At 37.7% G+C, this 72089-nt stretch overlaps 2 pseudogenes; both read left to right on the top strand.

Annotated features, from left to right (window-relative positions):
- Positions 1-29381: 29381 nt before the first annotated feature.
- Positions 29382-31187, top strand: LOC129530371 (glutamate dehydrogenase 1, mitochondrial-like; annotated as a pseudogene).
- LOC129530370 (heat shock transcription factor, Y-linked-like) lies at positions 33418-34934 on the top strand (annotated as a pseudogene).

Here is a 72089-nt window from a genome sequence, read left to right as displayed (position 1 = left end):
TTCGGTTCTCTTTACCAGATTTTACTTATTTTTTTTTGAGGTGGAGTCTCATTTTGTCACCCAGCCTGGAGTGCAATGACCCGAACCAGCCTCACTGCAATCCCCACCTCCCAAGTTCAAAGGATTCTCCTTGCTCAGACTCCTGAGCATCTAGGATTACCGGCACACACCAGAAATCCCAGTTAAATTTTTGTATTTTTAGTACAGACATGACTTCACCATTTATACAATGCTGATCTGCAACTCCTGTCCTCTGGTGATCTGGCCCCTTTGACCTTCAAAAGTAACAGGGTGTTTTACAGAGCAGACATTTCAACTTTCAATAAAGTTCATATTATCCATTTTTTTCTTTCATGGACTTGCTAATAACTCATTACCAAACCCAGGCCCATGATGATATTTTTAAATTACAACTTTGCATTGAAAAAATTGAATGTATGGGTATTTCTGACTAATTTTTTAACTGTAAAATTTTTGTCTATGTTCATTTGTTTCCATATAGTTTCCAGCAGTTTTCTTGCCACTTGTGAAACAGCTTTACCTTTTCCAAATAATATTCTTCTTATTTTGGACAAAATCAGTTGACTTGGGACAGTTTTGGGGCTATCTATTCTCTTCCACTTATCTGCTTGTCTATTAAATTATGAATGCCACACTCTTCATTACATTAGCTTTAGTGTAAATATTCATATCCAGATGTGTAAGTCCTTTAGCTTTGTTCTTCTTCAGTCTTATTTCATCTATTCTAGGTTTAGGAAGAGTTTGTTGATATATTTACCTGGAATTTGATTGGGATATGTCTGAAATAATCATAAATGTACTTCTCCAGAACAAGAAACGTCTCTTTATTTATTTATTTATTTATTTATTTATTTATTTATTGAAAAAGAGTTGTGTCACCCATGTTGGAGTGCAGTGGCACCATCTCAACTCACTGAGATTCTCCGACTTCAGTGACCCAAGTAGCTGGGACCACAGGCGTGCCCATCAAGCTCAGCTTATTTTTTTTTGTATTTTTGGTAGAGATGGAGTTTCACCCTGTTCCCCAGGCTGGTCTCCGACTCATTGGCTTAAGTGATCTGCCTGTGGCAGCCTCCCAAAGCGCTGGGATTACAGGCGTCTGCCAACATGCCAGGACTCTCTGCATTTACTAATATTTCTGTTGATTTCTCTCAAAGGTGACTCATTGTTTACTGAATGAATTTTGCATATTTCGTTATATTTATACTTACTGGATTCCATTTTTTGGGTAGTATTGTAAGTGGTGTTTTAATATTTCAAATTCCAACGATTTCTATTCATTATTGCTGATATACAAAAAATCAGTTGAGTTTTATCTATTGACCGTCTTCTTTGCTTCTTTTTATCTCCATTCAAGGTGTAGGAAGGCTGGCTCTATTTCACTTCAATTTCCTGAGATTACCGCCTGGATTAACGCACTCCGAATTTCAAAGTTTTCCCGGGCTACCTCCAGAGGGTGCACGGAGCCTACGCATTGAGCACGCAGAGCCCGCAAACAAAACTCTCTGAGGAGCAGGGTGTCCTCACAGTGCCTCGGATAGCACTTCCTTCTCTTCAAGACACACCGGAGAGAGGCCGTGGTTTCAGGGTACCTGGGGACACCTGAGGCACGTTCGTAGTGAAGACTAAGCCTACTTCATCTCAGGACCCGCCCAAGAGTGGCCACAGCTTTGGCCCACCTGGGGTCACGTCCACCATGAAGATGAAGCCTCTTTCTCTTCTGGACATGTCCAGGAGTGGCCGTTGCTACAAGACATCTGGTGCTACGACCAGGTGAGAATAAAGACGTCTCCTCAGGACCTGCCCAGGAGAGGACATGGCATTCAGGCATCTGGTGGACGGGTGAGGAAAAGACCCCCCTGTCTGCGGCACCCAGAACTGAGGAGGGTCACTGCTCTGAGCCTTACTTCCCAGCCCTGGCCTCCAATTCTGACTTTACGAAAGTGTCCCTTGAGTGAGGCAGTGACCATGCATTGTCACAGCTACCAAAGTGTCGTTTGCAGATGATCTGAGCTTGTTTCTGGCGGAGATTCTGGTACAGAGAAAGGAGAGGTGCTGAGTGGAACTACTATGACAGGCTGAGGTCAGGGGAGACATCACAACCTCCAACAACACTTTTTTTCATGCTTTAATGACTCATTTTTCTTAGAGAACTAAAGTACTTGAAACAATATAGAAAAAGTTTTAAGTAGGCATATTAGAAGTTGAATTATTATTTAAGTTTAAATATACAGTATATGCCCGGTTAACAACATTTTTTCTTTTCCTGAGACAATCACAGTTCAATTGAGAGTGGATTTGTAATTGTGATGAAAATGTCTACTTTATAAAGATTGACATCCTACATTAGCTGAGATATACTAACAGTATCAAACTTTGATATTATACCATAAAATTAATTGAAGAATTCAGAGCTAAATATGTGTGACAAATGGTCCATGACACAGTCATACTCAAGAGATCTTGAGAACATGTGCCCCAGGTGGTGTGTGCACAGTCTATATTTATGCATTTTCGGGAGACATGAGACATCAGTCAAACACATGTAAGATGTACATTGGTTTGGTCAAGAAAGGATGGACAACTTGAAAATAGCGATGGGGCTGCACTTTCAAGTTACAGGTAGATTTAAATACGTTTTCATTGGCAGTTGGCTGAAAGAGTTAAGTTATTATCTAACAACATAAAATCAACAGATAGGAATGACTGGGTTACAATAAATAGTAAGAACTGTAGAGACCAAAGTTTTATCATGATGATGAAGCCTCCATGTAGCAGGCTTGAGAGAATAGAAGGTAAATATTCCTTATCAGACTTAAGGTACGGGTTGCTGTTAATGATGGTCGACTTTTTCTAAAGTTCAAAAGGGAGGAGCATGTAATGAATCATGTGTGTCCCTCTTTCTTGTCAGGAACTGAACCACTTTTGGAATGCCTTTGGTCAAAAGGAGGGGTCCATTCAGATGACTGTGGTGGGTAGGGGGATGTGAGAGTTAATTTTTTTTACAAGTGTTTCACTTCTATTTAAAAAAGTATAACCTATTAAATTGTTATAAATTATAATTAATCTAAGAGTAAAAAGGGATTTCTTAAATTAAAAAAAAATTGAACACTAAAAATCCTAAGCCACCACACTTTGCCAGATTTTTTATTCTTTCTCTTTTTAAAGTTGTCAGGGATGCTTTGCTTGTAAGTCATATAGTTGACTCGTTGACCATCGGGGTATAGTTCTGTTGCTTCTTCAAATATTGTACCTAGTAACCTTCCCAAATTGTTTTTAAGTAAAGTTCTTAAATTGTAGCAGTAAACAAAATGAAAAGACAATGTTACACCATACTGAGGTATATCATAGGACATAAAAAATTTCAACTCTTATTCCTTTTCTTCTTCTTCTTTTTTTTTTTTTCGAGACAGGGTCTCATTCTTTTTCCCAGCCCGGAGTGCAGAATTGCCATCCTGGCTCACTGCAGCCTCTAACTGCCAAGCTCAACTGATCCTCCACCTTAGACTCAGCTATCATCTCTGGCTAACTTTTTGTATTTTTTGGTAGAGACAAAGGTTTGCCATGTTGCCTGGACATGTCTCAAATGTCTGAACTCAAGTGGTCTGCCTGCCTTGGCCTCAAGAAGTGCTGAGATTATAGGCATCGATAAAACATTTATGTTAGGGTTAGATAAAAATCAATCTTTAGGCTAAGTTATGAACATGTATATAATGCAATTTTTTATTTATGCCTAATTTTCATCATTTTCTGTGTCGACATTACTCATTTTAAAGTCACATTCATGGGACAAGGCAAAATCACCTATGAATTGGCATATTTGTTTATTTCTCTGTTTGCGAAAATGTCCTTAGTTTTTTCACAATACAAAAATATTTCAACTCTGTTATGCAAAAGACAGAAGAGAATCTTCTTTGCAATTAATTTTATAGGCCCCTTCACACAGGGAATGTGCTATTTATAAAAAAATACTAACTGAACTGCAGATCTTAAACACTGAAAAAAATTAACAGTTTATTATAATTTATTTTATCCTATCAATCGATTGTATTTATATACAATCTTGAAAGTTTACAGTCATCAACAGTTCTACTGCAGTTTCAGGTGAAATGGAAATTTAAAAATTTCTGTGAAGCTGTAGGCGTAGTGAAACGTTTAGGTAAAATATGTCCATGCTTTCCGCAGCACTTGTGAAGGGATGCCTCCAAATTAACCTCAATGCTTTTCTTCCCAGCAAAATGACCTGGGCCACTCAACATGACTTTCTTTGTTGCTGATGTTCATGCATGTTCTCTTTTTACCATACATTTATGACTCTGAAGATATCCATTTGACATGGTGGCATTAGGGCTTTCAAAATGACTGTAGATTTTCTACTCTTCATCCAGTATGTACTTACATGTTTCTACTTTGACTCCCCCAGAATTTGAGTAGTTTCTGGTTAGCCCCACAGAGAGTGCAGCACAGGTCCCAATACAGCAACACAGACTCCACTCGAAGGCCACCCTTCACCCCTAGCTGCATGATGCTGTCCGTTCCAGGGAAGTTGGATGACACACAGCTTGTTGTTTTTACAAACAAAATTATTGTGTTATTTTCATTTTCATATGGTTTATTGCTAGTGTGTAGAAATAGATTTTAGTGTATTGATATTTTATACTGTATGTTTGTTTAATTTGTTTACTAGATTTTATTATTTATTGTTGCTTCCTTATGATTTTCTGTATATGAGATCATGAGATCCATGAGTAGATAGTTTTACTTTTGTTTTTCCACATATGAATAGCTTCATATGTATTTTTCTTTTCCAATTATTTTGGATGGAGCTTCTAGTACTGTATCAAATACAATGATGAAAGTGAGCATCAGTGCTGTGCTCCTCATCTTAAAGTTTTTGTTCCCAAAGATTTGGATGCTGATTGTTACAGGTTTGGATAAAGACGTTTTATCATGTGAAAGAAATCTGAAACATGGTTTATTGGATGTTGTTATCATTAAATATGTTGACTAACTTTAAATGTTTTCTGTAACAGTTGAGATAAACATGTACTGTTTTCCCATCATTTAGTTTACATGGTACATTGAAAAGTGATGGCTTCAGAATGTTAAAGACAAACAAACAAACAAACAAACAGACCCTAAATTTTCTAAAAAATGAATGTAATTATTGGGGTGCATAATGTCATCCCCATGTAGCAAATTTCATGTACTATTATTTGGTTAAACATTATAATGTCTCTAATTATCATATTTATTAGTATTTACAGTTTTGTCTCAGTTATATCATCTGCTTAATTCAATTTTCAATTGGAGTTAATAATAGTTAAGGTTTAGTGCACTCTTATGGGCATTAGGGGTTAGAGATGAGAGTCACAGACAATATATTTAAAATTCTTTTGAAGGGTGATAGAATAACATTAAGAATGGGATAGAAGTTTGGGATTAGGGATAGGGGTTTACAATTGCAGAAATAAGTTTAGATTGAGGGTTAGGTCTGGGGTTGGATTAGAGGTTAGTGTTGTGGTAGGATCAGGGTTATGGTTAGGATTAGGATTAGGCACAGGGGTAAAGGTTAGTGTTATGTTTAAGGCTAGAGTTAGAATCAGAATTAGATGTTAATTTTAAGGTCAGGTTATGTTTAGGTTTAGGGTAAGAAATAGGCTTACAGTTAGAGATTGGGGTTAGTGTAGGGTTAGGTTCTGGGTTAACATCATGGTGAGGATTAGGGTTAGTGCCAAAGGTGAAAGTTAAGGTGACAGTGAGGGTTAAGGTAAGAGGGTTAGTGCATTAGTGTTAGGGTTTGGGTTTAGGGTTAGTGTTAGGATAAGAATAAAGATTTAGTTTAGCATTTAGGGTTCATGTCCTGGTTAGGATTTCAGTTTAGCCTTATGGTTAATGTTTAAGGTTCAGTTTTATTTTTAGAGTTATTGTTTAGTAATTAGGCTTAGGGTTAGGGTTGGTTTAGGGTTAGGAGAAGGGGTTAGGATTAGGCCTGGTGCCAGGGTTTAGGTTTAGTGTTACAGTGGGGTTAGGTTTAGGGTTAAATTTGGGATTGGGCTTATTGTATAGGATTATAGTTAGAGTTTAGGTTTTAGTGTTAGAGCTATGGTTGCAGTTGCATTTGAGGTTGTGGGTTAGAGTTAGGAGTAGTGTTAGTGTCAGGGTTTTCAGGTTAGGGGTATGGTCAATGTATGGTTAGAATTAGGGTTAGGGGTAGAAGATTTGATTAGGGATATTGATTATGTGTTAGCTTACCTTTTTGTTTGAGTTTTAGTATTATGGTTACAGTTAAGGTTGCATTTAGGATGAGGTATGACGTTAGCTTTAGGGATTAGAGTTAGAGTTAGGGATTAGGGTTCATTGTTTAAAATCAGTGTTAGAGTTAGGGTTTGGTTTAGTATTTAGGTTAGGGTTTTGGTGAGTGTTAGGGTTTAGGGTAGATTTAGGGTTAGGGGTAGGTTTAGGGTTAGGGGTTGGTGTAGGGATATGTACAGGATTATGGGTTGGGGTAGGGTTACATTATGGCTAGGGATATGTTTTGTTAATGGTTAATGGTTCAGGTTGGGTTTATGTGAGGATTAGGGTTAGGGCTTCAGGGTTATTGTTAGTGTTTCAGCATTAGTATTAGGGGATATATTTAGGGTTAGACGTCTTTTTCACCCATCTCAACCCATGGAAGAATCAGCACACTCTTTCTGCCTTCTGAAGCTCATATGTACTCCATACATATTTAGATTATTTATTTATGTGTTTATTCATTTTATGTATGTATTTATTTATTTATTTTTGGAGACAGCGTTTCACTCTTGTTGCCATGACTGGAGTACTATGGTGTGAACTCACCTTACCACAACCTCCACCTCCCACTTTCAAGTGATTGTCTTGCCTCAGCTCCCGAGTAGCTGGGATTAAAGGCAGCCCCCATCACACCTAACTAATTTTGTATTTTTATCAGAGACGGGGTTTCTCCATGTTTGTCAGGCTGGTCTTGAATTTCAACCTCAAGTGATTCATCGGCCTTGGCCTTCTGAAGTGCTGGGATTACACAAATGAGCCACCATCCCCAGCATCAGATTGTGAAACAACTTGACTTAAGGTGGAGCTACTAACTATATGCCGCTTCTCTGCTGTGGGTTGTACACTTCTTGGGATTGCACGGCTGCAAATAGATAAGTCTCCTCCAAACTTACAGCTGCAGATACATCTCAACAAACTTCCTGCAAATAGAAGCTACCCACTCTGAAGCTTCTCTCCACTGAGGCCTTCAGAGATGTTTTAAAAACCTGCTTTTCCACTGAAACTGTTCACTCTCGGTCCTGTCTTCACTGAGTCTTGCACAGATGTAGATATGTCCAGTTTTTGAAATGCAGTTACCCATTTTCTGTCTCCTGAGAGCTGTACCTTCACCCTATAAAACATCTATTTACCTTGATTAGTCTCCTGTTGTCCAAATACCTCATTCTCCCTGGATATGCATCAAGAACTCACGACCCACTTAATGGTGCACAAGGCTGAAACACAGAAACCCACACTTACAACATTGTTGGTTACAGGAAAAAAAAAAGACAGAAGAGGTTCAGCCGTTAAAGAACTCAGGCTGAAACCTTTTCTAAGCCAGGGCTGTAACACAATCTTTGGGTCTTTGCAGTTTCTGGAATTTCTAAGCTTCTGGATGCCACGGCATTCCTGAGTGCCTCTGGAGGAAACAGGTTATGGTATGCCTGATCCAGCCAAAAATATGTAGGGACCTGGCTCCTGATCTGGCACCTGGAACTTCTCACCTTATCACAGCTGACATGCTTAGAGGTGGCAAGTGGCCAGACTCAACAGTTGCTCACTCAGAGATCTCTCTCTACTCTGTGCCTGGCTCACCCATAGCAGGAATGCGTGATACTGTTTAGGGCTATTAAAATAAATTAATCAATCTTGCAGCTAATGATGTATTTTGCTCAGCTCAGTTTTTGTGTCCTGAGCAGACAGACTGACTATTAAAACTTATCAATTTTCCTTTGCATATACTTGAACATAGATTCTATTCCTTGTGCTCAGATTCAGATATTTTTGGCACATCACTCTCTCTCATTGGCCTGTTTCAACTTCATCTTAATGTTAACAGTAAATAAGGGCATTATTTTTTTCTAGCACAACTGAATTATATGAAGCAAATCCCTTAATTTGTATCATAACCACTTGGGGGAAAAGTTACAGTTCAAGACACCTGAGAGACCAGGTCTTTGGCACATGCCTCCCATGCTTTCAGCTTTCTCCCACCAATCAACATTACCTTGGCCGATGCTTCATCCATCATCTTGTGAAATTTAATGGTAAACAAGCCACCTGGGGTCAGTCCAAAAGTCACAGAAGGGGTTTAAAACCAAGCCTTTTAACCAAATCACAAAGAGGCAGTATGGATGCAGCTAGTCAAATGGCTGGGCTATTGGCTGATACAATTGGCTTCTCAAACTGAATGAAATTATTCACAGTGTTCTTCATGGTATCCACTATTTCAATGCTTGCTCTGTTTCTGTCATTTCTTAAGAGCACACAAAATCAAGACCTCAGCAAAGGACACAACCAGCTGCAGTGGGCAGCATAAACTTCCTGTCATCTGCAGCAGCCCTATGCAGAACATTCTCAATTTTTTTCATTACTTGTATATTTAGTGAGTTATTCTCTGTCAATCTTGCTGATAGCACTTTCTGGGTAAAGCCATCGTTTTCCCTCACCGAAATGTCTCCGAGTCTACCGGCATTTTCTGTTAGCCTTATTGTAAAATACATGATTTTGACAAAAGGCTGGTCTTTTTCATCATCAATAATCTTTCTTTGCCCCCCTCTCGCACTTGGAACAAATATATGCAAGTTTTTTGTTCCGTTGGCTGTTCATGGAATTGCTTATACCAATGTACCTTCTTTGCTGGCTAGGCCTGTAACCATGGAAGCAGTAACCGAGCCAGACCCCTGAGACATTAGTGGGTGTATCTTGCACCTGTTTTCTTCTCCAGTCTGTTCTGCACCAGGATATAATACAGCTCTGAAGGGCTTCTCACCTGCCACCTTCAGCACCATGGTGTCCTGCTGATCTGGCAAAATAGGATCCAGTTTCCCGAGTTATTGAAATCCACTGTGTTCTTGCTGTCAAAGGTGCAAGTGTCTTGATAATTTAATTTCCTAGCTCCATATTCCTTGGGTCAAAGAGAGGTGAAGCTGTGTTTCTCCTAGTGTTGTGGTTGGTAGCAAACAACTGGCAGTTTTTGGATGTGTGGTGTTTGCAAGTCGCTGGCGTTTTAGGAAGGTTCTTAAAAAAGTTGGAGTTGGTAGATCTGGAAGTTCCTTTTACAGCCTTGCTTGACAATGTTCTGCTTGTTTCCAGTCCATGTCCTTCTTTTTCTGTTTTTTAATCTGTCATCTGTTAAAGTCATAAATACATTTTTCACAGTTTATGAAGTGCTGCTCCGCTCCCCAAGTGTTATTCTGTTTGTCACAGCCTTTCCACTGAATGAAATACTCTGCCTTCCCATTTTTGTCTTGTCTTTTGTCAACAACAGTTTCAATCTCAAACTCCTGGGACGCCATGAAGGAAGAGATAGAATTGGAGCCATTATTGTGTCATTTTTCTTTCTGTTGCATCTCCACATAGTCACTGCTTTCTGCCTCTATTTCTGCACTAGCCCTGGGTACGGATGAGCCTGTTCCACTTTGTGGCCACTGGTGTAGTAAAAGTTGTGTGAAGAAGCAGCTATGCTATTTGCCTTAGTATCTCCTCACTTATTCCATGGTGGGACAGCTCAGGCTTCTGTTTATCATGCCAAGGTGTCTGACACGGTAGCCTCAGGTACTCCTACTTTCTGGTGTAGTGCAGAGAGCTTTCTACCTGGCTATAACTCTTTGCTTTGTAGTTGCTCCAGTGATTATATTGAATATTCTAAAAGTAAAACACTGAAATCACATTAGTTTATTCTCAGTTAACATAAAAAACCCTTACTCCTTTATAGCATGGCCTGCTTTATTTCAATTACTGAGTTCTCAAAATGATAACAATATGCATTCTATCTCAAAAACACAAGCTAGTGAGTTTTTTTAAATATAATAGTGTATTAAATTATGTGGAGAACATATTGTGAAGGTACACATTGTTTTTTTATCTTTTGTAATTGTTCATATATTTATCTTTACTTTATTCTTTGTTTATTAATATTTCTGTTCAGTGTCCTTTCATTTTACCCCGGAATAATCCATACGGCATTTCTTAAATGGTTGTCTACTGGCAAAAGAATGTGGCTTTTATTTGGAAATTTCATAACTTCTCACTCACTTTTGATGGACACTTTGTTTAAACATAACATTTCTCTTTGAAAGTTTTTTCTTACTGCACTTGGAATATATGAGTCTACTCTGAATTTTCAGATAAGAAATTCCCCTATTATTTGTGAGGGTTTTTTGTACAATACTAGTCAAGATTTCTCGTGCTGCTTTCAAGATTCTCTTTGTCTTTGTTTTAGGCAGTTTAACTATCATGTATGTTTGAGTGTGTTTCTTTGAGTTTATTTTACTTGGAGTTTGTGGAGTTTCTTAGATATTTATTACCTTAAATTTGTGACATGTTTGACCACTTTTTTTTTAGTCTCCCTATTTCTTTGTCTCTTCTCCTTGAATTTCTAAGAGGCATAAGTAGGTTTGCTTGATGGTGTCACACTGGTTTCTAGATTGTTTTCATATTTCTTTATTTTTTTCTCCTCTTGGCTTAATAATTTCAATTGCCTCTTTTATTCAATTTGCTGACATTTTGTTCTATATGCTCAAGTCTCCTTTTAAATGTCTGTAGTAATTATTTATTTATTTATTTATTTATTTATTTATTTATTTATTTATTTGGGATGGAGTCTTGCTCTGTCATCAGGCTGGAGTGCAGTGGCACCAACTTGGCTCACTCCAACCTCTGCATCCTGGGCTCAAATGATTCTCCTGCCTCAGCCTCTTGAGTAGCTGGGACTACAGATATGTGTCACCACACCCAGCTAATTTGTGTATTTTTAGTACAGATGGGGTTTCATCATGTTCCCCAACATAGTCATGACTTCTTGACCTTATGATCTGCCACCTAGGCCTCCCAAAGTGCTGGGATTGCAGGCCTCTAGTGAATTTGTGTGTGTGTGTGTGTGTGTGTTTAGTAGAGTTGGGGTTTCACCATGTTAGCCAGGATGGTTTCAATCTCCTGACCTCTTGATTCACCCAACTCACCCTCCCAAAGTGCTGGGATTACAGGAGTGAGGCACCATGCCCGGCCATGAATTTTAATGTCAGTTGTTTTATTTTCATCTCCAAATTTTTTTTTTCCTGAGAGACACTGAACCTGGCTCAGAATTTTTTTTCTAAGTTTGAAAATAATTTGTCGTGCTTTCCCAAGAACCTGTATTATTTTAGTTTCAATCTCTGTTTCTTTGAACCTAAAGTAAGACGTGCATAGACATCACGTTTGTGAATTTTTCTTTTAAAGGTGCATTTGTGCCAGTCTGTGTGTTTTTATGTAAGAGCTCACATTTACAGTTATTACAAGCAAAAAAATTACTTACTGTGACATGTATTTACTTGTTTTATATGTTCTTTTTCTTATTTGATCCTCAATTAATCCTTTGTCCATTAAAAAAATGTTAACTTTTTAAAACTTTTTTATTATTTTCATGTCATTATTAGTTATATTTGGGATTTTAATTATATTCTAAACATAATATAATCTTCTTTGAATAATATCAACTTGTTTGAATAATCAAAATTTTAATTTCAACACTATAAATATATGCTGCTCCTGTACTTTTCTATCTTTCTCAATATAAATTGTCTCAGATTATATCTGTATGCCCTGAGTGTCCACTAATGTAAATTTGTAAATTTTTATGTAATAGCTGCTTATGAGATCTGTAATAGTAATAGCTAACTTTGCCAGGATTGCAATGGTAATAGCGTTTTTTTTAGGGAAAGGTTAATCACACATTCTTTTAGTTTTACTATATCTAGACATTTTTTGCTTGAGTATTATTTTTACAAGATATAGATTTTCTTGATTTCTCTAAGGTGTTTTTTTTAAGTTATTGATAGCTTAGAATGCATTCCGTTAGCATTATGAATAACAGCAATATAAAAACTATTATTTTTTTAAAAACTGGATGTGTATTAACAAATCTGTTATATTGTCTATTGTATGAAATAACTGTATTATTGCTTTCAACAACTTAAAATTTTGTTTGTGACCAATTCCTGGCATTTTCAACCAAGAGCGACTTCTGAGTTTGATAAAACAGAAATAAATATGTTTCATCAATTCTTTATTTTTCTTCTAGAAAGACTACAACAAACACAATAAATTAGCACACAAGTGCTTCTTCACTCCTCCCAGAATTAGGAATCAGGGCCTGAAATGGAAAATGCAGATTTCAATTTTGAAGGCTTCATCTGTGCCTGGGAGGTAGTATGGCAATCCAAAAAAATATTTACTACTTTAAAATTGTCTCTTTTGATGGTTTCTTGATTGATAAAAACTACTGATTTACAGGGTTCAGACAGTTTTTGATTGGTTTGATGTTTCTTTGAATGGTTTGAAGCTGCCAGCCCTGCAGTTTCGCCCTCATTTTTATGTGGGAAGCACTGATTGTTTTGTAATGTCAGAGTTTATTTTTATTTAGGAGATCTATTATTTGTCCCATGAAAATATTGTTTAAAATGCTTAAATTGAATTTTACACTTTTAATTGGTGTTTCTAATTGTTAGGTTTTTGTTTTAGTGGTTACAGTATGAAGTTTGTTGTTTGCTTTTTATTAATTGATGTTATCAATTTCATATAAAAGGCAAGGACAATATTCAGTATTATGAATTACAACTTGGTTTTATGTAAAACATGTATACAATTATTTGTTTACAAAGTGACTTTCAAGTACCTATCTAAATAAAACAATAAGGGAATAATTATGTAGGCATGCAGCAAGATTTACAAGTGTGATGATCTCTGGCAGAAGCCTGCATAAATTGTTTGAAAAACAACCAGGTCACTGTGGATGGAACAGACTGTGGAAGGAAAATGATTGTAGACAATGAGATTATAGGGGAAACACACAGTTGATGTGATTGTCTAGGGTTTCCATAGGTCAGTAGATTTTACTTTAGTTTTACTCTAAGCCAGGTTCATGACTGGAAGTGGAATTGGTAAGATTGTTACTAGCCTCTAGTGCCAAGAGGCTAGAAATGCTGTGGAATATCTTAAAATCTAGTCTCAGGCACCTTTCAGCAATTAACAGTATTGAACTATCTCTCCAGAAAATTGTAAAAAGAAGCACACTTTTAGAAAGCATTGATTTTATATTTTCAAGATTACTTAACTCAATCTTTGGTTTCTGTAAATCAGAAGGATTTTAAGACGCTCTTGTAAGGTTCATTTGATTCAAGTTAGGGTAACTGTTAGTAAAGCGAAGTCAGTTCAGTTAATCAAGAATTAGAAAGTAAACTGTAGGCCAGGTGTGGTGGCTATAATCCCAGCACTTTAGGAAGCCAAGGAGGACTGATCACAAGGTCAGAACATCAAGACCATCCTGGCTAACACGGTGAAACCCCATCTCTACTAAAAACACACACACAAAAAAAATTAGCTGGGCATGGTGGCAGGTGCCTGTAATCCCAGCTACTCAGGAGGCTGAGGCAGGAGAATGGCATGAATCCAGGAGGTGGAGCTTTCAGTAAGCTGAGGTGGTGCCACAGCGCTCCAACCTGTGTGAGAGAGTGAGACTCCATCTCCAAAAAAAAAAAAAAAAGAAAAGAAACTATCTATTTTCTTTTTTCTCCACCTTTCTTTTCCATTAATTTTAAATATTTCTGTAAAACACTAATATAGCAAAATAAAACCCTAGGCACACTCTATTTTTGGGATACCAAGGAGAACACTCAGAGGCTTTTGGGATAGAACTAATCTTGAATACAACTGGAAGTCATACAGAATACAGATATATATATGTGCATTAGTGCCATTCATTATGCATACACACTAGGCATAATGATCGTCATAAGACAAATATTAAATGTGTCTTATGACATAAACGTTGCTGAGATTTTACAATAACCAAGCCAAATGGAAACCAAGATTTCAAGGATTATAGCCAGGGTCAGAGAATTCTACGTGATGAGTAGAATAAAAACTCAAGCATCTTCTAGGGAGGTCATGACTGTTGCCATAACCAGCACAGGGATTATCTCTACAGAAACAAGTGAAAGGGCTGATGGCAGCATGAACCACATTCTTCGTGGATGCAGAAACATAATTTGAGATTATCTGAATGGCAGAGCTGAATGACCTGGAACGCAAACAGGGATAAAAGTTTCCCCTTGCTTATCACATTGTGGTAAGACAAAAATAAAACAAGAGCTGTGGCCCTTCAGTGTTCACAGACCTAGGAGCTCTCAAAGCCAGGGAGGGCTGTCACACCCTTTGGGGCTTTACTTTTTCCGGCATCTGCAAGATTCTGGGTATCACTACATTCCCCAGCATCAGCTGTGGAAGCTGCTTGCAGTAGGCCTGGTCCAGCTGCAGTTTTTCAATGATCTAGCAGTCATGTTGGCACCTAAAACTTCCTGGCCTGATGCAGCTGGCATGACTGACCATGTTTAGCAGCTGGAGCCCACACTTGCTCATACAACACTCACCACTCATCCATGTTTGCCCTTGGCAGGTGATAAATCCTGGCTGTTAACACCAGCTGAGTGCAGCATGTCAGGTAGTGTGGGTAGAACAACTTTGCAGGCCTGATTAAAGCCCAGGGAAAGGCACCACTGGCCACAGAGGTTTTCATCTGGCAAAGTGACTCCCGTAAAATCCCATAGCAATAGAAGCATAGCTGGTTATGTTTAAATGACTTACTTTTTTTGGTTCTTGAAATAATGATTATTCAGTGTCCTATATTTTGGTATTTTTTAACCTCATTTGCAAATGATTATCTTTCAAAATTTTTACAGAATCAAATTTGAAAAATTATTATTTGTATTGAACCACCTGATCCGTCTTATGTACGCTGCATTTTTTTTTTAGGATGGAGTTTCACTTTTGTCATCCAAGCTGGAGTGCAATGGCATTTTCTCAGCTCACTGTACCTCCTGCCTCTGCTTCCCACAGAGCTGGAATTACAGGAACCCACCATGGTGTTCAGCATGGCATTGGAGTTCAGATCAGCATTCTCCTAGTAGATTATGAAGCTTACTTATGAAAGAGTATTTCTAATTCCTGGACTTTGATGTTGTGTACTTATATAATTTCTGTTTGAGAGTCACTTTTGCTTGGGATTGTAATATGATGAGCAGCATTTCTGGCATTTTCTGCTGCATGCAATACTAAAAACCATTTTCTGTGGTTGAAATTCCCTAATATATTTGTGTCTCATGGAATCTAAATTGTTGGCATTTACTATTCTAGAGAGTTCTGAAGAAGAAATTAAAAGCCACTTTTTAAAATTTTGCAGAGTCCAGGAGAGGTGGTTCACACCTGTAATCCCAGAAACTTTGGAGACTGAGGCAGGAGGATCACCTGAGTTTAGGAGTTTTAGACCAGCCTGGTCAATAGGGTGAAACCTCGTCTTCACTAAAATTACACACACGCACACAAAGAAAAATCAGCTGGGCGTGGTGGTGGACAGCTGTAATCCCAACTACTCAGGAGGCTGAGGCAGGAAAATCACTTAAATCTGGGAGGTGGAAGTTGCAGTGAGCTGAGATCACACCATTGCACTCCAGCCTGTAAGACAAGAGCAAACCTCCGTCTTAAAAAAATTTTGCATAAGTTTTATATAAGATGTCATTTTTCTCTAATTTTTGACTATTCTAAAATCCTGATATTTTCTCTAACTTGCTGCTATTCTAACATTCTGTCATTTGTGAAATATACCAGGGTGTCCTGCAGGTACCGTGGAACTTAATATAAAACAATATTAAATTAATTAAATATAAATAAAAAGCTTTTTTTCCAGATGTGAGGTTATAGTAGCTTTAAAACGTGTGCCACACTTTATTTAAAACATTTTGTAATTACAAATCAGCACTGTCACAAACTGCATTCAAAAGCAAATAAGTAGTATATCTCAATTTTTAGCTGATTGAATTTCTTTTATTTTATTTTTAGAATGAAATCTCACACTATCTCTTTGGCTGGAGTGCAGTGGTGCACTCGTAGCACACTGCAACCCCCTGCCTCCCAGGTTCAAGTGCTTATTCTTCCTCAGCTTCTTGAATAGCTGAGAATACAGATGCACACCACCACACCTGATGGCTTTTTACCATATTGGCCACACTTGTCTCAAGCTCCAGACCTCATGTACTCTGCCTGTCTTGGCCTCCAAAAGTACTGGAATTACATGTGTGAATCACCATGCTTGGCCCCTGATTGAAATTCTAATTCAAAAAAATCCGTCTTGCAAAACCTTATTTTCTATATTATATTTTTGATGAGTTTCTTTATATGTCTCATAATTAAAGAAAATGGTATAATTTTAATGTATTTTCCTATAATTGAAAATGAATTTATTTTTATTAATCTGTAATTAAAATAATAGGTATATTTAGAATGTTATTTTGCTGTGTGTAAACATGATTAGAAATTTCTTTAAAAAACTAATTTGGATAATTAATTACATTAGTTGATTGTACTTGTGTTATTTTCCTCAGGATTTTATTTTATTTTATTTTATTATTATTATAATTTAAGCTTTAGGGTACATGTGCACAATGTGCAGGTTAGTTACATATGTATACATGTGCCATGCTGGTGTGCTGCACCTATTAACTTGTCATTTAATATTAGATATATCACCTAATGCTATCCCTCCCCCCTGCCCCCACCCCACAACATTCCCCAGAGTGTGATGTTCTCCTTCCTGTGTCCATGTGTTCTCATTGTTCAATTCCCACCTATGAGTGAGAACGTGCAGTGTTTGGTTTTTTGTCCTTGCGATAGTTTACTGAGAATGCTGATTTCCCATTTCATTCATGTCCCTACAAAAGGACATGAACTCATCATTTTTTATGGCTGCATAGTATTCCATGGTGTATATGTGCCACATTTTCTGAATCCAGTCTATCGTTGTTGGACATTTGAGTTGGTTCTAAGTCTTTTCTATTGTGAATAGTGCCACAATAAACATACATGTGCATGTGTCTTTATAGCAGCATGATTTATATTCCTTTGGGTATATACCCAGTAATGGAATGGCTGGGTTGAATGGTATTTCTAGATCTAGATCCCTGAGGAATTGCCACACTGACTTCCACAAAGGTTGAACTAGTTTACAGTCCCACCAACAGTGTAAAAGTTTTCATATTTCTCCACATCCTCTCCAGCACCTGTTGTTTTGTGACTTTTTAATGATTGCCATTCTAACTGGTATGAGATGGTATCTCATGGTGGTTTTGATTTGCATTTCTCTGATGGCCAGTGATGGTGAGCATTTTTTCATGTGCATTTTGGCTGCATAAATGTCTTGTTTTGAGAAGTGTCTGTTCATGTCCTTCGCCCACTTTTTGATGGGGTTGTTTGTTTTTTTCTTGTAAATTTGTTTGAATTCATTGTAGATTCTGGGTATTAGCCCTTTGTCAGATGAGTAGGTTGCGAAAATTTTCTCCCATTTTGTAGGTTGCCTGTTCACTCTGATGGTAGTTTCTTTTGCTGTGCAGAAGCTATTTAGTTTGATTAGATCCCATTTGTCAGTTTTGGCTTTTGTTGCCATTGCTTTTGGTGTTTTAGACGTGAAGTCCTTGCTCATGCCTATGTCCTGAATGGTAATGCCTAGGTTTTCTTCTAGGGTTTTTATGGTTTTAGGTGTAATGTTTAAGTCTTTATTCCATTTGAATTAATTTTTGTATAAGGTGTAAGGAAGGGATCCAATTTCAGTTTTCTACATATGATAGCCAGTTTCCCCAGCACCATTTATTACTAGGGAATCCTCTCCCCATTGCTTGTTTTTCTCAGGTTTGTCAAAGACCAGATAGTTGTAGATATGCGGCATTATATCTGAGGGTTTTGTTCTGTTCCATTGATCTATATCTCTGTTTTGGTACCAGTACCGTGCTGTTTTGGTTACTGTAGCCTTGTAGTATAGTTCGAAGTCAGGTAGCGTGATGCCTCCAGCTTTGTTCTTTTGGCTTAGGATTGACTTGGTGATGCAGGCTCTTCTTTGGTTCCAAATGAACTTTAAAGTAGTTTTTTCCAATTCTGTGAAGAAAGTCATTGGTAGTTCGATGGGAATGGCATTGAATCAATAAATTACCTTGGGCAGTATGGCCATTTTCACGATATTGATTCTTCCTACCCATGACTATGGAATGTTCTCCCATTTCTTTGTGTTCTCTTATTTCATTGAGCAGTGGTTTGTAGTTCTCCTTGAAGAGGTCCTTCACATCCCTTGTAAGTTGGATTCCTAGGTATTTTAATCTCTTTGAAGCAACTGTGAATGGGATTTCATTCATGATTTGGCTCTCTGTTTGTCTGTTATTGGTGTATAAGAGTGCTTGTGATTTTTGTACATTGATTTTGTATCCTGGGACTTTGCTGAAGTTGCTTATCTGCTTAAGGAAATTTTGGGCTGAGACAATGGGGTTTTCTAGATATACAATCATGTCATGTGCAAACAGGGACAATTTGACTTCCTCTTTTCCTAATTGAATACCCTTTGCTTCCTTCTCCTGCCTAATTGGCCTGGCCAGAACTTCCAACACTATGTTGAATAGGAGTGGTGAGAGAGGGCATTCCTGTCTTGTGCCAGTTTTCAAAGGGAATGCTTCCAGTTTTTGCCCATTCAGTATGATATTGGCTGTGGGTTTGTCATAGATAGCTCTTATTATTTTGAAATATGTCGCATCAATACCTAATTTATTGAGAGTTTTCAGCATGAAGCGTTGTTGAATTTTGTCAAAGGGCTTTTCTGCATCTATTGAGGAAATCATGTGGTTTTTGTCTTTGGTTCTGATTATATGCTGGATTACATTTATTGATTTGCGTATATTGAACCAGCCTTGCATCCCAGGGATGAAGCCCACTTGATCATGATGGATAAGCTTTTTGACGTGCTGCTGGATTCGCTTTGCCAGTATTTTATTGAGGATTTTTGCATCAATGTTCATCAAGGATATTGGTCTAAAATTCTCTTTTTTGGTTTTGTCTCTGCCCAGCTTTGGTACCAGGATGATGCTGGCCTCATAAAATGAGTTAGGGAGGATTCCCTCTTTTTCTATTGATTGGAATAGTTTCAGAAGGAATGGTACCAGTTCCTCCTTGTACCTCTAGTAGAATTCGACTGTGAATCCATCTGGTCCTGGACTCTTTATGGTTGGTAAGCTATTGATTATTGCCACGATTTCAGAGCCTGTTATTGGTCTATTCAGAGTTTCAACTTCTTCCTTGTTTAGTCTTGCGAGGGTGTATGTGTCAAGGAATTTATCATTTCTTCTAGATTTTCTAGTTTATTTGCATAGAGGTGTTTGCATTATTCTCTGATGGTAGTTTGTATTTCTATGGGATCGGTGGTGATATCTCCTTTATCATTTTTTATTGTGTCTATTTGATTCTTCTGTCTTTTCTTCTTTATTAGTCTTGCTAATGGTCTATCAATTTTGTTGATCTTTTCAAAAAAACAGCTCCTGGATTCATTAATTTTTTGAAGGGTTTTTTGTGTCTCTATTTCCTTCAGTTCTGCTCTGATTTTAGTTATTTCTTGCCTTCTGCTAGCTTTTGAATGTGTTTGCTCTTGCTTTTCTAGTTCTTTTAATTGTGATGTTAGGGTGTCAATTTTGGATCTTTCCTGCTTTCTCTTGTGGGCATTTAGTGCTATAAATTTCCCTCTACGCTCTGCTTTGAATGTGTCCCAGAGATTCTGGTATTTTGTGTCTTTGTTCTCGTTAGTTTCAAAGAACATCTTATTTCTGCCTTCATTTTGTTATGTACCCAGTAGTCATTCAGAAGCAGGTTGTTCTGTTTCCATGTAGTTGAGCAGTTTTGGGTGAGTTTCTTAATCCTGAGTTCTAGTTTGATTGCACTGTGGTCTGAGAGACAGTTCGTTATAATTTTTGTTGTTTTACATTTGCTGAGGAGAGCTCTACTTCCAACTACTCAATTTTGGAATAGGTGTGGTGTGGTGCTGAAAAAAATGTATATTCTGTTGACTTGGGGTGGAGAGTTCTGTAGATGTCTATTAGGTCCACTTGGTGCAGAGCTGAGTTCAATTCCTGGATATCCTTGTTAACTTTCTGTCTTGTTGATCTGTCTAATGTTGACAGTGGGGTGTTCAAGTCTCCCATTATTATTGTGTGGGGATCTCAGTCTCTTTGTAGGTCACTCAGGACTTGCTTTATGAATCTTGATGCTCCTGTATTGGGTGCATATATATTTAGGATAGGTAGCTCTTCTTGTTGAATTGATCTCCTTACCATTATGTAATGGTCTTCTTTGTCTCTTTTGATCTTTGTTGGTTTAAAGTCTGTTTTATCAGAGACTAGGATTGCAACCCCTGCCTTTTTTTGTTTTCCATTTGCTTGACAGATCTTCCTCCATCCTTTTATTTTGAGCCTATGTGTGTCTCTGCACATGAGATGGGTTTCCTGAATACAGCACACTGATGGGTTTTGACTCTTTATCCAATTTGCCAGTCTGTGTCTTTTAATTGGAGCATTTAGTCCACTTATATTTAAAGTTAATATTGTTATGTGTGAATTTGATCCTGTCATTATGATGTGAGCTGCTTATTTTGCTCATTAGTTGATGCAGTTTCTTCCTAGCCTCGATGGTCTTTACAATTTGGCATGATTTTGCTGTGGCTGGTACCGGTTGTTCCTTTCCATGTTTAGTGCTTCCTTCAGGAGCCCTACAAGGCAGGTCTTGTGGTAACAAAATCTCTCAGCATTTGCTTGTCTGTAAAGTATTTTCTTTCTCCTTCATTTATGAAGCTTAGTTTGGCTGGATATGAAATTCTGAGTTGAAAATTCTTTTCTTTAAGAATGTTGAATATTGGCCCCCACTCTCTTCTGGCTTGTAGGGTTTCTGCCGAGAGATCCGCTGTTAGTCTGATGGGCTTCTCTTTGAGGGTAACCCGACCTTTCTCTCTGGCTGCCCTTAACATATTTTGCTTCATTTCAACTTCAGTGAATCTGACAATTATGTGTCTTGGAGTTGCTCTTCTCGAGGAGTATCTTTGTGGCGTTCTCTGTATTTCCTGAATCTGAACGTTGGCCTGCCTTGCTAGATTGGGGAAGTTCTCCTGGATAATATCCTGCAGATTGTTTTCCAACTTGGTTCCATTCCCGCATCACTTTCAGGTACACCAATCAGACGTAGATTTGGTCTTTTCACATAGTCCCATATTTCTTGGAGGCTTTGCTCATTTCTTTTTATCCTTTTTTCTCTAAACTTCCCTTCTCACTTCATTTCATTCATTTCATCTTCCATTGCTGATAGCCTTTCTTCCAGTTGATCGCATTGGCTCCTGAGGCTTCTGCATTCTTCACGTAGTTCTCGAGCCTTGGTTTTCAGCTCCGTCAGCTCCTTTAAGCACTTCTCTGTATTGGTTATTCTAATTATACATTCTTCTAAATTTTTTCAAAGTTTTCAACTTCTTTGCCTTTGGTTTGAATGTCCTCCCGTAGCTCAGAGTAATTTGATTGTCTGAAGCCTTCTTCTCTCAGCTCATCAAAATCATTCTCCATCCAGCTTTGTTCCGTTGCTGGTGAGGAACTGCGTTCCTTTGGAGGAGGAGAGGTGCTCTGTGTTTTAGAGTTTCCAGTTTTTCTGTTCTGTTTTTTCCCCATCTTTGTGGTTTTATCTACTTTTGGTCTTTGATGATGGTGATGTACAGATGGGTTTTCGGTGTGGATGTCTTTTTGTTTGTTAGTTTTCCTTCTAACAGACAGGACCCTCAGCTGAAGGTCTGTTGGAATACCCTGCCGTGTGAGGTGTCAGTGTGCCCATGCTGGGGGGTGCCTCCCAGTTAGGCTACTCGGGGGTCAGGGGTCAGGGACCCACTTGAGGAGGCGTTCTGCCCGTTCTCAGATCTCCAGCTGCATGCTGGGAGAACCACTGCTCTCCCAGAGGAAATCAAATTGTCCCTGTTTGCAGATGACATGATTGTTTATCTAGAAAACCCCATCATCTCAGCCCAAAATCTCCTTAAGCTGATAAGCAACTTCAGCAACGTCTCAGGATACAAAATCAGTGTACAAAAATCACAAGCATTCTTATACACCAACAACAGACAAACAGAGAGCCAAATCATGAGTGAACTCCCATTCACAATTGCTTCAAAGAGAATAAAATACCTAGGAATCCAACTTACAAGGGATGTGAAGGACCTCTTCAAGGAGAACTACAAACCACTGCTAAAGGAAATAAAAGAGGATACAAACAAATGGAAGAACATTCCATGCTCATGGGTAGGAAGAATCAATATGATGAAGATGGCCATACTGCCCAAGGTAATTTACAGATTCAATGCCATCCCCATCAAGCTACCAATGACTTTCTTCACAGAATTGGAAAAAACTACTTTAAAGTTCATAGGGAACCAAAAAAGAGCCTGCATCGCCAAGTCAATCCTAAGCTAGAAGAACAAAGCTGTAGGCATCACACTACCTGACTTCAAACTATACTACAAGGCTACAGTAACCAAAACAGCATGGTACTGGCACCAAAACAGAGATATAGATCAATGGAACAGAACAGAGCCCTCAGAAATAACGCCACATACCTACAACTATCTGAACTTTGACAAACCTGAGAAAAACAAGCAATGGGGAAAGGATTCCCTATTTAATAAATGGTGCTGGGAAAACTGGCTAGCCATATGTAGAAAGCTGAAACTGGATCCCTTCCTTACACCTTATACAAAAATCAATTCAAGATGGATTAAAGATTTAAACATTAGACCTAAAACCATAAAAACCCTAGAAGAAAACCTAGGCATTACCATTCAGGACATAGGCGTGGGCAAGGACTTCATGTCCAAAACACCAAAAGCAATGGCAACAAAAGACAAAACTGACAAATGGGATCTAATTAAACTAAACAGCTTCTGCACAGCAAAAGAAACTACCATCAGAGTGAACAGGCAACCTACAGAATGGGAGAAAATTTTCGCAACCTACTCATCTGACAAAGGGCTAATATCCAGAATCTACAATGAACTCAAACAAATTTACAAGAAAAAAACAAACAACCCCATCAAAAAGTGGGTGAAGGACATGAACAGACACTTCTCAAAAGAAGACATTTATGCAGCCAAAAAACACATGAAAAAATGTTCATCATCACTGGCCATCAGAGAAATGCAAATCAAAACCACTATGAGATATCATCTCACACCAGTTAGAATGGCAATCATTAAAAAGTCAGGAAACAACAGGTGCTGGAGAGGATGTGGAGAAATAGGAACACTTTTACACTGTTGGTGGGACTGTAAACTAGTTCAACCATTGTGGAATTCAGTGTGGCGGTTCCTCAGGGATCTAGAACTAGAAACACCATTTGACCCAGCCATCCCATTACTGGGTATATGCCCAAAGGACTATAAATCATGCTGCTATAAAGACACATGCACACATATGTTTATTGCGGCATTATTCGCAGTAACAAAGACTTGGAACCAACCCAAATGTCCAACAATGATAGACTGGATTAAGAAAATGTGGCACATATACACCATGGAATACTATGCAGCCATAAAAAATGATGAGTTCATGTCCTTTGTAGGGACATGGATGAAATTGGAAACCATCATTCTCAGTAAACTATAGCAAGAACAAAACACCAAACACCGCATATTCTCACTCATAGGTGGGAATTGAACAATGAGATCACATGGACACAGTAAGGGGAATATCACACTCTGGGGACTGTGGTGGGGTGGGGGGATGGGGGAGGGATAGCATTGGGAGATATACCTAATGCTAGGTGACGAGTTAGTGGGTGCAGGGCACCAGCGTGGCACATGTATACATATGTAACTAACCTGCACAATGTGCACCTGTACCCTAAAACTTAAAGTATAATAAAAAAAAAATACACTTAAAGAAAACAACAACAACAACAACAAAAAAGTACAATTTAAATCCTGGAATTGTAGTCGGTTTTACCCCTAGGGTTCTGAATTTAAAATAGATATAGATGGTTAACTATACTGACAAGCGGTGAACGAGGCAGAGAGAATATAAAATTCAAATAAAGTCCCCACATTTATTCTTGGTTGCTTGTGCTTTATGTTTTCTTAGCACTTCACTGTGGTGTGCATGTCTGCCCAGCTAATTTTTCTATGTGATGAACTTCATCAGGGCACAAACTGGATATTTTTTATTTTTGTGTCAAAAACCTCAAGTGTAGAGAAAAACATATAAAAACATGATAGATATGTGTAAAATAACTGTATTTTGCTCTGTAGCTACAAGGAAATTATGACCTTTGGAGCTCCTGTGTATGTTCTCATTCCTTCCACAACTACTCTTGATAGCCATATTTATTGTGTGGTAATAATTCCAAATACATCACACAAATTATATCATGAAATGTGTAAAAATACAATATACTCACAAGAGGGCTCTGAATTCTAGGAGAACAAAGTGTCTGATTCCTCATAAGTTATTTATCGCAGAGCACATAGCTATCAGTGTCTGGGTCAGTAATGTTTTCTGATTCGCAACAAATAAGAGACCTTTTACATACACAGGTTCTGCAAACAGATTTCTCCAAACATATACTAAGATGTTTGAAAACAAAAACAAAAAGAAATCAATACTACAGTAAAATGTGACAAATTTAAAACCGTTAGAGTATATTATCTGTCTGCAGAGCATTTACATTTTATTGAATATTTATGTAGAGATAAAGTAAACGTCACAAGAGGAGGGGTGTGAATTATATTTACATACTCCGTCATTGTAAGTCAGAAGCTTGAGCAGACACAAATTTTAGTATTTAAGAGACTCCTCAAGCCAATCCCCTACAAATATCAAAGGATTACTATATATAAATATTTTAAGCTTTGGTAAGAAAGTATGGCTTAAGTTAGTAATGGCATAATCACCCTAATGATGTTAATTATTATTTACTTATCTTTTTATAAATAAATTACAAATATTATAAACTTTAAAATTATCATTAAATTGTTTTAATGTTTGCTGAGGGAATGTGAACATTTGTACATGTACATGTTCTCTGTTTATGGTTTGTTAACACAATTAAGCACTTGCTATTTAAATAATTTTATTTTGTTTTTTTGGCCAACAGAAATGATTTGAGTATGAGTAAAAAATGTGCATTTACATTCAGTGATTATTTTGAATTTCCTTGGGAATTGGATATGGGACCTTACACAGAAGCAGGCATTGCAAAGCTGGAACAGAATAAAGTCAAATCAGAAAATCCGTTGATTCAACAGAAAGAGTAAATTGAAAATTAAACTACAAAGATCACAAAATGCAGACTTTTAGGTGTGCCTGTATACTATCGTCAAGCAAGCAGTGGGCATTATTATTCTTATATTATTCAAAAAATGGTAGGATGATGACTGAGATTCCTGGTATAAATTTGATGATGACGATTTAACAGAATTTAAAATGGATGATGATAAAGAAATTTTATCGAAGGCCTTTTCTGAATCTATTGAGATAATCATGTGGTTTTTGTCTTTGGTTCTGTTTATATGTTGGTTTGCATTTATTGATTTGCTTATGTTGAACCAGCCTTGCCTCCCAGGGATGAAGCCCACTTGATCATGGTGTGTAAGCTTTTTGATGTGCTGCTGGATTCGGTTTGCCAGTATTTTATTCAGTATTTTTGCATCAATGTTCATCAGGGATATCGGTCTAAAATTCTCTTTTTTGTGCATGTGTCTCTGCTAGGCTTTGATATCAGGATGATGCTGGCTTTATAAAATGAGTTAGGGAGGATTCTCTCTTTTTCTATTGATTGGAATAGTTTCAGAAGGAATGGTACCAGCTCCTCTTTGTACCTCTGGTAGAATTTGGCTATGAATCCATCTGGTCCTGGACTGTTTTTGGTTGATAGGCTATCAATTATTGCCTCAATTTCAGAGCCTGTTATTGGTCTATTCAGGAATTCAACTTCTTCCTGGTTTAGTTTTGGGAGTGTGTATGTGTCCAGGAATTTATCCATTTCTTCTAGATTTTCTAGTTTGTTTATGTAGAGGTGTTTACAGTATTCTCTGAAAATACTTAAATGTTAGACCTAAAACCATAAAAATCCTAGAAGAAAACCTAGGCAATACAGGACATAGGCATGGACAAGGACTTCATGTCTAAAACACCAAAAGCAATGGCAACAAATGCCCAAATTGACAAATGAGATCTGATTAAACTAAAGAGCTTCTGCACAGCCAAAGAAACTACCATCAGAGTGAACAGGCAACCTACAGAATGGAAGGAAATTTTTGCAATCTACCCATCTGCCAAAGGGCTAATATCCAGAATCTACAAAGAACTTAAACAAATTTTCAAGAAAAAAAATCAAACAACCCCATCAAAAAGTGGGCAAAGCATATAAACAGACACTTCTCAAAAGAAGACATTTATGCAGCAAAAAGACACATGAAAAATGTTCATTATCACTGGCCATCAGAGAAATGCAAATCCAAACCACAATAAGAGACCATCTCACACCAGTTAGAATGGTGATCATTAAAAAATCAGGAAACAACAGGTGTTGGAGTGGATGTGGAGAAATAGAAAAGCTTTTACACTGTTGGTGGGACTGTAAACTAGTTCAACCATTGTGGAAGACAGTGTCGTGACTCCTCAAGGGTCTAGAACTGGAAATATCATTTGACCCAGCCATCCCATTACTGGATATATACCCAAAGGATTATAAATCATGCTGCTATAAAGACACATGCACACACATGTTTATTGCAGCACTATTCACAATTGCAAAGACTTGGAACCAACCCAAATGTACATCAATGATAGACTGGTTTAAAAACATGTAGCACATATATACCATGGAATACTAGCAGCCATAATAAAAGGGTGAGTTCATGTCCTTTGTAGACACATGGATGAAGCTGGAGACCATCATTCTTAGCAAACTATCGCCAAGGACAGAAAACAAAACACCACATGTTCTCACTCATAGGTGGGAATTGAACAATGAGAACACTTGGGCACAGGATGGGAAACATCACACACTGGGGCCTGTCATGGGATGGGGGGAGTGGGCAGGAGGGAAGGATAGCATTAGGAGATATACCTAATGTAAATGCAAGTTAATGGGTGCAGCAGACGGCAGAAGAGGTGACAAAATGCTTACATAGTTTTGAAACAATAAACAAATGGACATGATTGATGAAGAAGATGAGATGATAAGACATATAGTATGGCTGTTGCAAGACCACATCACATCATCTTGTCACCAGCCTTTGAGAAAAGTGTATAGTTAAAAAAAAAAAAAAAGACATTTATTCCTAAATCAAAGCAATACAATTGAGAGTATTTGCAGTTGGTGAAAGAACTGCTTACATATAATGGTGTTTATTTAAACAATGTAAGCTTTTAGATTAGCTTCTTAGTAATAAAAATAATGTGTGCTTGGTTTGTATGATTCTTTACAAGGTATCAACATGTTTTTAATACTTTTCTTCAGTCTTCTTTTTGCTTTTTTCATAGAATCGTTAGCCTTAATTTATGTTAATGTGTTGCCTTTCTGGTTTAGTTATTTTTAAAGGAAGAAATTTTAAGATATCTGTACCTTAGAATAGTGGACCTTAATGTATGGAAATATGAAAAACATTTATTTATTACACCAGTTATTTTTTACTCAAGCATTAGTTTAAAATGTGGGTTAGTGAAGTGGTAAGATCATCAGTAAATGCTAGTCTTAACAAAAATTATGTTAAGAAACAGCTTGAAAATACAACTGTTTTTGACTGTATAGGTACTTTTTACTTAAAGAGCAGAATTATTTTTCTGCCTGAATCAAAATAAATTACTATGATTAATATACAAATTCCTGCTATATTCCTCATTATCACTGTATTTTACATTTTAAAAAACTAATTTGTGTCCCTGCCAGTTACTGGTATACGGCTTTGGATTTTCTTCATAGGGAACTTATAATTGGTTGTCTATTATAATGCTTTACATTTTCCTAATGATAAGAATATTATTTCAAATTTTAAATATACAATAAACATTTTTGCAGTAATTGTAAGAGAATTCTTAATAAACTTAAAATTGTCTACTCCAAAGATGTGTTTATTATTTCAAAATTGGCTCCTACTCCAATAAGTTTGTATTGCACGTTTTTCCACTTTAACATTAAGTATGAAACTACCTTTACTAAATAAAATATTAAGTGATAATTAAAAAGATATATTTTAGATGAGGTTTTCTTGCTCATATTCATAATTCCAATAATTTGGAAGGCCAAGGCAAAAAGATCGCTTGAGGCCAATAATTTCAAAACCGGTTTGGCAAAAGAGTGAAGCACAATCTCTACAAAAGTTTTTACAAATCAGGAAGATATGGTAGCTCACACTGGTAACCTTAGCAATCTATAAGTCCATGGTGGCTGGATTACTTCAGGCCTATAAATTGAGGCCAGCCTGGACAATATAGCAGGATTCTGTCTCTAAAAAAAAAATTAAAATAATTAAAGAAATTGAATAATTATCTGAGCCTACGGGCCTTTTCCTGGAGAACCAGCTAACTGGGAGGCTGAAGCCGCAAGAACATGGATATCACAGGCTGCCACTAAGGAGATCAGACAGATACCTGATTCTTTTACATAGCTAAGTGGATACAGCCTACTTTACGTTTATCTTTCTCTTGTAAAATTGCTTATTTTCTTGCCTTTTTATGACTATAGGTAGGCTTGTAGTTTGGAGTCAGAGGAGAGCTTTGGCTGAGCCATCTCCCCCTGAAAACACAAGGCATTCTTCCTCCCTACACAGTCACCCATCTTAGCGCCCCAAAACGCTCAGCCAGAATTTGACTTAGATTGTCCTACATTTAATGTGATTTTGTCTTCTGATCCTCCCATTAACGCTCTTTTCTGCACACTCATGTCCCATCTTTTGCTACTGCCGGTAATCATTCATCCCCTCCCAACACAAAAGAAGCCTGTACTCCCTTCAGATAGAACATGAAAATTCCCCAGAAAAGCAAAAAATTAAAAAATATATTTTTTAATTTTGCACTTTTTTAATTTAAAAAAATGATCAAAATTGAGGAACCACATGCATCTGGTAGGAGACCTGTTTTATCTTCACAAAGAATTTACTGATGTGAACATTTTTGTTACATAATATTAATAGAAAAAAACTCTGAATTAAACAATAACAAAAAAACCCCAAAACCTGGGGCGAAGCCCTGCTGCTCTCCCGGGTCGGCCCGCTGCCCTGGGCTCTGCGGCCACCAACCTGGCCGCGTTGCTGGGCCTGGCCAGGGGATAGCCTGCCACCCCCCGCAGCCGGGGCTCACATTGGCCGCCCGGCGCCACTACAGCGAGGCGGTGGCCGACGGCGAGGACGACCCCAACTTCTTCAAGACGGTGGAGGGCTTCTTCAATTGTGGCGCCAGCATCCTGGAGGACAAGCTGGTGGAGGACCTGAGGACCCGGGAGAGCGAGGAGCAGAAGCGGAACCAGGTGCGTGGCATCTTGGGGATCATCGAGCCAAGCACATGGTTATGTGCTGAGTCTCTCCTTCAGCATCCAGCGTGACTACGGCTCCTGGGAGGTCATCGAAGGCTACCCGGCCCAGCACAGCCAGCACCGCGTGCCCTGCAATGGAGGTGTCCATTACAGCACTGATGTGAGTGTGGATGAGGTAAAAGCTTTGGCTTCTCTGATGACATACAAGTGTGTAGTGGTTGATGTGTCGTTTTGGGGTGCTAAAGCTGGTGTTAAGATCAATCCCAAGTACTATACCAATAATGAATTGGAAAAGATCGCAAGGAGGTTCACTATAGAGCTAGCAAAGAAGGGCCTTATTGGTCGTGGTATTGATGTGCCTGCTCCAGACATCAGCACAGGTGAGCAGGAGATGTCCTGGATCGCTGATGCCTATGCCAGCACCATAGGGCACTATGATATTAATGCACACACCTGTGTTACTGGTAAACCCATTAGCCAAGGGGGAATCCATGGACATATCTCTGCTACTGGCCATGGTGTCTTCCATGGGATTGAAAACTTCATCAGTGAAGCTTCTTACATGAGCATTTTGGGAATGACACCAGGGTTTGGGGGTAAAACATTTGTCGTTCAGGGATTTGGTAATGTGGGTCTACACTCTATCCGATATTTACATCGTTTTGGTGCTAAATGTATTGCTGTTATTGAGTCTGATGGGAGTATATGGAATCCAGATGGTATTGACCCGAAGGAACTGGAATACTTCAAATTGCAACATGGGTCCATTCTGGGCTTCCCCAAGGTAGAGCCCTATGAAGGAAGCATCTGGAGGCCAACTGTGACATACTGATCCCAGCTGCCAGTGAGAAGCAGTTGGCCAAATCCAATGAATCCAGAGTAAAAGCCAAGATCATTGCTGAAGGTGCCAATGGACCAACAACCCCAGAAGCTGACAACATCTTCCTGGAGAGAAACATTATGGTTATTCCAGATCTCTACTTGAATGCTGGAGGAGTGACAGTATCTTACCTTGAGTGGCTGAATAACCTAAATCATGTCAGCTATGGCCGTTTGACCTTCAAATATGAAAGGAATTCTAACTAACACTTGCTCATGTCTGTTCAAGAGAGTTTAGAAAGAAAATTTGGAAAGCATGGTGGAACTATTCCCATTGTAACTACAGCAGAGTTCCAAGACAGGATATCAGGTGCATCTGAGAAAGACATCATGCACTCCTGCTTGGTGTGCACAATGACGCATTCTGCCAGGCACATCATGCACACAGCCAGGAAGTATAAACTGGGATTGGACCTGAGAGCAGCTGCCTATGTCAATACCATTGAGAACGTCTTCAAAGTGTACAATGAAGCTGGTGCGACCTTCACATAGATGGATCATGGCTGACTTCCTCACTATGCTCTTCACGTGTAAGTTCTGCAGACCTATCACAAGTTTACATGTAACCACAGAAATCCCTTTCTCCCCTAACTCATTAATAATGGATACCATTCTCAACAAGTCAATCCAAACCAGCCTGTTATGGAGACAGAAATTAAGGTTAGGGGATCATGTATAAGCTGAGTAGAAAGTAGAAATCACCTACACCAGAGAGCTGTTTTGGTATTTTGCCTTTAAATAAAAAGCCTCCTCCATCTGGCTGTGCAGCCTTGCTCTGTGGCTTTTCCAAACACAATCAGTGCTAGTGCCGGGGAAGGGACAGTCAAGAGTAGACAGTTGCTTACTTATTTTGCTCTGGATGAGTCTGGGACACGCTGCAACTTTAACACATTTAAGAAGTAGGTGTGTGGCCTTTTCAGAAGGTGGCATGGTCCTCAAGTGAGTTCTTAGTATTTTATATCAGCAAAATAACTCAATTTTGTAGGTTGCAAATAAATATAGAAGCTGTTTCTGTTTACGAATTTTATTATTTTAGAATAGAATAAGTACATGCTGCTGTAATAAAATTGTCTTTAATCACTTAACAAGCCTAACCTTGACTCAAACAGTGAATGCCTATAAAAATAATACATGAAAAAACATGTATTTTAATATTATAAAACAATGTCATTTATAGATTATCATTCATGTATTGTCATCCAGCAAACATTAAAAGCCCTGTGGATAATTAAGTTATCTTCATACCTGCAAAATGTTGGAGGGTATTTTCATTAAAACTGTCAGAATTTGCTTACTATAATTATGATACATAGTCCAAAGAATGCAGGAAACTTTTTATCATGTTAACTAATTGTTCTCTTTTGAAGATCTATGGTTGACTAATTAAACTGCAATTCAAGTAGAATGTCGCAGAAAAAACCATTTCGGCTCCCTGTTTGCAGTCTGGCTGGCTCTGAGCATTGCCAATGGCCCCTACTCCCCTGACTTTGTATCCTCTCCTTTTAGAGGCTTTGCATTCTGCACCCATCTTCATGAACATTGGGCTGAAAACAACCTTGGGTTGAGTGTTTCTGTTGGGAGTTATTTGGCCAGGGCCTTTTGAACAGTTGTGTCCTGATGTGTATATATATGCAGAGATATATACACATATATATACACATATCAACACTTATCAATGCCAAAGAGCTCAAATTTTAATATGTCAAATTTCAACCGTGAAGGAATACAAATTCTTACTGTAAATGCAGCACTGTTATTTTATTCAATAGTAACATTACTTTATAAATTCAAGTTCTGCTTAATAATGATAACACTGTTTGCAGGACACAAAGATTATTCCTTACAAAATCCTTTTTTAATAGAGATTTTGTTCTTGGAGCCAAATAAAAATTTTTATGCTTAGACTATACATTTACTTTTCTTAAAACATTTTCTTGTGGTCATTTTTCTTATTGTTATTATTATTTATTTACATCTCCTACTCTTTGGGATCTCCTTACAAGTAAATCACCTGCTTTTAAAATCTCTTTCATCATTAACAGTTGTCAGATATTTACAGACATACCAAATAAAATCATTATTTAGTTTTCTGATATGACTTAAAAGGTTTTGAAGAGATATGCATATAAATAACTTTTTATTCTGAAATGTAATCAGTTAGATTTATTCACATTTGTTTTCTTCTTAATATATCAAGGTAAGTTTCACATAATGTAAAATTACATTTGAGTGTACAATTCAATGGAATTTAATATGTTTCTGATGTTGTACAATCACCGTCTCTCTTCAGTTCCTAAACATTTCTATCGCCCAACAGGAAATTCAATATCTACTAAACAATTCCTTTTATTTTCCAGCCCCTGACAACCAGTACCTACCTTTTATCTCTATGGCTATGTCTTTTTACCACATAGGTTTTGCACTGCAACAGTTTCCAATCCAACATGCCAAAGTCATAGAGGTTTTAAAATCATTCATTTTTTTTTTCCTTTTCCTTTTTCCTTCTTTTTTTTTCATTTTACAATTACCAGGCCCTATGCTCCTCTCACCAATCTAGTAAGAGTATGTGTGTCAAGGAGACAATTACATTTATTTCAGGGATTGAGGACATTATTTTCTTATTTATTTAAATCATGCTACAGGGATGAGATTTTGCAGCCTAGAATGTGTAAGTGAGCAGTCTATATTTTCTTTTCACTGGATACATTTCTCAGACTGGGAAGAAAACACTTTTGGCCAGATTTTTGTTGGTTGCTAGGAGACCAAAGTCCTCTTGTGATGTCTTTGCTACTCAGCTTGTCGTATGCTGGAGTGATGCTCTAGATTCCTTTACCTCTGTAGGCCTTCTGAAGCAGCATTTGAAGTTGCAGTCCTGAAAACCATGCAGGCCACAAGAGTATCTAAATAAATATTTATTTGAGATGGCACATGTTTCTTCAGAAACTCAAGTTGTTTCTCCCAGAGATGAATTAACTGATTCAGAAGCCTCTCCTAGGTCTCCACTGTGTAAACACACATTCCCTGGGGACTCAGACTTAAGGTCAGTGATTGAAGAAAATGCTGTTCAGGTTTTGTCACAAGAATCCTTGTTAAAATGGCAGTGTTACACAGTTTGTGTCTCTGAACCAGATAAAGTTAATGATTTTTTTTCTCTCACCTTTCCCAGGAAACTTTGGAAAATAGTTGAAACTGACCAATTCAAGTCTATTCTATGGGATGAGAATGGAATTTGCATAGTGATTAATGAAGAATCCTTCAAGAAAGGAATTTTGGATATAAAGGCTCCTTACAGAATATTTCAAAGTGACAGTATCAAAAGTTTTTTTTGACAGCTCAACCTTTATGGATTTAGTAAAATTAGACAGAATTTTCAAAGATCTGCCTTTCTAACCACCTTTCAGGCAGAAGAGAATGAATCTATTGTCTTAAGCAAGATATTTAACGTATTTCAGTTACCACTTTGCCTAGAGTATATATGTAATTTTATTTGTACATCAGTAAATATGTTAATACATGCAATAAGACCAGATTTTGAAAATTATATAAAATATTAAGGTAAAAATTATTTAATTTTTTGAAATTATTGAGTTCAGCTTGAGCATTAACCTTTCAGGGTTTTAAGAAATTTTGCTAACAACTTTGAATCTTACCAGTGAAATCAAAATAAATGTACCAAAGCCACTTAAAGCAATGTTACTATTAATGTATGACATGTTTTCACTTGAGGGCTTAACAACTTGAGTGCTTTCTTCCCAACAAGCACATTCTTGAAAATAGTAAACCATGTTCATGAGTTATTTGATGACATTAAGTTTGTGTGATGAAACAGAAATCTGATATTTTACGTGTTATATTTGTTATTGTCACTTGTCCCAACAAATTGCAACACATCAACATGCTATTTTAAATCAGTTGTATGCTATTCATATGACCACTATTCATATGCACTGTCATACCACCTGCATCCAAGCAAGTGACCACATTGTGAATTTCATTACAACCACAACTTCTCAATACCACAACATATGTCCCTTGCAAAACCGTTATCTGGGTCAGACAGGGGAACCACCTGCTCTTCCAACAAGATATCCTGTGGCATCAGTCAATGAGGCTCCACATCCTAACCTGCTACCAGCAGGCAACCCATGGTTGCAAATGCCTACGATAGCTAATACATCAGCTGTCCCTCATTCCAGGCCAGCTCTTCAACCATCACAACTGGACAGATATCACCCAATGACAACTGATCTTCCACTAAAAGAGCACCGGATTAGGTATGACAATAGAGACTAACATTTACGTCGACCAATAAAACCCTAAAAATTTCTGCAATTATCTTACTGAACAATAAAACTGCATGTCGACTTTTATGTTTGCTTTTTCTTTATTTCTCAAAGTATAGTTAAAAGTAAAATGGTGTTTTCTTTCAGTGTCAGGCTATTGTACTAATTTTTACAAAAATATTTATGGGCTTTTTGAACATTTGTAAGGAAATTTGACATGATCCTATGTAAGTTAACTTAGTTCTCTAAAGAGGAAAAAATGATAAAGTCTTTGGGTCCATTTGCTGCTGAAACAACACAATACCACTGCCTGGGTAATTTGTAAAAAGACTTATTTTGCTCATGGTTCTGGAGGTGGGGAAGTCCACAGGACTGCATCTCATGAGATCTTCTTTCTATGTTACAACACGGCAGGTTGACCTCATATAGTGAAGGGCATGAGATGAACAGAATATCAGGAACAAACTCATCCTTCATGAAAGCCCACTCACAAAATAACTAACTTGTTCTCCAGATAACAACATCAATTCAGTCACGAGGTTACACACACATGGTTAATCACCTCTCTAAAGTCCTACCTCGCAACACTATCACAATGGACACAGAACTGCCATGTGAAATTTGGAAGGGACATACTAACAATGACAGCAGGCAAGGGCAAGTAAACAACTCGAGTTAGGAAAAAGCAGTAAGTGACTTCTCAAGTAGTCTGGCATAAATCAAATGAGGGCATAAATTTGGATGGCACAAAGGGAATAGATGCTCAAATAAACACACACAGAGAACATCTAGAGAAAGGTTAACACACACTATATATTTCAGTATTTTCTCAATTACGTTTCCTCAGTTATTTTAAACTTAGATTTTAGTTGTAAAAGATTTTCTTCATTGCAGTTCATACCTAGTGAGCTCAGTGTCCATGATCACAATTATTTGTGTCATCACTTGAATAATAAAGTTTACATCATATTATGCTCATGGATTGCATCACTGTCAGTACATGGTAGAATTTTACAGCTGGCATTAACAGTACACCTTTTTGATCTTATATCAGGGAATTCCAACATGCTTGTGCCTTTAATTACCTCCTGCTAGAGTCCACCTTTCATGTTTTCTAATGCACATTTCCTTACTTCTTTTATTTTTCTTTGAGAACATCTCCCCGTGTTACCCCAGATGGAGAGCAATGACATTATTTCAGCTCACTGCAACCTCAACCTCTGGGTTCAAGCAATTCTTGTGCCTCAACATTTTGAGAAGGTAAAATTATATATGCCCACCATACTGGGCTAATTTTTATATTTTTAATAGAAATGGGGTTTCACCATGTTTGCCAGAATGATCTTGAACTCCGGGCAGCATGTGATCCACCCATCATGGCCCCCAAAAGTGCTGACATTACAAGCTTGAGCCACCCAACCCCACCTCTAGTGCAGATTTTCATCACATTGGTTTCATGCTCCATACAAAGTCAGATTTAATTGCTTTTGTCAGGATTTAATACCTTTTAGATTCTGAGTCCAGATCCTCAGCATGGCTAAATAAATCCCTTGCAGACCTGATATTTGTTTTCCTTTCAGCTTCATGTCCTTCGGTTTCACCACAGTGAGACATTCAGACAACTCCACTTTCAGCCATACCTTTTTCCATCTGGTAACTTGAGTCCCATTTTTTTCTTGGAGATAAAAGTCTCTGCCCCATTTGCCTATTTAAGACTCCTACAACACAGACATCACTCCTTCCAGGAGGTGCTTCTTATCTATCACACTAGTTTTCTTGTCTGTCTGTCTGTCTGTCTGTCTTGGACACCCAGCACTGATGTAACACAGTACCTAATGCATATATGTATGTGTGTGTGTGTATATTTACACATATATATGTGAATTAGTCAATAGTGATGGGGACTTACAAACATAACATCTATTTTCATTGTCAAAATGAACATTCCTGGTATTGTGGCATTACTTTTCATTCTTTGTTCCTCACAACTTTTCCTAAAAAGGTCACAGCATCGTTTACTAGAGATGCAATAATTTTGACTTACTGAGACTAGAATTACTGGTTATCACTTCAACTATCACGTTTACTTTTTAGGTCCAGTTATGATTTTTCCATGCTTCTTCTAAAAGTTCTTTTTCATATTCTGCTTTGACTAACAGGTCCTTGCCTGAAAGAACTAGCTGTCTCCTTACCACTCCTTCCTTTATTAGCAGTGGGGATTCCCAGTGGCAAAGGGACATTTGGGAGGCCTTTGTGGCCTCTGGAAAAAATCCAAATATCCCAAAATAAAAACTATAAAGAAGCTATTTGTGAAACTTACTTTGATGCATTGATTCATCTGATAGAGTTCAACCTTTCTTTTGATTTATCAGGTTGGAAACACTCTAATTGTAGAATCTTCAAAGGGACATTTGGGAGCCCATAGAGGCCTATTGGAAAAAACCTAATATCCCCACATAAAAACTAGAAAGAAACTATCTGTGAAACTGCTTTGTGATGTGTGGGCTTATCTCACAGAGTTAAACCTTTTCTTTGATCCAACAGTTTGGAAAACTTTTGGAGAATCTGCGAAGAGACATTTGGAGTCCTATGAGGCCTATAGTGAATTACTGAATATCCACAAATAAAAACTAGAAAGAAGCTATCTGTGAAATGTCTTTGTTATGTGTGGATTCACCTCATAGAAGTAAAACTTTCTTTTAATTCAGCAGTGGGAAACACTCTTTTAACAGAATCTGTGAAGGGACATTTTGTAGCCCATGAGGCCTATGGTGAAAAATCAGATATCCCCAGATGAAAACTGGAAAGAAGCTATCTGTGAACCTGATTTAGGATGTGTAAATTCATCTCACAGAATGAAGCCTTCCTTTTGATTCTGCAGGTTGTAATCACTCTTTTTGGAGAATCTGCAAAGGGACATTTGGGAGCCCATTGAGGCCTATTGGAAAAAACAGAATATCCCAAGATGAAAACTAGAGAGAAGCTATATGTGAAACTACTTGGTGATGTGTGGATTAATCTCACAGAGTTAAACTTTTCTTTCAATGCAGCAGGTTGGAAACACACTTTTTGTAGAATCTGTGAAGTGACTTTTGGGAGTCCTTTGAGGCCTATGAAGAAAAACTGAATATTCCCATATAAAAGTTAGAAAGAAGATATCTGTGAAACTATTTTGTGATGTGTGGATTCAGCTCACAGAGTTAAACCTTTCTTTGATTCAGCAGGTTGAAAACACTCTTTTTGAAGAATCTGTGAAGGTACATTTGGGAGTTCATTGAAACCTATGGAGGAAAATAGGCTATCCCAAGATAAAAACTGGAAAGAAACTATCTATGAAACTGCTTTATGATGTGTGGGTTCATCTCACAGATTTAAACCTTTGTTTTTATTAAGCTGCTTGGAAACACTCTTTTTGGAGGATCTGCGAACAGACCATTGGGAGTCCTTTTAGACCTATGGGGAAAAATCAAGTATCCCCAGATAAAAGATAGAGGGAAGCTTTCTGTGAAACTGCTTTGTGATGTAAGGTTTCATCTCAAAGAGTTACACCTTTCTTTTGATTCACCAAGTTGGAAACACTCTTTCTGGAGAATCTGTGAAGGGACATTTGGGAGCCTATTGCAGCCTATGGGGGAAAATGGAATATTCCAAGATAAAAACAAAAACAAAAAAAACTATTTGTGAAACTGCCTTGTGATGTATGGATTCATCTTACAGTGTTTTTTTTTTTGTTATTATTATTCAGGAGGTTGGAAACACTCTCATTAGACAATCTGTGAAGGGACATTGGGAGTCCATTGTGGTTTATGAAAAAAAAAACATGCTGTATAAAAGCTTGAAACAAGCTATTTGTGAAATTTTGTGATGTGTGGATTCATCTTACAAAGTTATATCTTTCTTTTGGTTCAGCATGTTGGAAACACTCTTTTTGGAAAATCTGTGAAGGGATATTGGGAAGCTTATTGAGGCCTATGGGGAAAAATCGAGTATCCCCAGATAAATACTAGAAAGAAACTCTGTGTGAAACTGCTTTGTGATGTGTGGATTCATCTTACAAAGTTAGACACTTCTTTTGATTCAACAGGTTGGAAACACTCTTTTTAGAGAATCTGCAAAGGGACATTTGGGAGGACATTTAGGCCTGTGAGGAAAAACAGAATATCCCCAGATAAAAACTGGAAAGAAGCTGTCTGTGAAACTGCTTTGTGATATGTGGGTTAATCTCACAGATATAAACCTTTCTTTTAATTCAGCATGTTGGAAACACTGTTTTTGGAGAATGTGCAAAAAGACAGTTGGAAGCTCATTTAGGCCTATGGAGAAAAACCGGATATCTCCACATAAAAACCAGAAAGAAGCTATTTGTCAAAATGCTTTGTGATGTGTGAATTCATCTTACAGAGTTAAACCTTTCTTTTGATTCAGCAGGTTAAAAATACTCTTTTAGGAGAATCTGCAAAGGGTCATTTGAGAGCCCCTTGAGGCCTAAGGTGAAAAACTTAATATCCACAGATAAAAACTAGAAAGAAGCTACTTGTGAAACTGCTTTGTGATGTGTGGATTCATGTCACAGATTCGTATTTTTCTTTTGATTTAATAGGTTGGAAAAACTCTCTTTATAGATTCTGTGAAGGGACATTTTGGAGCTCATTGCAGCCTATGGAGAAAAACTGAATATCCCCATATAAAAACTACAAATGAGCTGTCTGTGAAACTGCTTTGTGATGTGTGGATTCTTCTCACAGAGAAAAACCTTTATTTTGATCCATCTGTTTGGAAACTCTTTTTCTGTAGTCTCTGCAAAAGGAAATTTGGGGGCCAATTGAAACCTAAGGGGAAAAACTGAATACAAGTAAACAAAAACTAGAATGAAGCTATCTTTGAAACTGGTTTGTTATGTGAGGATTCATCTCACAGACTTAATCCATTCCTTGGATTCAGCAGGTTGGAAACTCTCTAACTGGGCAATCTGCAAAGGGACATTTGGGAAAGGGGAAAAACTGAATATCACCAGATAAAAACTACAAATAAACTATTTGTGAATCTGCTTTATGATGAGTGTATTCATCTCATAAAGTTAAATCTTTCTTTTGATACAGTAGGTTGAAAACACTGCTTGTGGAAAATCTGTGAATAAACATTTTGGTGCCCATTGAGACCTATGAGGAGAAACTGAATATCTGTAGATAATAACTAGAAAGAAGCTATTTTTGAAAATTCTTTGTGATGTGTGGATTCATCTCAGACTTAAACCTTTCTTTTAATTCAGCAGGTTGGAAACACTCTTTTAGGAGAATCTGCCAAGTGGCATTTCAGAGCCCATTAGGGCCTATAAGTAATAACTGAATATACCAAGATAAAAAGTAGAAAGAAGCCATCTGTGAAACTGCTTTGTGATGTGTGGATTCAGCTCATGGAGATAAGCCTTTCTTTTATTCAGCATGTTGGACAGGTTGGAGACACTCTTTTTTGAAAATCTGCAAAAGGACATTTGGGAGCTCATTTAGGCCTATGCAGAAAAGCTGAATATTGATTCTGCAGTTTGAAAACTTTCTTTCATTCTCTCTCTTTTTTTTTTTTTTGGAATCTGTGAATAGACATTTCCAAACCCATTGATGCCTAAGGGGAAAAATTGAATATCCCCAGATAAATACTAGAATGAAGCTACTTGTGAAACTGCTTTATGATGTTTGGAATTACCTCCTAGAATAAAAAATTTCTTTTGATTCAGCAGGTTGGAAACAGTCTTTTTGTAAAGTCTGCAAAGGGATATTTGGGAACCCATTGAGGCCTTTGGGGAAAGACTGAATTTCCCCAGGAGAAAAACTAGAAATAAACTATCTGTGAAACTTCTTTGTGATGTGTGGATTCATCTCACAGAGTAAAACATTTCTTTTGATTCCGCAGATTAGAAACACTTTTTTCAGAGAATCTTTGAAGGGAAATTTGGGAGGTCATTGAGGCTTAAGGAAAAAAACTGAATATGTCCAGATGAAAACTAGAAAGAACGTATTTGTGAAACTGCTCTGTGATGTGTGGATTCATTTTCAAGGGTGAAATCTTTGGATTCAGTGGGTTGGAAACACTCTTTTTGGAAAATCTGTGAAGAGACACTTGGGAGCCCATGGAGGGCTAGGTGAAAAACCAAATATCCCCAGATAAAAACTAGAAAGAAGCAATCTGTCAAGCTGCTTTGTGATGTGTGGATTCATCTCAGAGAGTTACAACTCACTTTTGATTCAACAGGCTGTAAACCCTCTTTTTATAGAATATGGAACAGACATTTGGGAGCCCGTTCAGGCCTATGGGGAAAAACCAAATATCCCCAGATAGAAAGTAGAAAGAAACTATCCATGAAACTGCTTTGTGATGTGTGGATACATTTCACAGCCTTAAACCTTTCTTTTATTCAGCATGTTGGACAGGTTGGAGACACTGTTTATTGAAAATCTGGGAAAGGACATTTGGGAGCCCATTGAGGCCCATGTGGAAAAGCTGAATATTCCCAGATGAAAACTAGAAAGAAACTATCTGTCAAACTGCTTTGTGGTGGGTCAATTCATCTCACAAAGTTAAACCTTTCTTTTGATTCAGCAGGTTGGAAACACTCTTTTTGAAGAACCACAAAAGGGACATTTTGGAGCCCATTTAGGCCTATGGGGAAATATTGAATATCCCCAGATAAAAACTAAAAAGAAACTATCTGTGTAACTGCTTTGTGATGTGTAAATTCATCTCATAAAGTTAAACCTTTCTTTGGATTCAGCAGGTTGGAAACACTCTTTTCATAGAATATGCAAATAGACATTTGGAAACTCATTGAGGACTATGGGGAAAAAACAATCATCCCCAAATAAAATCTATAAAGAAGTTATCTGTGAACCTGCTTTGTGATGTGTGGGCTAATCTCATAGAGTTAAAACTTTCTTTTGATTCTGCAAGTTGAAAACACTCTTTTTGGAGAATCTGCAAAAGGACATTTTGGAGGCCATTGAGGCATACCTGAAAAAGTCTAATATTCCCATGAAAATTAGAAAGCAGCTATCCGTGAAGCTGCTTTGTGATGTGTGGATTCACCTCACAGATTTAAACCTTGTTTTTTTCTTGATCCAGCAAGTTGGAAGCATTCTTATTGGAGAATCTGCAAAGGGGCATTTGGGTGCCCTTTGAAGCCTATGGGGAAAAGAGGAATATCCCAAGATAAAAATGAGAAAGAAGCTATGTATGAATTTGCTTTGTGATGTGTGGATTCAGCTCACAGAATTAAACCTTTCTTTTCATTTTGCAGGTTAGAAACACTCTTTTCAGAGTATCTGCAAAGGGACATTTTGGAGCCCATTGATACCTATGGAAAAGAAAAAAAAAAAGAATATCTCCAGATAAAAACTACAAAGAAACTATCTGTGAAACTGCTTTGTGATGTGTGGATTTATCTCACTGAGTTAAACTTTCTTTTGATTCAGCAGGTTAGAAACACTCTTTTTGGAGAATCTGTGAATGGGAATTTTGGACCCCATTGAGGACTATGGGGAAAAATGAAATATACCCAGATAAAAACTAAAAAGAAGCTATCTGTGAAATTGCTTTGTGATGTGTGGATTCATATTCCAGAGTTAAATCATCTTTTGAGCAACTGGATGGAAACAATCCTTTTGGAGAATCTTTGAAGGGATATTTGAGAGCTGATTGTGGCCTACGGGAATACTAAATATCCCCAGATTAAAACTGGAAAGAAGTGATCTGTAAAATTGCTTTGTAATGTGTGGATTCATCTCACTGAGTTAAATCTTTCATTTTCTTCAGCAGTTTGTAACCACTTTTTTTGGACAATTCTGTGAAGGGATATTTGGGAGTCGATTGCGGCCTGTGGGGAGAAACCAAATATTTCCTGTTTAAAACTAGAAAGAATCTATCTGTGAATCTTCTTTATGATGTGTTGATTCATCTCAGAGTGTTAAAACTTTCTTTTGAGTTAGCAGGTTGGAAACACTGTTTTTGCAGAATCTATGAAAATAATTTGGAAGCCCATTGAGGCCTATGGGGAGAAACCAAATATCCCCAGATAAGTAGAAAGAAGCTACCTGTGAAACTACTTGGTGATGTGTGGATTCTTCTCACAGAGAAAAACCTTTCTTTTGATTCAGCAGGTTGGAAGCCTCTAGCTTTGGAGAATCTGTAAAAGGACACTTAGGAGACCACAGAGGCCTATGGAGAAAACCAAATATCCCCAGATGAAAACTAGAAAGAAGCTATCTATGTAACTGATTTCTCATCTGTTGAATCATTTCACAGAGGTAAATATTTCTTTTGATTCAGCAAGTTTGAAAGAGTCTAACTGGAGAATCTGTGAAGGGACATTTGGGAGATGATTTAGGCCTATGGGGACAAACTGAATATCCCCAGATAAAAACTGGAAAGAAGCTATCTGTGAAACTGCTTTGTGATGTGTGCATTCCTCTCACAGGCATGAATATTTCTTTTGATTCAGCATGTTGGAAACACTCTTCTTGGAGAAACTGTGAAGGGGCATTTGGGAGCTTATTCAGGCCCGTGGGGAAAAATTGAATATCCCTAGATAAAAATTAGTAAGAAGCTATCTGTGAAATTATTTTGTGATGTGTGGGTTCATCTCACAGAGCCAAATATTTCTTTTAATTCAGCATTTTGTAAACACTCTTTTTGGAGAATCTGTGAAGGGACATTCCGGAGAACATTGAGGTGTATGGGGAAAAATTATATCCTGAGATAAAAAACAGAAAGAAGCAATCGTGTAACTGCTTTTGATGAGTGGATTCAACTCACAGAGATAAATGTTTCTTTTGATTCATCAGGTTGGAAACATTCTTTTTGTGGAGTCTGAAAAGGGACATTTGGGAGCACATTGAGGCCTAAGGAAAAAAGCAGAATATCCCCAGATAAAAACTAGAAAGAATCTATCTGCGAAACTGCTTTGTGATGTATGGATTCACCTCACAGATTTAAACCCTTGATTTAATCCAGCAGGTTGGAAATACTGTTATGGAGAATCTGTGAACTGATATTTGGGAGCCCATTTAGGCCTATGGGGAAAAACTGAATAGCTCCAGATAAAAACTAGAAAAAAGTTCTCTGAAACTGCTTTGCAATGTGTGGATTCATCTCAGAGAATTAAACATTTCTTTTAATTCAGCAGGTTGGAAACACTCATTTTGTGCAATCTACAAAAGGATATTTTGAAACCCATTAAGGGCAAGGGGAAAACCAAATATCTTCAGATAAAAAGTTGAAAGAATTTTTCTGTAGATTCATCTGACAGAGTTAAATTTTCTTTTGATTCACCAAGTTTCATACAATGTTTTTAGAGAATCAGTGATGAGACACTTTGGAGCTCATTGAGGCCTAGGAGGCAAAACTGAATATCCCCAGATAAAAACTAGAAAGAAGCTATCTGTCAAAGTGCTATGTGGTTTACCGATTCATCTCACAGAGTTTACCCTTCTTGTGATTCAGCATGTTGGAAACACTCTTTCTAGAGAATCTGCAAAGGGACATTTGGGTGCTTATTGAGACTTTAGGGAAACACAGAATATACCCAGATAAAAGCAGAAAGAAGCTATGTGTAAAACTTCCTCGGATGTGTGAACTCAGCTCGCAGAGTTAAGCCTTTCTTTTGATACAGGAAGATGGAAACACTCTTTTTGGAGAATCTGTGAAGGGACATTTTGGAGCCCAGTGAGGCCATTCTGGAAAAAATGAATATTCCCAGATAAAAATTAGATAGCAGCTATCTGTGAAACTGCCTTGTGATGTGTGGATTCACCTCACAGATTTAAACTTTCATTTTAATCCAGCAGGTTGGAAACACCTTATTGGAGAATCTGCAAACTGGCATTTGGGAGCCCAATTAGGCCTATGGGGAAAAACTGAATAACCCCAGATAAAAACTAAAAAATTCTCTCTGTGAAATGGCTTTGTGATGTGTGGATTCGTGTCACTAAATTAAACCTTTATTTTGATACAGCAGGTTGGAAACACTCTTTTTAGAAAACCAGCCAAAGGAGATTTTGGAGTCAATTTATGCCTATGGAAAAAAAACTGATTGTCCCCAGTTAAAAATTAGAAAGACACTATCTGTGAAACTGCTTTCTGATTTGTTGATTCCTTTCACAGAGTTAAACATTTCTTTTGATTCAACAGTTTGGAAACATTCTTTTTGGAGAATCTGCAAAGATTCTTTTGGGAGACTATTGGAAGCTGATTGTGGTCTGTGGGGAAAAACTGAATATCCTTAGGTTAAAAGTAGTAAGAAGCTATCTCTGAATCTCCTTTGCGATGTGTGGATTTATCTCATGGAGTTAAGCCATTCTTTTGATTCAGCTCGTTGGAAACCCTCTTTTTGTAGAATCTGTGAAGGGACATTTGGGAATCCATTGAGACCTACGAGTAGTTACTGAATATCCCCAGATAATAAGTAGAAATATGTTACCTGTGAAACTGCATTATGAAGTGTGGATTTTTTTTTTTTTAGAAAGAGTCTTGCTGTCACCCAGGCTGGAGTGCAGTGGCACGATCTCAGCTCACTGCAGGCTCCACCCCCTGGGGTTCATGCCATTCTCCTGCCTCAGCCTCCCTAGTAGTTGGGACTACAGGCGCCCACCACCTCACCTGGCTAATTTTTTGTATTTTTAGTAGAGACAGGGTTTCACCATGTTCGCCAGGATGGTCTTGATCTCCTGACCTCTTGATCCACCCGCCTCGGCCTCCCAAAGTGCTAGGATTACAGGCATGAGCCACCATGCCTGGCCTGAAGTTGCCTCACAGATTTAAAAGATTCTTTTTGATTAAGCAGGTTCAAAGAACTCTTTTGGGAGAATTTGCAAAAGGACATTTGGGAATCCATGACACCTATGGGAAAAACCAAATATTTCCATATTAAAACTAGAAAGAAGTGAGGCTGAGGTGGGGGAATGGCTTGAGCCCAGGAAGTGGAGGTTGTAGTGGGCCAAGATTGTGCCACTGCATTCCAGCTTGGGCCACAGAGCAATATTCCATCTCAAAAAAATAAATAAATAAAATAAAAATAAAAACCATGTTTTGGACTACCTGAAAAATTTGTTTGTGTATTTATTTATTTTTGAGATGGGATCTCACTCTGTCACCCAGGTTGGAGAGCAATGGTGTGGTCTTGCCTCGCTGCAGCCTCTTCCTCTCAGGCTTGGGTGGTCCTCTTGCCTTGGCCTCCTAGGTAGCAGGGACTGGTGATATGTGCCACCAGACCAGGCTATTTTTTTTTTTTTTTTTAGAGAAAGGGTCTCCCCATATTGCTTGGCCTGCTATCAAACTCCTGAGCTCAAGTGGTCTTCCTGCCTCAGCCTTTCAAAGTGCTGGGATTACAGACATGAGACCCTGCACCCAACTTCTATGTTTCAATGTATTTAAAATTTGTGGGATGCTCAGTCTTCTTAAACATAATACTAGCACATAAGAGATCTTTTATTTTTGAATTACAGTCAATTAAGAAAATCTAGACAATAAAAAATTACCTGAATCCCCAAATAAATAAATAAATAAATAAATAAATAAAATTAGAAAGAAGTTATCTGTGAAACTGATTTGTAATATTTCAATTTATTTCACACTGTTAAACCTTCCTTTTAATTTGGCAGGTTGGAAACACTCTTTTTGGACGATATGCAAAGGGACTTTTGAAAGTGCATTTAAGCCTATTAGGAAAAACCAGATATCCCAAGATAAAAACTAGAAAGAAGCTCTCTGTGAAACTGCTTTTTGATCTGTGTATTTGTCTCACAGAGTTAAAACTTTCTTTTGATTCAGCACATTGGGAACACTCTTTGGAAAATCTGTGAAGAATCATTTGGGAGCTTATTGAGGCCTATGGGGAAAAACAGAATATCAGCACATAAAAAGTAGAAAGAAGCTATCTGTGAAACTGCTTTGTGATGTGTGGATTCATCTCACAGAGTTAAACTTTTCTTTTCTTTCAGTAGGATGGAAACACTCTTTTTAAAGGATCTGTGTAGAAACATTTGGGAACCCTTTGGGACCTATGGGGAAAAACCAAATAGCCCTACCTAAAAACTAGAAAGATGTTATGTGTGAAACTGTTTATAATGTGTAGACTCAACTAACAGAGTTACACTTTTCTTTGGATTCAGTAGGTTAGAAACACTCTTTTTTGGAAACTCTGCAAAGGGAGAGTTGGCAGCCCATTGATGCTAAAATGGCAAAACAGAATATCCCCAGATAAAAACAAGAGAGAAGCTATCTGTGAAACTGCTTTGAGATATGTGGGTTCATCTCAAAAAGTTAAATTTTTCTTTTGTTTCAGCAGGTTGAAAACACTCTTTTGGAGAATCTGCAAAGGGACATTTTGGAGCCCATTGTGGCCTAGGGGAAAAACGGTTATCCCCAGATAAAAACTACAAAGAAGCCATCTATGAAACTGCTTTGTCATGTGTGGATTCATCTCATAGAGTTAAATCTTACTTTTGACCCAACAGGCTGGAAACACTCTTTTTTGTAGAATCTGTAAAGGGACATTTTTTAGCCCCTTGTGTCCTGTGCATAAAAACTAAATATTTCCAGATAAAATCTAGAAAGAAGCTGCTTGTGAACTGCTTGGTATTTGTGGATTCACCTCTCAGAGTTAAACTTTTATTTTGATCCAGTAGGTTGGAAACACTCTTTCTGGAAAATCTGCAAATGGACATTTGTTAGCCTCTTGTGTCCTATACATAAAAAACAATTATTTCCAGATAAAAGCTAGAAAAAAGCTACTTGTGAACTGCTTTGTGATTTCTGGATTCACCTTTCAGAGTTAAATTTTTATTTTGCTCCAGTAGGTTGGAAACACTCTTTTTGAAACATCTGAAAATGAATATTTGGACATCCATTGAGGTTAATGGAAAAACACAAAATATCCCCACATAAAAACTAAAAATAAGCTGTCTGTGAAACTGCTTTGTGATGTGTCAATACATCTCACAGTGTTAAATCTTTGTTTTTATTACTCAGCAGATTGGAAACACTCTTTTTAGACAATCTGTGAAGGGACATTTAGGAGCCCATTGAGGCCTATTGGAAAAAACTGAATATGCTAGATAAAAACTAGAAAGAAGCTATCTGTGAAACTGTTTTGTGATGTGTGGATTCATCCCAGACAGTTAAACTTTTCTTTTAATTCAGCAGGTTAAGAACACTCTTTTTGTAGAATTTGTGAGCTTATTGAGGCCTGTGGGGAAAAAGAGAATGTCCCCAGTTAAAAAGTAGAAAGAAGATATCTGAGAAACTGATTTGTGATATGTGGATTAACCTCATAGCATTAATTTGTCCTTTTAATTCAGTAGAATGGAAACACTTTTTCTTTAGAGAATCTGAAGGGATATTTGGGAGCCTATTGGGGCCAATGGGGAAAAACAGCATATCCCCAAATAAAAAGTGGAAAGAAGCATCTGTGAAACTGCTTTGTGATGTGTGGTTTCATCTCACAGAGTTAAAACTTTCTTTTGATGCATAAGGTTGAAACACTCTTTTTAAAGAATCTGTGTAGTAACATTTTGGAACTCATTGAGGCCTATGGGGAAAAAAACAGAATAACCCTAGAGAAAAACTAGAAAGATGCTATCTGTGAAACTGCTTTGTGATGTGTGGATTCATTTCACAGATTTAAAACATTCTTTTGATTCAGCAGGTTGGAAACACTTTTTGGGGCATTTGAGAAGGGACATTTCGGAGCTCCTTGTAGACTACAAGAAAAAAATGAATATCCCCATATGAAAACCAAAAACAAGTTGCTTGTGAAACTCCTTTGTGATGTATGGATTCATCTGAAAAATTTAAACCTTTCCTTTGATTCAGCAGGTTGGAAACACTGTTTTTGGAGAATCTGCGAAGGGCCATTTTGGAGCCCATTGAAGCTTGTGTTGCAAAGTTCAATATCCTCAGACTAAAAAAACAGAAAAGAAGCTATCTGTGCAACTGCTTTGTGACGTGTGGATCCATCTCACAAAGATAAATATTCCTTTTGATTCATCAGGTTGGAAACGCTTTTTTTGGAGAATCTGTGAAAAGATATTTAGAAGCCCTTAGAGGCCTATGGTAAATAATAATAATAATAATAATAATAATAATAATAATAATATTAATAATGAATATTCACCAATAAAAACCAGAAAGAAACTATCTTTGAAACAGCTTTGTGACGTGTGGATTCATCTCACAGAGTTAAACCTTTGTTTTGATTCAGCAGGTTGATAACACTTTTTTTGTAGAATCTCTGAAAAGACATTTGGGAGCCATTGAAGTCTATGGGGGAAAACTGAATATCCCAGATAAAAACCAGAAGGAAGCTAACTGTGAAACTTCTTTGTGGATTCATCTCAAAGAGTTAAAACTTTCTTTGCATACAGCAGGTTGGAAACACCCTTTTTATAAAATCTGTGAAGGGATATATGGGAGCTTATTGGGAGAGAAACAGAATAACCAAATAAAAACAACAATGAAGTTATCTGCGAAACAACTTTGTGATGTGTGGATTCAACTCTCAAAGAAAAGCCTTCCTTTTGGTTCAGTAGCTTGGAAACATTCTTTTTGTATCATCTGTGAGATAACATTTGGGAGCTCACTTAGACTTACAGGGAAAACAGAACATGCCCAGATAAAAACTAGAAAGAAGGTATTTGTGGGACGTTTTTGTGATGTGTGGATTTGCCTCACAGAGTTAAATATTTATTTTGATTCAGCAGGTTGGAAACACTCTTTTTGGAGAATCTCTGAAGGGACATTTTGGAGCACATTGATGCCAATTAAAAAAAAAGAATACCCTCAGATAAATGCTAGAAAGAAGCTATCTGTGAAACTGCTTTGTAATGTGTGTATTAATCTCATATGCTTAAACTTTTCTTTTGATTCAGCAGGTTGGACCCACTCTTTTTGGATAATCTGCAAAGGGATATTTCAACATTCATTGAAGCCTGTGGGAAAAAATTAAAAATCGAATATCCCCAGATAAATACTAGAAAGAAGGTATCTGTGAAAGTGCTTTGTGATGTGTGTATTAATCTCATATGCTTAAACTTTTCTTTTGATTCAGCAGGTTGGACCCACTCTTTTTGGATAATCTGCAAAGGGATATTTCAACATTCATTGAAGCCTGTGGGAAAAAATTAAAAATCGAATATCCCCAGATAAATACTAGAAAGAAGGTATCTGTGAAAGTGCTTTGTGATGTGTGTATTTGTCTCATAATTTAAAACTTTATTTTCATTTGGCAGGTTGGCCACACTCTTTTTGGAGAATACATGCAGGGACATTTTTGAACCCATTGAGGCTTATGGGGAAAAACTGAATATCCCCAGATAAAAAATTGAAAGAAACTGTCTGTGAAACTGCTTTGTAATGTGTGGATTTATTTCATAATGTGAAACTTTTCTTTTCATTCAGCAGGTTGGAAACCCTCATTTTGGTGAATCTGCCAAGGGATATTTTATTGACCATTGAATCCTACTGGAAAAACTGAGTAACCCCAGATAAAATCTAAAAAAAATAAGCTCTCTTTGAAATGGCTTTGTGATGTGTGGGTTCATCTCACAGAGTTAACATTTTCTTCTTCGTCAACTGGTTGGAAACACTCTTTTTGTAGAGTTTGTAAAGAGACAAGTGGGAGTTCCTTGAGGCCTACAGGGAAATACTTAATATCCCAAGATAAAAACTGTAAAGAAGAAATCTGTGAAACTGCTTTGTGATGGGCAGATTCATCTCACAGTGTTAAACCTTTCTTTTCATTCAGCAAGATGGGAACACTCTTTTTGTGTATCTGCAAAGACACATTTGGGAGCCCATAGAGGCCTACATGGAAAATCAGAATATCCCTCAAAAAAAAAAATAGAGAAGCTATCTGTGAAACAGTTTTCATGGTCTTCTTCTTATTCAGAAGGTTGGAAAGGGGTTTTTTTTTATTTTTTTGTCTATTTATTTATTTATTTTTTAGAATCTGTGAAGGGACGTTTGTGAGCACTTGGAGGCCTGTGAAGAAAAATGGTATATACCCAGATAAAAACGGGAAAGAAGATATCTGTGAAACTGCTTTGTGATATGTGGATTCATCTCACAGAGTTAAACTTTCTTTTGATTCAGCAGGTTGGAAACACTTTTTGGAAAATATGTGATGGGACATTTGGGAGCCCATTGGCTTTATCAATGGGGAAAAACCGAATATCTCCAGATGAAAATTAGAAACAAGCTACCTGTGAAACTATTTTGTGATGTGCGGATTTATATCCCAGAGTTAAATATTTGTTCTGATTCAGAAGGTTGGAAACACTCTTTTTGGAGATTTTGTGAAGGAAACTTTCAATGATCAATTAGGCCTATGGGAAAAATTGAATATTCCCAGATAAGAATTAGAAAGAAGCTCTATATGAAAGTGTTTTTTGATGTGTGGATGTATCTAAGGAGTTAAAATTTATTTTGATTCAGCAGGTTGGAAACACTCTTTTGGAGAATCTGTGAATAGACATTTGGGAGCCTATTGAGGTGAATGGGGAAAAAGCAAATATCCCCAGATAAAAACTAGAAACTATCTGTGAAACAGCTTTGTGATGTGTGGATTCATCTCAGAGAGTTAAAAATTTCTTTTGATTCAGCAGATGGGAGAAACTCTTTTGTAGAATCTGCTAATAGACATTTTGGATCCCTTTGAGGTCTGTGGGGAATAATCAAACATCCCCAGATAAAAACTATAAAGGAGATATCTGTGAAACTTGCTGTGTGATGTGTAATTTCATCTCACAGTGTTAAACCTATCTTTTGATTCAGCAGGGTGGAAACACTTTTCAGAGAATCTGTGAAGAAACATTTGGGATCCCATTGAGGCCTATGGGGAAAAACTGAATATACCAAAAATGAAAACTAAAAAGAACCTATCTATGAAATTACTTTCTCATGGATTCTTCTGATGGAGAAAAAGTTTCTTTTGATTCAGCAGTTCAGAGAAACAATTTCTGTAGAATCTGCAAAGAGAAATTTGGCAATCTATTGAGGCCTAAGTGGAAAAATGGAATATTCCCAGAAAAAAAGTAGACTGAAGATATCTGTGAAACTGCTTTGTGATGGGTGGATTCATATCACAGAGTTAACCCTTTTTTTTGATTCAGCCATTTGGACACACTCTTTTGGTAGGGTCTGCAAAGGGAGATTTTGGAGCTCACTGAGGTCTGTGGTTTAAAACTGGATATCCTCCTATAAAACCTAGAAATATCTCTTTGTGAAACTCCTTTGTGACTTGTTGATTCATCTCACAGAGGTAAACATTCCACTTCATTTAGCAGGTGGAAAGAGTCTTTTTGGAGAATTGGTGAAAAGACATTTCAGAGTCCATTGAGGCTTATGGTGAAAAACCAAGTATTCCCAGATAAAAACTAGAAAGAAGCTATCTGTGAGACTGCTTTGTGATGTGTAGACTCATCTGATAGAATTCAAGTTTTCTTTTGACTCAGGAGGTTGGAAAGACTGTTTTTATAGAATCTGTAAAGGGATATTTGGGAACCCATTCAGGCCTAAGAAAGAGAAACAAATATCCCAAGATAAAAACTAGAAATAAGCTATGTGTGAAACTGCTTTGTGATGTGTGGATTCATCTCAGAGAGTTAAACCCTCTTTTGATTCAGCAGAAACACTCCATTTGGAGAATATGTGAAGAAACATTTGGGATGCCATTGAAGCTTATGGGGAAAAAGCTGAATATCCCCAGATAAAAACTAGAAAGAAGTAATCTGTGAAAAGGCATTGTGATGTGTGACTTTATCTCACAGAGTTAATCCTTTCTGTTCATACAGCAGGTTGGAAACACTTATTTTGGAAACCTATGAAGGGCCATTTAGGAGCCCATAGACGCATATGGAGAAAAACATAATATTCACAGAAAAAACCTGAAAGAAACTATCTGTGAAACGGCTTTGTGATGTGCGGATTCATCTCACAGTCAAAACTTTCTTTTGAGTCAGCATATTGGAAACGCTCTTTTTGGAGAATCTGCAAAGGGACATTTATGAGCCCATTGAAGAATAAGGCTAAAAACCAAATATCCTCAGACAAAAACTGGAAAGAAGCTATCTGTGAAACTGTTTTTTTATGTTTGGATTCATCTCACAGAGTGGATACCTTCTTTAGATTCAGCAGGTTGGAAACACTCTTTTTGGAGAAACTGAAAAAGCACGTTTTAGATCTTATTGTGGCCTATCAGAAAAACTGAATATATCCATATAAACACTAGAAAGAAGCTCTCTGTGAAACTGCTTTGTGATGTGTGGATTCATCTCAAAAAATTAAAGCATTGTTTTTATTCAGTAGGTTAGAAACAGCATTTTGATGAATCTGCAAATGGATATTTGGAGTCCACTGAGGCTAATGGGGAAAAACTGAATACCCACAGATAAAAACTAGAAAGAAACTATCAGTGAAACTGCTTTGTGATATGTGGATTAATCTCAGAGTGTTAATCCTTTCTTTTATTCAGCAGATGGGAAATACTATTTTTGTGAAATATGCAAAGGGGCATTTCAGAACACATTGAGGGCTATGGTGAAAAACCGAATATCCCCAGGAAAAAAACCACAAAGGAGCCAGCTGTGAAACTGATTTGTGATGTGTAAATTCTTATCAAAATGTTAAAATTGGCAGAGGAACGTTTAGTAGCAAATTGAGGCCTATGGGGAAACCCGAATATACCCAAATATAAACTAGAAAAAACCTAACTATGAAACTGCTTTGTGATGAGTGGATTCTTCTCACAGGGAAAAAGTGTCTTTTGATTCCACAGTTTGGAACCACTCTTTCTGTAGACTCTGTGAAGAGAAATTTAAAAGCCCATTGTGGCAGAGGGGGAAAAATTGAATATTAAGAGATAAAAACTACAATGAAGCTATCTGCAAAACTGCTTTGTGATGTGTGGATTCATCTCAGAGAGGTAAAACTTTCTTTTGATTCAGCAGGTTGGAAACACTCTTTGTGTAGAGTCTGTGAACGGACATTTGGGAGCTCATTGAGGCCTGGGGGAGAAAGAGAATAGCCCCAGATAAAACCTAGAAATAAAGTATTTGCAAAACTGCTTTGTGATATGTGAGTTCATTGAACAGAGTTAAATCTTTCTTTTCATTTAGCTCGTTTACAACACTCTTTTTGGAGAATCTGCAAAGGGACATTTGAACACCCATTGAGGTCTATGGGGACAAATCGAATATCCCCAGGTAAAACTAGAAAGAACCTATCTTTGAAACTTTCAGATGTGTAGATTCATCTTAAAACAGTAAACTTTTCTTTTGATTCAGCAGATTGGGAACACCCTTTTTGTAGGATCTGCAAAGGAACACTTTGGAGCCCATTGAGAATTACTGGGAAAGAACAAATATCCACAGATAAAAACTAGAAGAAAGCTATGTGTGCTTTTTGATGTATGGATTCATCTCACAGAATTAATTTTTTCTTTTGATTCAGCAGGTGGAAAGCACTGCTTTTGGAGGATCTGCAAAGGGACATTTATGAGCCAATTGATGCTATCGAGGAAAACCCAAATATATTCAGATAAAAACTAAAAACAAACTATCTGTGAAAATGATTTGAGATGTGCGCATTCATCTCACAGAGTTGGATCTTTCTTTCAGTTCAGCAGGTTGGAAACAGTCTTTTTGTAGAATCTGCAAAGGGACATTTGGGAGCTCATGGAGGTCTGTGGGGCAAAACTGAATATCCTCAGATAAAAACTAGAAAGAAGATAGTCTGTCAAACTTTTTTGTGATATGTGGATTCATCTTACAAAGGCAAACATTTCTTTTGATTCAGCAAGTTGGAAACACTCTTTTCAGAAAATATGCGATTGAATATTTGGGAGCCCTTTCAGGCCAAAGGGGAGTAACCACATACACCCAGATAAAAACTACAAAGAAGCTATCTGAGGAATCTTTTGTGATGTATATTTTCATCTCTCAGTGTTAAACTTTTCTGCCGATTCTGCAGGTTTTGAAACACTCTTTATGCATAATCTACAAAGAGACATTTTGGAGACCCTTGAGGTCTATGGGGTGAAACCAAATATCCCCAGATAAAACTAGAAAGAAGGTATCTGTGAAACTTCTTTGTGATATGTGGATTCACGTCACAGAGCTAAACCTTTCTTTTTATTCAGGAGATTGAAAATACTCTTTTTGGAAAATCTACAAAATGACATTTGGGATCCCATGGACAATTATTGGAAAACAACGAATATCCCAAGATAAAAACCAGAAGGAAGCTATCTATGAAAATGCTTTGTGATGGGTAGATTCTTCTCACAGAATTATATTTCTCTTTTTATTCATCAGGTGGAAACATTCTTTTTGGAGAATCTGTGAAGGAAAATTTCTGTGTTCAAACTGGACTATGCAGAAAAACCAAGTATTTTCAGTTAAAAACTAGAATGAAGCTATCTGTGAAATTACTTTGTGATGTGTGGATTCACCTCACAGAGGTAAATTTTTCTTTTGATACAGCAGGTTGCAACACTTTTTGTAGAATCTGCAAAGGGACATTTTGGAGCTGATTGATGACTGTGGGGAAAAACAGAGTATTCCCAGGTAAAAACAAGAAAGAATCTATCTGTGAAATGGATTTGTGATGTGTGGATTTATCTCACAAAGTTAAACGTTCCTTTTTATTCAACTGGTTGGAAACACTCCTTTGGGAGAATCTGTGAAGGGATGTTTGGGAGACCTTTGAGACTATGGGGAAAAGCAGAATATGCCCTGATAAAAATTAAAAAGAAGCTATCTTTGAAATGGCTTTGTGATGAGTGAATTCATCTTGCAGGATTAAACATTTCTTTTGATTCAGCTGGTTGGAAACACTTCTTTTGGAGAATCTGTGAAGAGACATTTGGGAGCCCATTGAGACCTATAAGGAAAAAAAAAACAGAATATCCCAAGGCAAAAACTATAAGGAAGACACCTGTGAAACAGCTTTCTGATGTGTGGATTCATCTAACAGAGTTAAATCTTTCTTTTGATTCAGCAGGTTGGAAACGCTCTTTTTGGAGAATCTGCAAAGCCATATTTGGGAGCCTAGTGAGGTCCAAGGGAAAACAACTAATATCCCCAGGTACAAACTAGAAAGAATCTGTGAAACTTATTTGTGATGCATGGATTTATCTCAAAGAGTTCAACTTTTTTTTTTTTTTTTTTGGTTCAAGCATTTGGAAGCACTTTTTCTGGAGTATCTGTGAAGGGGTATTTTGGATACCAATGAGGTCCATGGGGAAAAACCAAATATCCCTAGGTAAAAACTAGAAAGAAAGTATCTGTAAAACTGCTTTGTGATGTGTAGATTCATCTCACAGACAAAAACCTTTCTTTTAATTGATCAGGTTGGAAACCTGTTTTTGTAGAATGTGTGAAGAGATATTTGGAAATACAATGAGGCCCAGGGGAAAAAAACAAATATCCACAGATAAAGAATTAAAGAGTACCTATCGGTGAAACTGCTTTGGGATGTGTAGATTCATCTCAAAGTGTTAAAACTTTCTTTTGATTCAGCAGGTTGGGAACACTGTTTTTGGAGAATCTACAAAGGGACTTTTTGGAGCCCATTGCATCATATGGCCATAAAATAGAATATCTCCAGGTAAAAAGTAGAAAGAAGCTATCTGTGGCACTGTCTTGTGATGTGTGGATTCATCTCACCAAGTTAAACCTTTCTCTGCATTCAGTAGGATGAAGATACTCTTTTTGGAGAATCAATGGGATAATTGAAAGACCATAGTACCCAAATTAAAATCAATGGAAAATTTCCAGATAAAAACTAGGAAGAAGCTATCTGTGAAACTGCTTTGTGATGTACGGATTTAGCTCATGGAGTTAAACTTTCCTTTTGATTCAGCAGTTTGAAAACTGTCTTTTTTGAGAATCTGTGAACGGACATTTTAGAGTCCATTAAGGCCCATAGGGAAGAAAGTATCCCTATGTAAATAAAGGAAACAAAGTATCTGTGAAACTGCTTTGTGACGTGTAAATTCATCTAACAGAGTTAAAGCTTTCTTTTGATCCCACAAGTTGGAATTGCTCTTTTTGGAGAATCTGTGAATGGACAATTTGTAATCCATTCAGGCCCATGGGGAAAACCTGAATATCCCATAATAAAAATTAGAATGAAGCTATCTGTGGAAATGCTTTTTGATGTGTGGATTCATTACACAGAATTAAACATTTCTTTTGATTCACCAGATTGGAAACACTCTTTTTGGAGAATCTGCCAAGGGCAGTTGAGGGCCTTTGAGGCCCATGGGGAAAAACAAATACAGAGAAAAACTAGAAAGACGCTATCTCTAAAACTGTTTTGGGATGTGTGGATTCATCCCACAGAGTTAAACCTTTCTTTGGTTTAGCAGGTTGGAAACACTATTTTAGATAATCTGTGAAGGGACATCAGAGAGCCCACTGAGGCCCATAAAAAAGAAAAAAAGAATATAGCCAGGTAAAAACCAGAAAGAAGCTATCTGTGAAAATGCTTTTTATGTGTGGATTTATCTCAGAGTTAAACCTTTCTGTTATTCAGCAGGTTGAAAGCTCTTCCTTGACAATATTTGAAAGGACATTTGGAAGCTAAATGAGGCCCATGGGCAAAAACTGAGTATCACAGGGTAAAACGAAAAGCAAACTATCTGTGAAACTCCTTTGTCATCTGTAAATTCATCTCACAGAGATAAAGTTTTCTGTTGATTCAGCATATTGCAAGCACTATTTTTGGAGAATCTGCAAAAGGATATCTGGTAACCCATTGAGGCCCATGGTGAAAAACAGAATATTTCATGATAACAACTAGAAAAAACTATCTGTGAAACTGCTTGGTGATGTGTGGATTCATCTCACAGAATTAAATCTCTCTTTTGACAGCCGGTTGGAAACTCTTTTATTGGATAAACTGTGAAAGGCCATTTTGGATAAAATTGATGCCCATGGGGGAAAAAAAACTAATATCCCCAGTTAAAAACTAGATAGTAGCTATCTGGGAAACTGTTTTGTGATATGGATTCATCTCACAGAGGTATACCTTTCTTTTGATTCAGCAGATTGGAAACACTCTTTTGGAGATTCTGCCTGGGAACATTTTTGACCCCTTTGAGGCCCATGAAAGAAAACTGAATATCCCCAAGTAAGAACTAGAGAGAAGCTATCTATGAAACTGCTTTGTCATGTGTGGATTCATCTCACAAAGTTAAAACTTTTTTTTTTTTTTTTTGATTCAGGAGGTTGGAAACACTCTTTTTTGGAGAATGTGCAAAGGAATATTTTGGATCCCATTGAGGCCCATGGGGAAAAACTGAATAGCCTTAGGTAAAAACTAGAAAGAAGCTATCTCTGAATCTGCTTTGTGTTGTATAGATTCATCTCACAGATTTAAACTTTTATTTTGATTCAACAGGTTGTAAACACCCTATTAGGAGAATCTGCAAAGGGACATTTGGGAGCCCATTGCAGCCTATGGGGATAAACAGAATAACCCCAGGTAAAAACTAGAAAGAAGCTATCTGTGGCACTGCCTTGTCATGTGTGGATTCGTCTCACTGAGTTAAATCTTTCTTTTGATACAGCAGGTTGGAAACACTCCTTTTGGAGAACATGTGAAGGGACATTTGGGAGCCCATTGAGGCCCATGAAAAAAAAAAAAGAATTTTCTAGATAAAAACTAGGAAGAGGCTCTCTGTGAAACTGCTTTGTGATGTGTGGAATAATCTCACAGAGTTAAACATTTCCTTTGACTCAACAGTATCTGCAAAGAGACATTTTGGGTCCCATTAAGGCCTTTCAGGAAAATTCTAATATCCCCAGTTAAAAACTAGAAAGACGATATCTGGGAAACTACTTTGTGATTTGTGTTTTAACCTCCCTGAGTTAAGCCTTTCTTTTTATTCAACAGGTTGGAAACACTCTTTTTGGAGAATCTGCAAAGGGACATTTTGGACCCCCATTGAGCCTATTGGGAAAATCCTAATATCCACAGGTAAAAACTAGAAAGATGATATCTGGGAAACTACTTTGGGATTTGTGCTTTCATCTCACTGAGTTAAGCCTTTCTTTTGATTCAGCAGGTTGGAAACACAGTTTTTGGAAAATCTGACAGTGGACATTTGAGAGACCTTTGAGAACCATGGAGAACAACGTAATAGCCCCAGGTAAAAGCTAGAAAGAAGCTATTTGTCAAACTGCTCAGCGATTTCTGGATTCATCTCAAAGATTTACAACATTCTTTTGAGTCAGCAGGTTAAAAACAGTCTTTTGGATAATCTGCGAAGGGACATTTGGGAGTCCCTTTGAGGCCCAATGGAAAAAAAAATATGCCCAGATAAAAACTAGAAAGAAGCTATCTATGTAACTCCTCGGGGGTGAAGACAAATATGCCGAGGTAAAAACTAGAAAGTAGGTATCTGGGAAAGTGCTCTGTGATGTGTGGATTCATCTCAGAGGTAAATCCTTCCTTTGATTCAGCAGGTTGGAAACATTCTATTTGTAGAATCAGCAAAGGGACTTTTGGAAGCCCATTCAGGCCTAAAGGAAAAATTGAATACCCCTACATAAAAACTGAAAGAAGCTGTCTGTGTAAATACTTTGTGATGTAAAGATTAATGAAAGAATTAAACCTTTCATTTGATTCATCAGGTTGACAGAACTCTTTTAGGAAAATCTTTGAAGGTACATTCAGGGCTCATTGTGGCCTATGAGGAGAAAGCAAATATCCCCTGATGAAAATAAGAAAGATGGGTGCAGCCAAGATGGCCAAATAGGAACAGCTCCACTCTACAGCTTCCAAGGAGTGCCAGACAGTGGGTTCAGGACAGTGGGTGCAGCACACTGTGCATGAGCTGAAGCAGGGTGAGGCATCACCTCACCCAGGAAGCTCAAGAGGTCAGGGAATTCCCTTTCCTAGCCAAAGAAATGGGCAACAGATGGCACCTCGAAATTCAGGTCACTCCCACATTAATACTGTGCTTTTCCAATGAGCTTCACAAATGGCACACCAGGAGATTATATCCCACACGTGGCTCAGAGGGTTCTATGCCCACTGAGCCTCACTCATTGCTAGAACAGCAGTCTGAGATCAAACTGCAAGGCAGCAGTGAGGCTAGGGGAGGGACACCCGCCATTGCTCAGGCTTGAGTAGGTAAACAAAGTGGCTGGGAAGCTTGAACTGGGTGGAGCCCACCACAGCTCAAGGAGGCCTGCCTGTTTCTGTAGGTTCCACCTCTGGGGGCAGAGCACAGACAAACAAAAGACAACAATATCCTCTGCAGACTTAAATGTCACTGTCTGACAGTTTGGAAGACAGTAGTGATTCTCCCAGCACACCGCTTGAGATATGAGAATTTGCAAACTGCCTCCTCAAGTGGGTCACTGACTCCTGAGTAGCCTAACTGGGAGGCACCCATCAGTACAGGCAGACTGACACCTCACAGGGCCGGGTACGCCTCTGAGACAAAACATCCAGAGGAATGATCAGGCAGCAGCATTTGCAGTTCACCAATATCCACTGTTTTGCAGCCACCATTGCTGACACCCAGGCAAAAAGGGTCTGGAGTGGACCTCCAGTAAACTCCAACAGACCTGCAGCTGAGGGTCCTGACTGCTAGAATGAAAACTAACAAACATAAAGGACATCCACACCAGAAACCCGTCTGTACGTCACCATCATCAAAGACCAAAGGTAGATAAAACCACAAAGATGGGGAAAAAACAGAGCAGAAAAATGGGAAACTCTAAAAATCAGAGCACCTCTCCACCTTCAAAGGAATGCAGCTCCTCACCAGCAATGGAACAAAGCTGGACAAAGAATGACTTTCACAAATTGTGAGAGGAAGACTTCAGAAGGTCAGACTACCCCGAGCTAATGGAGGAAGTTTGATCCAATGGCAAAGAAGTTAAAAACTTTGAAAAAAAAAATAGATCAATGGATAACTAGAATAACCAATGAAGAGAAGTCCTTAAAGAACCTGATGGAGTTGAAAAACATGACACGAGAACAACCTCCTGAAAGCACAAGCCTCAGTAACCAATGCAATCAACTGGAAGAAAGGGTATCAGCAATGGAAGATGAAATGAAGTGTGAAGAGCAGTTTAGAGAAAAAAGAATAAAAAGAAATGAACAAAACCTCCAAAAATATGGGACTATGTGAAAAGACCAAATCTATGTCTAATTGGTGTACCTGAAAGTGACAGAGAGAATGGAACCAAGTTGGAAAATATTCTGCAGGATATTATCCCCAATCTAGCAATGCAGGCCAACATTCAAATTCAGGAAATACAGAGAATGCCACAAAGATACTCATCAAGAAGAGCAACTCCAAGACATATAATTGTCAGATTCAACAAAGTTGAAAAGAAGGAAAAAATGTTAAGGGAAGCCAGAGAGAAAGGTCGGGTGACCCACAAAGGGAAACCCATCAGGCTAACAGCTGATCTCTCAGCAGAAACTCTACAAGCCAGAAGAGAGTGGGGGCCAATATTCAACATTCTTAAAGAAACGAATTTTCTACCCAGAATTTCATATCAAGCCAAACTATGCTTCATAAGTGAAGGAGAAATAAAGTACTTTACAGACAAGCAAATGCTGAGAGATTTTGTCACCACCATGTCTGCACTAAAAGAGCTCCTGAAGGAAGCACTAAATGTGGAAAAGAACGACCAGTACCAGCCACTGCAAAAACATGCAAATTATAAAGACCATCAAGGTTAGGAAGAAACTCCATCAACTAACTAGTTAATATCATAATGACAGGATAAAATTCACACATAACAATACTAACCTAAAATGCAAATGGGTTAAGTGCTCAAATTAAAAGGCACAGACTGGTAAATTGGATAAAGAGTCAAGATCCATCAGTGTGCTGTATTCAGGAAACCCATCTCACATGCAGAGACACACATGGCTCAAACTAAAGGGATGGAGGAAGATCTACCAAGCAAATGGAAAACAAAAAAAGCAGGGGTTGCAATCCTAGTCTCTGATAAAACAGACTTTAAATGAAACAACATCAAAAGAGGCAAAGAAGGCCATTACATAATGGTAAAGGGATCATTTCAACAAGAAGACCTAACTACCCTAAATATATATGCACCCAATATGGCAGCACCCAGATTCATAAAGCAAGTCCTTAGTGACCTATAATGAGACTTAGACCTCCACACAACAATAATGTGAGATGTTAACACCCCACTGTCAACATTAGACAGATCAACAAGACAGAGAGCTAAAAATGATATCCAGGAATTTAAATCAGCTCTGCACCCAGTGAACCTAATAGACATCTACAGAACTCTTCACCCAAATCAACAGAATGTACATTCTTTTTAGCACCACACCACTCTTATTCCAAAATTGACCACATAGTTGTAAGTAAAGCACTCCTCAGCAAATGTAAAAATAGAAATTATAACAAATTGTCTCTCAGACCACAGTGCAATCAAACTAGAACTCAGGATTAAGAAACTCACTCAAATCTGCTCATTTACATGGAAACTGAACAACCTGCTCTGGAATGACTACTGGGTACATAACGAAGTGAAGGCAGAAATAAAGGTGTTCTTTGAAGCCAATGAGAACAAAGACACAACATACCAGGATCTCTGGGACACATTCAGAGCAGAGTGTAGCAGGAAATTTGTAGCACTAAATGCCCACAGGAGAAAACAGGAAAGATCTAAAATTGATATCCTAACATCACAATTAAAAGAACCAGAGAAGCAAGAGCAAACATATTCAAAGGCTAGCAGAAGGCAAGAAAAAAACTAAGATCAGAGCAGAACTGAAGGAAATAGAGACACAAAAATCTCTACAAAAAATCAATGAATCCAGGAGCTGGTTTTCTGAAAAGATCAACAAAATTTACAGACCACTAGCAAGACAAATAAAGAAGAAAAGAGAGAAGAATATAATAGAAACAACAAAAAATGACAAAGGGGATATCACCACTGATCCCACAGAAATACAAACTACCATCTGAGAATACTATAAACACCTCTACACTAATGAACTGGAAAATCTAGAAGAAATGGATAAATTCCTCAACACATACACTCTCCCAAGACTAAACCAGGAGAAAATTGAATCTCTGAATAGTTCAATAACAGGCTCTGAAATTGTGGCAATAATCAATAGCTTACCAACAAAAAAGAAGCTCAGGACCAGATGGATTCACAGCCAAATTCTACAGAGGTACAAGGAGGAGCTGGTACCATTCCTTCTGAAACTATTCCAATGAATAGAAAAAGAGGGAATCCTCCCTAACTCATTTTATGAGGCCAGCATCATCCTGATATCAAAGCCTGGCAGAGACACAACAAAAAAAAGAGAATTTTAGACCCATATCCTTGATGATCATTGTTGCAAAAATCCTCAATAAAATACTGGCAAACTGGATCCAGCAATACATCACAAAGCTTATCCACCATGATGAAGTGGGCTTCATCTCTGGGATGCAAGGCTGGTTCATCATATGAAAATCAATAAACATAATCCAGCATATAAACAGAACCAAAGACAAACAACACATGATTATCTTAATAGATGCAGAGAAGGCCTTTGAAAAAATTCAACAATGCTTCTTCCCAAAAACTCTCAATAAATTAGGCATTGATGGGACGTATTTCAAAATAATAAGAGCTATCTATGACAAACTGCCAGCCAAATCATACTGAATGGACTAAAATTGGAAACATTCCCTTTGAAAGCTGGCAAAATATAGAGATGACCTCTCTCACCACTCCTATTCAACATAGCGTTGGAAGTTCTGGCCAGGACAATCAGGAAGGAGAAGGAAGCAAAGCGTATTCAATTAGGAAAAGAGGAAGTCAAATTGTCACTTTTAGCAGATGACATGATTGTATATTTGGAAAACCCCATTGTCTCAGCCCAAAGTCTCCTTAAGCTGATAGGCAACTTCTGCAACGTGTCATGATACAAAATCAGTATGCAAATATCACAAGCATTCTTATATACCAATAACAGAAAAACACAAAGCCAAACCATTAGTGAACTCCCATTCACAATTTCTTCAAAGATAATAAAACACCTAGGAATCCAACTTACAAGGGATGTGAAGAACCTCTTCAAGGAGAAATACAAACCACTGCTCAATGAAATAAAAGAGGATACAAACAAATGGAAGAACATTCCATGCGCATGGGTAGGAAGAATCAATATCCTGAAAATGGCCATACTGCCCAAGGTAATTTAGAGATTCAATGCCATCCCCATCAAGCTACTAGTGACATTCTTCACAGAATTGGAAAAAACTACTTTAAATTTCATATAGAACCAAAAAGGAGCCCACATTGCCAAGACAATCCTAAGTGAAAAGAACAAAGCTGGAGGCATCACACTACCTGACTTCAAACTATACTACAAGGCTACAGTAACCAAAACAGCTTGGTACTGGAACCAAAACAGAGAAATAGACCAATGAAACAGAACAGAACCTTTAGTAATAATGCCACATATCTACAGCTATCTGATCTTTGACAAACCTGACAAAAAGAAGCCATGGGGAAAGGATTCCCTATATAATAAATGGTGCTGTGAAAACTGGCTAGCCATATGTAGAAAGCTGAAACTGGATCCCTTCTTTACACCTTATACAAAAATTAATTCAAGATGGATTAAAGACTTACATGTTAGACTTAAAACCATAAAAGCACTGGAAGAAAACCTAGGCATTATCTTTCAGGATATAGGCATGGACAAGGACTTCATGTCTATAACACCAAAAGTAATGGAAACAAAAGCCAAAATTGACAAATGGGATCTAATGAAACTAAAGAACTTCTGCACAGCAAAAGACACTACCATCAGAGTGAACAGGCAACATACAGAATGTGAGAAAATTTTTGCAACCTACTCATCTCACAAAGGGCTAATATCCAGAATCTACAATGAACTCAAACAAACTTACAAGAAAAAAAACAAACAACCCCATCCAAAAGTGGGCAAAGAATATGAACAGACAGTTCTCAAAAGAAGACATTTAGGCAGCCAAGAAAACACATGAAAATATGCTCATCATCACTGGCCATCCAAGAAATGCAAATCAAAACCACAATGAGATACCATCTTACACCAGTTAGAATGGTGATTATTAAAAATTCAGGAAACAGCAGGTGCTGGAGAGGATGTGGAGAAATAGGAACACTTTTAGATTTTTTGTGGCACTGTAAACTAGTTCAACCATTGTGGAAGTCAGTGTGGTGATTCCTCAGGGATCTAGATCTAGAAATACCATTTGCCCAGCCATCCCGTTACTGGGTATATACCCAAAGTAATATAAATCATGCTGCTATAAAGACACAGGCACACGTATGTTTATTGCAACATTATTCACAATAGCAAAGACTTGGAACCAACCCAAATGTCCAACAATGATATACTGGATTAAGAAAATGTGGCACATATACACCATGGAATACTATGCAGCCATAAAAAAGGATGAGTTTATGTCCTTTGTAGGGACATGGATGAAGCTGGAAACCATCATTCTCAGCAATCTATTGCAAGGACAAAAAACCAAACAGCACATGTTCTCACTCATAAGTAGGAATTGAACAATGAAAACACATGGACACAGGAAGGGTAACATCACACACTGGGGACTGTTGTGCGGTAGCGGGAGGGGGGAGGGATAGCATTAGGAGATATACCTAATGCTAAATGATGAGTTAATGGGTGCAGCACACCAACATGACACATGTATACATATGTAACAAACCTGCACATTGTACACATGCACCTTAAAACTTAAAGTATAATAACAATAATAATAATAAAATTGTGATGGGTAAGACATTTAAAAAAAAGAAAATAAGTAAGAAGCCATCTGTGAAACTATTTTGTGATGCCTGGATTCCTCTCATAGGGTTGAACATTTTTAGAGAATGTGTGATAGGACAATCAGGAGCCCACCAATGGCAATGAGGAAAATTCGAATAACCCCAGATAAAAACTAGAAAGAAGCTATCTGTGAAACTGTTTTGTGATATGTAGATTCATCTCAAATAATTAAACCTTTCTTTTGATACTGCAGGTTGGAAACACATTTTCTGAGAATCTGCAAGGGGACATTTTGGAGCCCATTGAGACCTGTGGGGAAAAATATGGTACACCGAGCTAAAAACTAGAAAGAACATATCTTTGAAACTGTTTTGTGTTCTGTGGATTCATCTCACAGAGTTAACCCTTTCTTTTATTCAGCAGGTTTGAAATACTCTTTTTAGAGGATCTATGAAGAAATATTTTGAAGTTAATTGAGGCCCATGGAAAAAATAAATGAATATCTTCGGGTAAAATCTAGAAAGAAGCTATCTGTGAAATTGCTTTGTGATGTATGGATTTGTCTCACAGACTTAAATCTTTCTTTGTATTCAGCAGATTGCAAAAACTGTTTTTGGAGAATTTGTGAAGGGACTTTTTGGAGTCCACTGAGCTCTTGAATAACTGAATATCCCCAGAAAAACAGTGGAATCTATCTGTGAAACTGCTTTGTGATGTGTGGATTCATCTCACAGAGTTAATCCTTTCATTTGATTCAGCACGTTTGGAGCACTCCTTTTGGACAATCTGGAACAATATATTTTGGCCCATTGAAGCCAATGAAGGAAAAAAAGGAGTATCCCTAGGCAAAACCTAAAAAGAAGCTATCTGTGAAAATGCTTTGTGATGTTTGGATTCATGTCCCAGAGTTAAACTTTTCTTTCTATTCAGCAGGTTGGAAACACTCTTTTTGAACAATCTGCAAAGGGAAAATGGGGAGGCCATGGAAACCCATAAGAAAAAACAGAATATTACCAGATAAAAATCAATAAAAACTATCTGTGAAACTGCTTTACGATGTGTGAATTCAACTGACAGAGTCAAACCTTTCTTTTGATTCAGCAGGTTGGAAAAATCTCTCTTTGGAGAATCTGTGAAGGGATATTTGGGAGCCCATTGAAGTCCACATAGGAAAAGAGAATATACCCCAATAAAAAGTAGAAAGAAACTATTTTTTGAAACTGTTTTTGTGTTGTATGAATTCATTTTACATAGTTAAAACATTCTTTTATACAGACGGTTGGAAAAATCTTTTTGAAGAATTTGCAAAGTGACATTTGGGAGCCAATTGAGGTCCATGTGGAAAAACCTGATATCTCAAGATAAAAACAAGATGGAAGCTATCTGTTATCAGGGGAAACCAGCCCCCAGTGTTTCAATGTAGATTTTTTTCTATTTTCCCCAAGTGTAGGCTGGCCTGAGAAATAAAGGGAAAGAGTACAGAACAGAGAAATTTTAAAGCTGGGTGTCCAGGGGAGACATCACATGTCAGCAGGTTCTGTGATGTCCCCCAAGCCACAAAACCTGCAAGTTTTATTAGTGATTTTCAAAGGGGAGAGACAGTATGAAAGGGTGTGGGTCATAGATATCACATGCTTCACAAGGAAATAAAATATGACAAGACAAATGGGGTCAGAGTGAGATCACAGGACTGTGGTGAAATCAAAATTGCTAATGGAGTTTCATGTCCCACTAAGCATACATTATCACTGATAACATCTTATCAGGAGACAGTGTTTCAGAGCAGACAACCAGTCTGACTAAAATTTACTAGGCAGTAATTTCCTCATTTTAATAGGCCTGGGAGCACAATGGGAGGCCAGGGCTTATTTCATCCCTTATCTTCAATCCTATAAGACAGAAACTCCCAGACCGGCCATTTTAGAGGCATACCCCTGGGAATGCGTTCCCTTTCTCAGGGCTGTTTCTTGCTGAGAAAAAGGACTCAGCAATATTTCTCTTATTCACTTTTGTAAGAAGAGAAATATGGCTGTTCCATGCAGCTCCCAGTCCGTCAGACTTAATGGTTTTCTCCCTTGTTCCCTGAACATCACTATTATCCTGTTCTTTTTTCAAAGTGCCCAGATTTCATATTGTTTAAACACACATGCTCTACAAACATTTTGTGCAGTTAACGCAATCGTCACAGGGTCCTGAGGCAATGTACCTCCTCAGCTTAGAAAGATGACAGGGTTAAAAGATTAAAGTAAAGACAGGCATAGGAAATCACAAGGGTATTGATTAGGGAAGTGATAAATGTCCATGAAATCTTCACAATTTATGTTCAGAGGTTGCCCTAAAGACAGGCATAATAAATTATAAAAGTATTAATTTGGGGAAATAATAAATGTCCATGAAATCTTCACAATTTATGTTCTTCTGCCATGGCTTCAGCCGGTCCCTCCAATTGGGGTCCCTGACTTCCCACATCTCTCCCTTTCTTTTTATGTAAACGTGCCATGGTGTTAAAGGCTTGTTTGTTCTCTCAGTTTTGATGCAGGAGTCTTTGACTGGTCCAGCACACTAAAGACAAGCTGATTAAACAGAGAAACATAATTCCAAAATTTACTACAGTGGAGCCCCCACAGACTTAATTCAAGTTGTGAGGTTTAGCCCAGAAAGATTTTCTGCCACCTGATCTAATGCCTCAGCTCCAGGCACAATGGGCAAATGAGATTGAGAGATTTCAAAAATGTGTTTCTTTAATTTACTTATGTCCAATGATAAATTATCTTCCTGACCTAGAAGGTGTCCTTTGGTCAATTCTCATGAATGATCCATCTTGTTGTAGGAATACAGTGTAGTACAGAAATCAGAACTGTTCCAATTGCACTGCAATTGCATGTGATGTTCGAGACTCACTACCTGATCTCCAAGCAAATAACAGACTCTCTTAAATCATTAATTTGATTAGCCAATTTTTGATCAATGCCTTGTTGAGAATTCCACATTTGGGTGGAATTGGCTTGCTAATCATTAAAAAAATCAGCTGTTTGAATAGATTGAGGTAACACCATTCTGGCAGTGGTCACCAGTGCAGTGACTAATTAGGCCCATGATTACTGTGATTAACGTGAAAACAAATCTCTTAGATCTTTTTAGAATTCGCTGTAACAATTCATTAATTAAATGTATTGAGGGGGAAGATTCCCAAGGTCTGGGCAAAATTATTGGAATCCAGATTCCTTCTTGAGTTCTAACCACAATACACTTTTCCTGGAGTGAAAATGGGAGTTAATGCAAGTGTATAATGACAGATGATGCATTGAACAGTTTGATTGTTCGTTCAAATTTTGATATTTCCCGCTAACAGCATGTAAGGAGGCTTAACATAACTCTGTATGGGAACAGTCAGGTTAGAGGTAAGTAAAACATATTGTCTGGATCTAAGTCGATACTGAGAGAGAGGGATGGTAGTGGGGAAAACAGACAGAATAGTTTCCCCTTTCCATGCTCACTGTCCAGACATGGCAATCGCCAATTTTCAAAGTTCTGGGTGTTCTGAGCTCAGGGTGGGGAATATTATACGATGCCTCGGTGGGGTGGGGTAATGCTTTTATCTTCCCATTTCAAGGGAAAGAATGAGCTCAACCTCCTATGTAAAGTAAAATGATGATTCTCGTTCTCCAGATAAGAAATAAAATAAGCAGCCTCCAGGCATTCCCTTCCACCAGAGGAGCAATAGTTTTTTTAAATAACCCTTTGGTGCCCAGTCTATTACTAAACCACATGAGTCATTTTAAATATTACTGCATGCGAGTTAACACAATCTTCCAAAATTAAGGTTTTACACCGCCCATCAAAATTTTTAGGGCATGGTTTTCCTGCAGGTTTATATTGAAAGTATGGGGTATCTCCCATTACTCCCTCTTTCATTTCCTTTAAAGAAGAAAGGGAGAGGCCAGAGACCAAATGTCCCAGTTCCTGTGTGGCTGATCTCTCTGGAAGACAAGTAGCCCAGAATTGAGTTTCTAGATGGATACAATCAGGTGCATGTTGGAGGCACAGAGGTGGGTATTTATAACCCATGGTAACATTAAATGCAGTGCCTTCTTCCCCTGGTTGAGTGGAGCAATTGTCATCTGTAGCTGCAGTCATCCACACACTATCATTAGTGTAGATTTCTGCAGGAGCATCTGTCCAGGTGAGAGGTCAAACAAGTGGAGGAAAAGGCACATAAACCCAATAAGAATAATTTTGTGTAGCAGGTAAATCAGTGTGTGAGGAAACTAGTGAGACGGAAAGTATAAGGAGGAGAATGATTCAGTAAAACCTACTGTAAGCAAGATTCAGTGCTGAAGGAGGAAGAAAAGAACAGAGGGATGTTATTTTTAGGCCAACAGAAATGGTAAGATTTTTAGGTTTGTAAGGAGAAAAATAAAGGTATTTGGAAGTGTAATTAGTTAGATGGGTCTCCATTGTCATTGGGGAGATTGAATCAGACCCATTGTGATTTAGTGTGCCAGCTTCTAAGGAGTTGACACAGATCTTACCACATCTAAGTGTGGTCTCTGACACTGATGTCTTTTCCCTGTGGTTTTCGTTTGATGATCTCCTGAAACACAAGCGTATCCTCTTTCCCACATTAAATAGAATCAGAGACAATATTTAAAGGCTTGGGGAAATCCTGTAAGGCAATAATTACAGCAATTAACTCTGCCTCTCAAGTAGTGGTATAAGGGGTAGAAATAAGCTTGTCTGTAGGACCTATATAACCAGCATTTGCATTGCTGGAGCCATTAGTGAACACTGTAATGGCCCCAGGAATGGGCTGATTTTTGCTTAATCAAGGGACCACTGAAGATGTAAGTTTTATAAAATCAAACAATTTGTTATTTGGATAATGATTGTCAATAATACCAATGAAATCAACCAAGTGAATTTTCCACAGAATGGAATGTTGAAAGGTGGCTTGAACTTCAAACCAGTTTAAAGGAACTACAATCAAATTTGGATCAAATCTGGAAATTTTAAGTATTTTATACCATGTCTATCCAATTGGATTGGCCAACTGATTTGTGATGTATCAATTAATCTCACAGAGTTAAATCTTTGTTTTGATTCAGCAGGTTGGAAACACTCCTTTTGGAGAATCTGTGAATTTATATTTGGGACCCCATTGAGGCCTTTAGGGGGAAACCAAATATTCCCAGGTAAAAATCAGGAAAAAAGTATATGTGAAACTGATTTCTGATGTGTGGATTCATCTTACAGAGATAAAACTTTCCTTTAATACAGCAAGTTGGAAACAATCTTTTTTGAGCATCTGCAAAGGACATTTTGATGCCCCTTGAGGCACATGGAGAAAAACTGAATATCTCCAGGCAAAAACTAGAAAAAATATATCAGTTAAGCTGCTTTGTGATGTGCGGATTCATCTCACAGTGTTGAATATTTCTTTTGTTTCAGCAGGTAGCAAACACTCTTTTTGGACAATCTACCAACAAACATTTGGTAGCCCATTGTGGCCCATGGGAAAAAAGAAATATCCCCATGTACAAATAAGAAGCTATCTGTGAAACGGCTTTGTGATGGGTGGATTCATCTCACAGAGTTATATTTTTCTTTTGATTCGGCAGGCTTCAATACTCTGGAAAATCTGGAAGCGACATTTGAGAGCTCATTGAGGCTCACTGAGAAAAAAACAAAAATTTCAAGTAAAAACTAGAAAGAAGCTATCTGTGAAACTGCTTTGCAATGTATGGATTCATCTCACAGAATTAAAACTTTCTTTTGATTCAGCAGGTTGGGAAAACTCTTTTTGGAGAATCTGTGAAGGGACTGTTGGGAGCCCATTGAGGCCCATAGGGAAAAACCCAGTAAACTTGTGTAAAAAAACAGAAAAAAATCTGTGAAATTGCTTTTTGAAGTGAGGATTAAACTCACAGAGTTAAACATTACTTTTGATTCAGCAGGTTGGAAACACTTTTTTTTGGAGAATCTGCAAAGGGGCATTTTGGATCCCATTGAGGCCCATGGGAAAAAAACGGAATACATTTAGATCAAAACTAGAAACAAGCTATCAGGAAAAATGCTTTGCAATGTATGGATTCATCTAAAAGCTTTGAACCCTGTTTTGATGCAGCAGGTTAGAAACACTCTTTTTGGCGAATCTGCAATGGGACATTTGGTAGCCCATTGAGGCCCATGAGGAAAAACTGAATAACTGCATGTAAAACCTAGAAAGTAGCTATCTGTGAAACAGCTTTGGGAAGTCCTGATTTATCTCACAGAGTTCAATGTTTTTTTGATTTACCAGGTGGGAAAGACTCTTCTTTAAGAATGCATGAAGAGACATTTGGAAGTTCATCAAGGCCCAGGGGGGGAAATTCAATATCCCCAGAAAAAAAATAGAAAGAAGCTATC

This window comes from Gorilla gorilla, chromosome Y (assembly GCF_029281585.2).
Source record: "Gorilla gorilla gorilla isolate KB3781 chromosome Y, NHGRI_mGorGor1-v2.1_pri, whole genome shotgun sequence".
NCBI classification, from domain to species: Eukaryota; Metazoa; Chordata; class Mammalia; order Primates; family Hominidae; genus Gorilla; species Gorilla gorilla.
This window is presented reverse-complemented; position numbering and strand designations above follow the sequence as displayed.